A 70143-nucleotide genomic window follows, 5' to 3' on the forward strand; every position below is an offset into this window, starting at 1 on the left:
ATGCATATAATTTTAACAAGGGGCTTGGACTTGGCCTGGTTGAACCCGTGGGGCATTTAAATAAAGTTGTGAAGTAGCGCATAAAATAAATAACAGACACTTGACCAGCCAAAGCCAATGCAAGCCAGCCAGCATTCGACTGCCTTCGATGTGGGATTAAAATCATTGAAAATTTATATACATCTCCATATACGGGGTGGTTGCTTATGGATGCTAGCCAGCAGCCAGCAGCTAAGAGTCAGACTTCGACTCCGACTCCAACTCAGACTCATGACTTTGCCTAGAGAAGATGCCAGAGATGTGAGAGATACAAGATGTGAGAGATACTCGCGATATGTGGAGTCATAACTATGTGCAAGACCATTTCATTTTTCAACAATTGGCCAAAAACATACGCCTCAATAATCAAGCACAACTTGGGGCAGGGGGGCGTGTCCCGTTTTGGGGGCCACAACTAAAGTAATGAGCAGTTCGCCACGCGCTCCTTAAACCATGAATGTGAATACGAATGCCACAACGAATGCCAGTTTGAATCGTCTGTTTGAATGCAGCGAACCAAAAAAAAATGAAAGCCTCAAGGCAGGACGCTGCTGCTGCTTGCCTCTTGTTGCAAAAAGGAGCCTGCCTCGGCCTACACTCGAGCCTATAATTATAATTGAAATAAATTGATTTATTTGCGTTTGCAGTCGCCGTCTCATTCTCAGTCTATGCCAAAACGCATAAAGCCATAAAGAAGAAAAAATGGCAACAATACAATTCATGGATTGATGTTGTTTTGCCTGTTGCAAGTTGCAAGTTGGTGTCTGTGTGTGTGTGTGTGTGTGTTGTTTAATTGTTGTTATTCGACTGCACTCGATGGGCTAAGTGTGCCGCTGGCCAAGTTGTTGTTGTTATTCAGCCAGGCTAGGCTACGACGATGCTGATGACGACAACAACGACGTCGATAAGGTCATGAGCAAGTGTCAATGCAGCGCATAAATTATTAAGCCCGAGGGGGCGTGGCAAAGTAGAAGGTGGTGTTTGCTGCATGAGGGCGCCGTCTTTATTTTTTTTTGTGTATTTTTTTGGCTTAGACAAATGTGGCACCAAATGGCAAAATGTTGTGCGCTGTAGGGCAAATGAGCAGCATGATTGAGATTTGGCAAAGCGAAAAAATTATCAAGCGAATTGGAGTGGAGGTATAGGCAGCTTAGTTTAGATTATGGTATAAATTTATACCAATTGTAGAACATTAATTATTTTTTTATATTTATTTTGTTACACTTATTTAAAGCATACTATGCATAATATAGAGATCTCCTTTGCGCCGGTAGGAAATGTGTGTAACAAGAAGAAGAAAGCATCTCCAACCCTATTAAGTATATATATATTCTTGATCAGCGTAAACAGCCGAGACGATATGGCCATGTCCGTCTGTCCGTCCATATGAACACTTAGATCTCAGAGGCTCTAACAGACAGAGGTATAATTTTTTTCGACAGCAGATCAAGTTTGTTTGAAAATTTTGCCATGCTTACATCCGCACCCGCAAATAGTTACGATCAGATATAAACTGTATAAGTTATTTAAGAAATTCTTTTATATGGGCAACAACAATCTGACAATCTGGTATATTGTGTACTCTCTGCATAGCTTTCGGTATATTTAGGTAGTTTTGTGGTATTTTCATTTGGTTTATTTTAATACTGCCTTCAAATTAGGGGTATCTCTCAGTAGAGCACACTTGACATATCTCTTTGTTTTTTGTATTTATTATAATTATTGTATTTATGCATTTTGTGACACATTCTGTATTTCTTATACTTTTATATATTATATGTTTATTTTGATTGGTATATTTAATATATTTATATTGTAGAATATATTCTATTGCCTCTCAGTTGACGCTTCATTTGCTCTCCAATTTAGCTGTATCTCTCAGTTATTTATATTTATTCGCTGTCACTGCACCTGCTCTTGTCAGTTCTCAGCTCCCACAAAAAAAAAACGAATATTCACTTGTGCGCTCTCTGTTGTCAACGACAGTAGCTTTTGTCTAAACAGCAAAAAAAAAGACAAAAATAAAATAGAAGCAACAGCAACGAGAAACAACCTTTTGTGGGCACCGTTGGCCATTGCTCGATGCCCGCTGCCCGTTGCCCGCTGTCCGTTTGCCTGTTGTCTGATGCCATGCCAACCTGTCTCACATTTCAAAATACATAATTAAGTATGCACAGCGAGTTTGTTAGATAAAAATCTTAAAAACCCTTAAAAAGCTTTAAGCGCCTAAGACACATACACAAAGAGACACACACACACACACAAAACTCAGAGAGCGAGATAGAAGAAACAACCCAAAAAGAAAAAGAAGGGGCAATACTTGATGGATAACTTGATGAGTATCGGATAAGTTTGTGGTGGGGACTTTGTAGCACAGCATAAATGTGAGGCGCGTATACATAAAATAGTCGAAAGGCAGCAGCAATAACAAATAACAACAACTACAACAGCAACAATAACAACGGCAATAACAACGACACGTAGTCGATGTATGATACGAAAACACTTTGGCGACAATCATGGGAAAGATTTGGTTTTTGGATTGCTTTGGATTGGTTTGGTTCGGTTTGCTTTGCTTTGCGTTGTGGCTGGCTATCAAAGCGGCCATTAAACGAAGCGGCCCAAGAGGTCAGCGCGATAACGAGCGAAAGCTAAGGTGGTTCAGGCTGTTTGCAGGTGCTGCTCTTGCTCATGCTCTTGCCATTGGTGTGGGCTAACAACATCGTTTAACGAACTCGATTTGTAACAGAGCTTTCACATGTGTGTCTCCAAAAAATCGAAAACCAAAAACACAAACACACACACACGAAAAGTTGGGCCAATCAGTTAAAAGTTATAACGAAACAGAAAATCAAGTCAACAACAAAAAGAAAAATCAATAAAGTTCCCAATGCCAAATGAAACACAACGAGAGAGAAGAAACTTAATTAAAAGGTCGCTGTTAATGTGGTTAATTTGAAAATATTGTCGAAGGAAACGGCTCACATACATACAGCACACATCAAGAAGGGGGACAACCAACAAAAGATTCAACGTTATAAAATCGTAGAGAAACGCCATAAAAAACAGCAGCCACAGCCGCAGCTGAAGACGCAGCTAATTTTTATGAGCGGCCCCGCATGAAGATGAAAACAAGGCTTTGCCAGGCGCTGACAGACATCTCGGCGGGATCTGTCGCTCAGCGCGGCGCGCACTCTAATCAAGCCAACAACAAGCCAAGTTGTCATACCAAATTACCAAAAAAAAAAATACAAAAAGACAAAAAATCGATAACAAGTTGAAGGCGAACAGAAACAAAAGCCTTAACAACAAGTTCGTTGCCTAAGTCATTTGTTTCACATACAACTTGCTCTAAATTTGTTGGGCTGAATATAAGTAATTTGCATGCTGATAGCAAGTTCGTTGGCCTGTCAGTTTCATAAATTTGATAAGCATTTCAAAACTCAACCAAATAATCGCCATTAAATATTTCTCACGCTCATCAATTAAATGCAAGAAACAACACAACACAACAAAAAATCGACAACAGGCAATTTAACAGTTTATTACATTTGTATCTGATTAGGGAAGTTCAATTAGTCGTTGCTCAATAATTATTTAAATCTATAGATATTTCAAGTTTGGCGGCATTTTATTTAATTTGAATTTACTTTTATTTTAATACAATTAAGTAATTAATTCTTTTTGACATAATTAATTACAATTCACCATTTATTTTGTTTACGCCTTTACAATAATTAACTTCAACAGGCTTTAAGTTAAAGTAATTTTATTTTTAATAAAATTTTACTTAAATAAATATTTATTTAAAAAAAACGGAGTTAGAAACTTAAATTTACTATATTATTTAAACTGTTAACAAGCGTTTAAATATTTATAAAAAATATCCTATGCAATATATGATCAATAAAAATTATTTTTAGGCTGCAACTAAATTTCTTTAAAACTACAAATCTAAGAATATCTCAAACAGTGATGTAATATGTAATGTAACGTTGTTGACTTATTGGAATTACAAAAATCTGGTAATATTTCTCTGACTAATGATATTTTTCAATGATTATTTATTTCAAACTATTGTATAAAATTGAGTTTATAAATGGAGTTCGGAGTTTAAGCTTTGAAACTTCAATAAGAGATTAAAAACTGAGCAATTATCGTTGGTAAAGACCTATCTTCTTATTGAATCCAGATATGTGTGATATAACACAATCTTTGATTTTTACAAAGAATTTTAATCTAAGAAAATTTATTTTACTATTTTAAAGCATGCAAATTATTTAAACCATCAAATATATTATTTTTTTTGCTGCGTTATGATAGCCAAAGACGAGTGACACTTCTCAAACTAATCGAATTGTTGTTACTCCATTCCTTATATTGTAAAATACAATAAAAATGTTTAGACATTGTATACATTTGCAGAAACAAATCAAATATGCGCCACACATTATGGGGGGCAACAACAAATGAAATGCGTTCAACTGGCGTTCATTTTGTGTGTGTGGCAATGGCCTTAAGAAAATTTCACTGAATTTTCAATGTGGCCAACGACGATTTCCTCAATCAAAACGAAGGCATTGAAACTGCCACCACAGTACAGCACAGACAGCAACAACACGAACATACACAAACACTCGTAATGTAATAATAATAATGCACATAATGCATATAAAGAGAAAAGAGTGGCAAACAGCGATGGAAAAACAAAGCGCAGGAGGCGGGCGGATTGGGTCGATTGCTGCGTGGCCTCGCTTGGGTTTTTGGTACGCCCGAATGGCGATGCACGCACACTAACACACTCACTGACACACACGCAATACCAACACCAACACACACAATGTAACTTCAACCTTCAATTGTAGTTGGTAGTTGTGCTGCTGCTGCTGCTGCTGCCTGTCACGAAACGTTATTCGTGCGGCCATGCGAGTTCACTGACTGCCTCCCAACTGCCTCTGTGTTGGTGTCTTTTGGTGCTTTTCAACTGTATGTGTATATGTGTACACATTGTTGTTGCCGCTCGCTTTGTTTCCAGCAACAACAACAACTGCGAAGCGCGGCCATATTAACATGCCTCCATGAGTACAGTTTGCACCTGCAGCTACGTCAAAAATCGTTAAAAACTTTTAACGACAAAAAGGTTCTATTGCCGTGGCATTGCACGTGATTGAATCGCGCCACAAATTAGACAATCCGCTCACGAATCAACCAGCTACAAGAACGCAAAACAAGCCAAGACACAACTAGGCTTCCCTTCTCCAAAAAAAAAACCGATGAAGAAGGGAGCAGTAGAAGAGGCGAGCGGGGAGCGTGTAATAGAGCAGCATAGGAGGAGAAAAATTTCCAGAAATGCGAGTGCTAATTGCTTGTGGCCACAAATAATATTTTTTTGGCAATTTGCCCAGCGCTAAAGTGAAGCAACGACAGCAACAACAGCAACAACATCAACGACAGCAACATTCATGGCCAGCAAACAATAACAACGCGTATTTGTTTTGAAGGCAACAATAAATATTTCGCATGCCTATTGATTTCGCCCTCTCCCGCTCTGACATTGCTTTAAATGTTTAAATATAGTAATCAGCGAAAAGAAAAACTTGAGTTGAACATGCGGCTCTTCGGTTGTGTTGTTTAATTGCTGCGTCGCATGCAACAGCGCTGGAAAAAAAAGAGTGTGAGAAAACTGTGTTCCATGTTTGTTGTTAATGTTGTTATTAATGCAACAACAATTGTTGCTGTTGTTGCTGTGTGCAATTAAAAATAATATATGTATGTATGTGGTATGGATTCATTAGTTATTTTGTCTAATTGGCGCATATAACGAAAGCATTTCCAAACAATAATCAAAATCATTTCATTATTAATATGTAGACAACATTTTTTCGCCTCCCCCAAAAATATTTGCTTATATCGTAAAACATAGTTGTGCAGTATTTGCTTTCTGAGAAGAATGTGTTTCTGTTTTTTTTTTTTTTTTTGAAGCCAATTGAGATTGATTGATGACTTCCTCTCCGCTCAACATAACGACCTGACTGCTCCGCCTAACTGCATCCCTAAGCAACGATGTTGTTGTTGTTGTTGATGTTGTTTTACTTTGCCATTTTACGATCGACAGTAAAACGCAAAGGAATTGTCGTAACCCGTTTGAATTTTACGAGCCTTATCAGGCACATAGCACACATTATGATGCCACTGCGCGGCGCTGCAACAAATTGAGCCTGTTGCAACTGTGCGCCCACAAATCTTATCCGCAAGATGCGCCATCGACGATAAAGTCGAAACAACAACGCAAGCAGAGACACAAGCAAACGAGGCAAGTGTTAATCTCTGGCTTAATGTGCGAAAAATGTGCAAACATTGTGTGTGGAGACAGCGATGGCAAGCAATGAAATGTATTTTATTTTCAATTTGCCTGCCCCTAAACTAAGCGCAAGCTGCCACCTTTATGTTTTTTTTACTGCTTAATATGCATGAACTGCGAGAGAGAGACTGAGACTAAGAGACTTCCTCTTATGCACGTTTCAAGGCATTCCATCCATCAATCCATTCATCCATCCAACGTCTATCGCTCAGTTGAGATCTTTGACCAATTTTTTTATATGAAACTTTTAATTTCAAGTTTGGTGCTGGAAGAAGGCGTCGCGCATTTAGAACTCAATTAAAAAGCGGAAGTTTTTGCAGCTCTAAAGTCTCATCTCTCTCTCTCTCTCTCTAGACTCTCCACGCCCTTGACAGACATTCCAGCGGCATAAATCAGCGCTCGGTGCGAGACTAAACGAGTACGCGCACATATCTCACTAATAGCAGCAATTGTTGTCAATTTGCCACAAAACAGGCGCGAAAATGCAGACATAATTTTTTTTTTGGTTTTTGTTTTGTTGTCTCCCATTTTTTATGCTTTTTTTTTTGTTTTTTGTTGCTGTGCTTCGCCCCGTCGGTGGTTAACACACCTTGACAATTGGCTGAATTTAAATTGTTATAAAAATAGAATTTGTCCCAAAACACGCGCCGTCGCAGCTAAGCAAATCAACAATGCAGTCGCTTGGAGCTTGGAGTTGCTTGGCAAGTTCGTGTCTTAAGTCTTTTGTTTTTTTTCCCCTCATATATACGAGTATATTTTTTTTGCTTTTTTGGCGACAATGAAAGCTAGCGTTGCACTTTAGTCTCCATATTCCTGCGTCTGTGTCTGCGCATACAAAATGCCATTAACAATTTGCGCACATAACCGCAGCAACAACAACCAACAACGAGCAACCAACAACCAGCGACGACAACTACAACGAAAAATACTAAAAATGATAAAATGTGTACCACGCACAACAAAGCTCTTAAGCGGCACAACACACACAATATTGTGTACAAGACTTTTTGAATTTATTTATGTCGGCAATTATTTTATTTATATTGTCATTGCACACACATACACATTCACATACTCATTCTCGACTTTTGCAGTCTGATTTCGTAGTCAAAATATGTTTCCAACTTATGATATGCCACTCGCTTCTGTTGTCGCTGTTTTGCTACTGGTTTTAATACCGCAAAACAGACAACGACGACGACAACGTTGGCGACATCGTCACTGCCAAAACGACGCAGAACATTGGAGACGAGAGACACACACACTGCGACAATTGAGCAGTAGCACTTAGTGCAGGCACGTAGTTATGGCAGTTTAGGGTATAAATACTGAATTATATCTCTGCTGATACAACTGTGAGTATGTGTGGAAAAAGCGGCGCATGTAGCTGCAAAATTGATTGCAGTTCAAAGAATTTGTTACTTACTTTATTTGACAGTCTTTCAGATTTATGTATTTCATTTTAAGAAAACCACTAATAAATTTTTAACAGTTGCTAACATTTCTTTACTTCCACACACTATTATTTAAACTGATATATTTATGCTATATGTATATTGTTGAATTTTTGAAACATATATTTATTTAAATGAAGAATCGATACAATCAAAAATTATTACCTCAACACCAACACAAATAAAGCAACCAATAGGATTATAAATAATTAAGTTCTAATTTTGCAGTACTTAGAAATAACTCAACTGCATTTTGCTGTTAATGGTTACAAGAAATTTAACTTTTTTAAAACACTTTTAAGTCAAACTTTAAAGCAGACAGAGCTAGTAAATTTAGGCTAGGGTTTAAATTCATTTGTAATCTATGGTTTAATTAAAAAAATAAATAATAACAAAACACTTTTATAACAAAAACTAAAGCAATATTAATAGTTCCTTAAAGAAGTCTTGGAGTAGTTTTTGACTGAGCAAGCAGACCAAGAAAAATTTTAACCCGTTTTTTAGATGCTCTATTTTTTTTTTTAATACTTTACATTTTTAATATTTAAGTATCACATGAATTTTCCTTGTTAATCATCAGCTACATTTTTTATTGAAAACAATTATCTAATAAATCTGTTACAATTGCCATAATTTCCTCTTTCTTCACCAACAAAAGCTAAAATCTTTTATTTTGCTTTTATCAGGACACTTTAACTCATGCTTATTATGTAATATTTATCATATAATTTATATAAGTTTTTCCCGCTAATTGTTCTTACTCATTTTTGCAATCTTCAAAGCTACAAACCCTTCTTTTTCAACCAAACAGAATGCGTCAGCAACATTGCAGAAGTCAGAAGCCAACCCACAAAGACTTCCTTGCAATGACGCCTCCGCAGATGCGATCAACAGCAGCTGACAGACAACAAACACATGACGATGACGACGCGTCGTCGAGACTTTTGCTGTCCACGTTTCGCAATTGTCACCAAAATAATGCCCAAGCAGCAGCAACAGCAGCAACCACAGCAGCAACAGCAGCAGCACCTCCAGACATCGTCAGTGCGGATTGGAGACCGAGCTGCGTGTCCAGCGAGTGCCCAACGTCAAGCACAAAACGAAACCACAACAAATACATTTTTGAGGCGAAACGCCAAAAAAACAACAACAACAACGAAAAATAAAACAAAAATCGCATTTCAAATTCAAAACGCGATTTTTGCCGAGGTTAAACTATTTTATCATTGTCACAAACGGAATTTTTCACCAGCAATCACCTCGATCCGCTGTCCACCTGCCCGTTTCCCTTGCCTCCCCTTCTCTCTCTGTTCCCTCCCCTTCCCTGCTGGCAGTGGCCACCGTTTGGCGATGCGTGCGAAAACGCAGCAACCACAGCAACAACAACCGCAACAGCAACAGCAACAACAACCGATCGCAGTACGTTTTAGGGCGTTTTCTGGCCACGGCGTTTTCTTCTGGCCTCCTCATAAGTTTTGCGTACCCAAAGACGACAACGAAGATTGGGAGACAGCGAGTGCATGAAGTGAAGAAGAGGGGGAAACGAAGGAGACGCAGTGGAACTTGGTTTATATCTCTTCATTTGCTGGCCCGTCCAGTTATTTATTGTATTTTACGTTGCTGTTGTTGCGGTTGTTGTTGTCGCTTTCGTTGTTGTTATTGCTGTTGTTGCTGCCGTGTGTTGCTGTTTAATTGAAGGCCAAGAGCTGCCGCATTGCTGCATGCATGGCAAGCATGTCCTGGTTGCAATCGCAGCTGATGGCCACTGGCCAGACATGCCCTTATTTGCGCTGCCAGCGAACACACAGCCAAAACGGCCAGTGCATAAATTATATGGACAGCATTTTTAATACCCTTGACACAAGTTAAATATCTATAGTTTTCTTATCATCTTTGTAACGCCCCAGGACAGCGCAGACAATCGACCCAGAACTATCGATTACATTTAACTGCAACGCGGATCAAGAAGCTGTCAGTGGAACAACTGAAAGGCACTTGCAATATGTCTATTAAAATAATTATTAAATTGTGATCAGATTGATCAGTTCAGTTCAAAGAAAATGTTCATTATTTTACACAAAATGTAGTGATGAAATATTTAATTTGAACAATCCAATTTAATTAAATAAAAAAGAACACTGAAATATTGTGAAAATAATCAACATTGAAGTAACAAAAATATATGTTATTTAACTAAAGAAGTTCTTGATCTTTTGAAGTTCAATAAATAATAATAATTTTCCATACTAAATAATTCTTCCGCTAATCCAAACTAATAATGAAATTTTAAATATAAAGCAAAACAATATTACTAAAATAAATAAAAAGTTAGAGGAATCTAAAAATGACAAAATAATCAACTTCGAAGTATGGAATAAGAATCGTTATTTAAGTGAAGAACTTATTGATAAAGTAAACTTACGTAAAGTAAATAACTTATCGATAATTTGAATTGTATTAAATTTATTATAATCAGACAACAAATCAAGACACTGTAAAACTCTTCTGCAAATTCATCTTATTTATGAGGAATAAAAAATTGTAACATTCTAATTTAGATAAAATAGAACTACTGAAAATATAAAAAATTGGTTTACAAAAAATCTTCTTTATAAACTCTACATCAGCAAAATTCTAGATTTATTAAATTATATTTTAAATTGTAAATTTATGATACAAGTGCATTTCAAACTTGGAAATCTTAACTTCAATGAAGTATTTAATTAAGTTTTTAACAAAAATGTAAATTAACAAAGCTGATATCAAGAATACACAAAAGGTTTTCCGCTGTCGCAAAGCCTTGTAGAGTATTTTTCTTCCATGATTTCATTTAGTGGTTTTTGTTGTCATTGGATTTTGTTTTTGATTTTGGCCTGAATGACTGTTTTGATGTGGAATATACATCTTATATACATATGTATATGAAGATATCCAAGTACACACACTCGAGCAGATACATATCGAATAGTGAGCTGGTGAGCTGGGAAGCTGGTGTGGGGCAGGAGAACTTGCGCAATGCTCCGATCCCTACTTAGAATATGTAGCAATTGTTTTGACATCCATAAAACATGCGCTCGATTGGCCTCCTTAGGCAACCGAACCGTCGCTCTAGATCATGCAAATCGCATCCGAAATCAATTAAAATGCAACAGCCAGGCGATAATCAATTCTTGGCTACCCAAACCGAGTCACAAGCTCACTCTAGGCTGGCGGTGCCAAATATGTCGTCGTCGTCGTTTACTTTGTCTCCGTTGTTTTCCTCTCTTTCGTTGTGTGTGTGTGTGTGTGTGTGTTGGAGGGACAGCCAAAGAGTTGTGATAACAATCTTGCTACTGACACTTATATAAGCAGTCAGCATCCGACTGACTGACAGACATCGATCAACGACATTAACGCTGCATATATTGTCATAAATTACACGATAGCTTCTCGCCTCCCCCTCCCCCCGTTGACTTCGCTCTTCGCATGTGGCCCTTAGCGATCACAGTTGTTATTCTCGTCGTCATTGTTGTTGTTGTTGTTTGTTAAACGATAAGCCCAAAAGTCATCGCCATTTAAACCTAAAGCAGTCGCTGTTTCAGCTTCAGCTTCCAGTTCCAACACCCCAAAGACTTAACCCAACCCAATCCACAATCCAAATCCCATTCACACACACACACACAAACATACACACAGAAGCTAACACATGGACATCCCCATCCCCAGAGCGCGTCAGATACGCATCAACGTTTGGCTAAACGCTATCCACTTTTGGGTTTTTCTTTCATTTTCATTTTCATTTTTTTTTCCAACGAGTTTTTGTCTCTCATCGCGCTGAGTGTGACACTGCCCCTCACTCTTCCCTTTCCCCACTGATCGATATGTTAAAAACTGCGATTAAATGCGACAACCGACGGCTGCGTCTGCGAGTTGTGACAAACTTTGATTGACATGGCTTTTGTATGTTGGCAACAACAGCATTTCATTTCATTGCATTGCATTGCTTCGCATTGCAAGAACTGCGGCGACAACATCGGGGATGGGGGCAAGTCGAAGGGGAATCCAAGATCTGGCAATTGTTGCAGCTGCACGGGGAGACAAAGACTCTCAGATCCTATCAGCAGTGCCGAGTATCGAGTATCGAGTGCGATTACGACTGCCACTGCAACTGCGTTCGAGGCTGAAACTAAGACTGCGACTGGAACTGAGTAATTCAATGTGGCCCCAATCGCAATTCTAACTCGTGAACGGATTATGGAGATGCAGCAATAGTTATTAATATATATTATGTATAAGTATAGTAAAAAATAAAATTATTGGCAACAATTTATGTAACTATTACCTTTGAGTAAACTCTAGAAAGTATGCTATGAATGAAAACTTTACAAAAATATTTTGGCAATAAATTACAATTTGATTGAAAGCAAATTCAGCCTGAAAATGCGAACAAAACATTTACAAATTTAAACTCAGAAGTCAACAAAAGTGTCAACAGAATATTTACAAACTTAAACTTACAGGTTTGTAAATATTTTATTGGCGTTTTGAGTTTCGATGAAGTGAAAGTTATAAATGGTAGTAACAATAGACCATAAAATAAAAAATAGAATTTATCTCTTTCCAAAATAAAATACTGATAAAGATTCCAATCAGTAGAACACTTTCTAAATATATAGTTGAATTATTTGTAAGATATGTAACTGAGCTAAAAAAGGAGCTAAAATAAAATTAATAAACTTTAATATACAATACAAAAGTAAACAAAAGTAAAACTCATTATTATATTAATGAATTGAATTGAATTATTTCATTGTTTTATGAATAATATGTTCATAAAATCTATACGTTACATCGACAATTGAGTTCAAGTTTATATACATTAAAATTAATAGATTTCAACAATAACTTAATAGACCCTTTTCACTTTTATTTAAAAGTAAAGTGTGTGAAAATTAATTTTCTGTTTTATTTGCTTTTGCGTTTAGTGTCAATATTTGAGGCAAACGAAATAAATAAGAAAACGAATCAAGATTAATGCAATATACAATCAATAACATAATATTGGCTGCTGTTCAACATAAATTTCATTTTAAATAATTATACAAGCCAAAGTTAGTTTTAAACTAACGACATCAACTATTATGCCAACTTTAGATTTATATAGTTATCAAAGTCAAACAATAATCGCGATGTGATCACAAACTATCAAACAAAATTGAGTAAGAAAATCTGTTTTATTAGATCATAAATATTGTCATTGTTTTCGGAAATAAATTAACTCATTTTTGCAACGACTTCTTGTCATTATTTTAAAGCAGCTAAATATGTTTTCAATTTTAAATTTATATACTTATCAAAGTTAAACAATAACCAAAAGGTGAAACTATCGAATTAAATTGAGAGAGACAAATCTACAAAATAAACACAATGTTTTCTGTCTATATAACTAAATATAATATGTTTCACAATTTACTATTAATCCAACTTTAAATTTATATAGTTATCAAAGTCGAACAATAATCACAAGTCTAATCTATCGAAGAAAAAAATTGTTTTATATATTTTAAATCAAAAAAAAACTATAAAATATTTTAAATCGAAAATAAATTAATACAGTTTCTTCTCGCTTCACAATTTAAGTGCAATTCATTTCATAAGTTGTCTTTAGTGGGGATATTAATCTAAACGATCTCTGGTAGATGGTTATAACTCAATTCTCCATGAGTTACTTTTTTTGTTGTTCCTTAAAATATGCATATTATAAATATAAATATATTTTAAAATAATGCACAGGTCGAAAATCGCAAAGGCAGCGAGGTAGCAACAACAGCAACCACAGAAACAGCAACAACAACAATCAACTGGGGGAAAACAAAAGCAAAGTTGGCAGGCAACAGGCATAAAAGTCGTGATACTAACAAATTTCATTAATGTACAACAGCGGCAACAAGTTGCAGGCACGGCTCTGAAGCGGAGCCATGGCCAAGTTGCTTGCAACTCTCCTGCAGCATCATTGGCTACGGCGATTCCATTCATAAAACTGCCGCACTCTGGCATAAAAGGCGAGATCGGGATCGGGATTGGAATCGAGAGAGAAAGAGGAAGAGAACGGAGAGGGGAGGGAAACAAACACTAAGCGCATTGCATGATTTTGCATAATTTTATGTAAATTTGGCGAGGCGGCTCAAGACTTGCCAGCCAAGTCGAATGCTCACAAGCGCAGGCGCAACAGACAACGCAGCCAAAGCAGACAGCGAGACAGACAGACAGGGCGGGGGCGTGGCAGTGTGGCAGCGTCGGGATTTGTTGTTGCTCGACGACATGATATATGCCACATGATGACCACGACTAAGCTAAGCAGCCAATGCGGCAAACAGTAGCAATTGCTTTTGTTGTACAAGGACACGATTATGTGCAAAGGATTCGGCGGAGGTTGAGATGGAGTTGGAGTTGGAGGAAAGCCGTCTCCTTCTCTCTAGACTGCCGACGACTGAGGTCAATTTATGCAAAGTGCAAAACGTGGCTCAGTTCTGAAACAAAAGCATACAAAGTAACGCAAAGCTAACTTTTATTCTATAAACAATTTTTTGTCAACAAAATGTGATACACAAAATAACAAAAAAAAAAAGAAGAATTACGTCTCTTTGAAGGCGCAGAAACATGCATATGACAATGACAAGGAGAATGCCAAGATGGAAAGCAAAAACGAAGAATTTATGTGCAGCCAAATGGACACAAAATATTGTTTAGGGCATATCGAAACAGGCAACAGGCAACAGTTCCGCGTAATACAGGCGGACTGCCAGCCAGTAGGCAGCAACAACACAAGCAACAGCCCCCACACACATCTCTCACTTGGCTCAATGCACAGTGAAGCAATGCCCAAGAAGAAAGGGATGAAACAGGAGAGAAAGCAATAAATGTAGTATATGCAGCTATTATTGCCAGCTTAGCTGTTTGATTTTGTAAGTGAATTTTAAATAATGAAATTAAATGAAAAATCTAAAAAAGCAAAAGAAGCAGCGATTTAAATTGCAGTTGTAGTATTAAAAAGTATGTAAAAACAAATATAATCATAAATCTATATAATAAATATAATTCTGAAATCTACAAATAATATGAAAATAAGTATACTAGTAATACGAATGCTTAACGTTATTTTGTCAATGCTAAAATGCAAAAAAAAATAACTAAAAAAAAATAGAAAAAATACAATATCAGTTTTGGTTTTTCTATTGGTATTTTTCAAAAGGGATAATACGTTTGGAAAGCTAGTTCCTTTGAATCTAGTTGATATAGTAAGCTGATCTACAATAATTGTAGCATCTCTGCAAATTGACAATCGACGGGACAAAAAAATAGCAGCAATGCGGAATTCTTGCGAATTCTTGGTAAATTTATGCTGCTCCCTTCAATTTATTTTTATTTTTATGAAGTTCTCTGATGTATTTTCTAAATGATTTGATAATTTTTACAGCGCTATTGCTTGAATAGTTTTTTTGAGAATATATTTTTGGAATCCCTTTAAATCGCATGTTTAAGAGGTTCGTTTCGGAATAATGATTAAATCTTTGAGAAGTGGCTAACAAATATATTTCAAGATGTTAAGTATCAGCTCGGATTAATTGCAATGAAAGCTAAATTTGTTCATTTTTCTGAATTTAATGAAGCTCACTTGGAAACTTAGAACTTTACGAAGACCAAGAAGCAATGAACGAACAGTTGTACATGTTAATATCGTATAATATAGTAAATCGCACTCATATAGATTATAAGCCAATGTGCAGAGCATTGCAGTAAATCGGAGGGAATGCTGCTTGTGCTTGTTCCTTGAATTGCAGTCTGCCCGTGGTTCAGTTTTGTTGCGAGTCTGTGAGGCTGCACGTCAACGTCAATGTTGCAAGACGTCGACGATGACGATGACGATGACGACGAGTTGCTGTTTGCCTGGGGCAGAGCCTCAGTTTCTAATCAGATTCAGATGTCGTCGAAAAATGCGCGACGCGCTGGCCATTTTAGCCCCTGGACAGCCGCCCGGTTGGCGGCCGCGTAACACAGTAGTTGCTGGTGCTGTTGTTGTGGTTGGTGGTGCAAGCAGAAGTTGCACTCGAATGACGAAGTCATAGCCGCGATGCGATGCGTCAATTTTAGATTCAACAAAAATGATTGCAATGCATGTTGGCTGCCCAGGAAGAGAGCAACCAGCAGCAGGCAACAGTCGACGGACAGACAGACAGACAGACGGAACAAGTCAAGACACCAACCAGTTTTGGACACGGGAGTCTCAGAGTCAGAGAGAAGCCAGAAAGCAGAAAGCAGAAGGCAGTCAGTTGGCAGTCGTCTGTCAGGGCAACTTGTGAAATGCCAATTTATTCGTTAGCAAATATTGCATCTGATAGAACAACAACCAAACGGACCCCTCACCAACCAAACTCCAACTTCGAGTCTGACTCTGACTTCGAGTTCGACTTCGACTGTGATTTGAGTGCCAGTGCAACATATGCAGACATGACTGCCAGGACACAAAAGCCTGCTGAAGGTAACTCTCTGGCTGACTGTCTTGGCCCTGGCTACTGAATCATGTGTAAAAATCTTAAGTGCAAACAATTGTACGCGTTTATCGTGTCTCTGGGGCGACGACCACCATTGAAGCTGCTGGAGTTGCTGAAGTTGCTGGAGCTGCAGCTGAAACCGAATCTTGAGTTTGAGGTAGTTGCTGCTGTAGCTGGAGCAGACGGCAGGCAGCCAGAGATTCCGTTTAATTAAGCGCGCTTTTGTGAAAATTGGTTTAAGCATTTTTTGGAAAGCCCTTAAGGTAGGCACAAAACTTACTTTGCGATCCCCAAACACAACCACAACCGAAAGCACATCGACATCCCCATCGCATCAAGCGAGCCATCGATCGATCGGCTTTTGCCAAAAACCAAGAGAGAAAAAAAAGAGACAGTATAAAAGTATCCATCAAATTGATCAAAGCTAATAAATCATAAAAATGCCACAGCGCACAAAAATAATAATAATATTAAAAATAACATTTTTTCGTGCTTAAGCAAAAGATGCGCACAGCTTTTACTGGAAATTGCCCGCAGAGGGGACAGGCTCCTCCGAAATTAGTTTTGGCGTTCGTCGTCTGTCCGTCGTTCAGTCTTTTTCGTTTTGTCCATGCCATTATGACCGTGGCACGTTACCCCCTTTGAATGCTGACCCAATAATTATGCCCCTTTGCCCAAGAAACCGAGAGTGAAACCTAAGCCCAAGCTAAGCGCAACAGCAGCAGCATAAACTAACGACTAACGACACACAGATACATTCTATATTTAACCAAAAAGATACATTTTATTAGTCCCGCGGCTGCTCAGCCAACATTTTTGCTTATCACTCAGTTACTTAACCCCAAAGTTTTAAATATAGAAATACACTAAACTAAGAGCCTAATAGATGGCTAATGAGATTTGATGCCAGTTAAGATAAAAGATAGAAGCTAAAGAAAATCTAATCAAATTTGAAGCTAAACAAAAGTGAAATAAACAAATTAAAATTAAATAAATAAATATACCATATTATTTATGCTGTCGTAAATAGTTATGTACATTTAGTAGAATTGAATTCAAACAAAATGATGTATAAAATCTAAACACTTAAGGAAAGTGCTGACTGAAAGGAATTGAAAAAAAATATAATTTCAGTTACATTTATAAATATTTAACTAATCAATTTTAGCCCTTTTAATGCCGAATAAATCGCTGAATTAAAATAATTTAGTTCCATAGAATTAAATTAGGGAATTTGTTGATACGTCACTTATATTTTTTAGCACATTCAATGCTGATGTATAGTTATTCTAATAATCTGCTAAAAATAATTTAATAAATTAGCCATATGCTAAAAAGCTTAAGATGAAAATATGCACTTATGTAAGCTATTATTGCTACAAATAATAATTAAACTATTTATAATACACTGACTAATCCAAAAGAAAATATACATCATTTATTTTCTTTACTTTTTTATAGAGTATTCACTCTTTGTTGCACGATATCAAAATGATATCGTAATTATTAATTATAATTCCCAAAATACTTGTTATTTGTCTTTTAACAAATGCCCAAAAATTATTGGGCAAATAATTTGTTGAATTGTTGTTTGCAGCACGCGACACAGACACAAATGAAAGGCGGGGCAGAGAGATAAAGAAAGAGGAGCTAAGAGATCTTCCAAAAATAGTGCCCCCAGGGGCAAATGTCACACCGGGGCCATGTCTAGACATCTTCTACTACTACTTATGTATGTTTGAGGTTGGATTCCAAACCGAATCTCAAACTGACCGGGCTAATCAATTTTAAATGTGTTTTTGCGTGTCAATCGCTTGTTTGCGTGCCGACTTTTATTGATATGTTTAGCTTGTTGTTATTACTGTTGTTGTTGTTGTTGTTGTTGCTTTTGTCGCTTATATTGTTGCAGTGGTGGCAAAGGCATTTGTTAATAATTGGCTGCTCGCCTTGAGATTTGATTGTTTTGAGTGAAATTCATTTGATTTATTGCACAAATTATGGAAAGTTTCTAAAGGGGCTCGCGATCGCCAAAGGTATTATACAAGCCTTGCAACAACAATAAAGATATAAATGCAACAACGAAACATAGCGCACAGCAACAGCAACAGAGAACAGCAACAACAACAATAAAAGTCTACTTTACACTTGTCGCTGACGCATTTTACAAATTTGGCACGCTTGACCATAAAAAATGGTTCGAGCCATGGCAAAAAAAAGTGTGAAACTGCAAATGGCGTCGCCTTGGTTAGACAAGCTGATTCTCCTTCCCCGGCGCACTTCCCTTTCCCCTCTATTCCCCCTCCTTAGTCTTTGCTTGCCCCCTATGACATGACCAACACTGGCTCTTGCCCCGTTTGGCATGGCAACGATTAGCATAGTTGTTGTTGGCCGCAGATACTTATAGATATATTGTATGTATATAGATATAGATATCGTATATGCGCTGACAACTGCATTAGCACAAAAGGGAGGTGGTGGTGGTGGTGGAGGGAGGGGCGTGGCAAGCGACAACTCGGCAACAACTCGGCCACGCGCTGCAGCGGAAGTTCAACTCATTTGGCCAGCGGCAAACGGAAGGGATTTCTTTTTAAGCGCATCCTGGACACACGGCCAGGACAACTTCATTGATATATCTCTGTGTTTGGAATACAGTTTTTTAGACAACTTCCTGTGCGTCTTTTGTTTGCGCACCAAGTGCAATAAATTTCAAGACTTGCGTCTGAGTCTTTTATGAAGTTGTCGCTGGCATCATACCCATTTTAATCATCACACGCTACCAGCCATCATTTGGGGCAATAAAAAAGAAGAATCTATATATATTTCTATGACTATACACACACACACACACTTGCATACAATATATTTTCGTATAATTAAAAAGTGCTTGGCTGCCGCTTTTGTTTCGACCAAAAAATCGAATATCCAAAATAAAAAAACCTCAAAAATCTTCAATCAATAAACTGATGAAAATTACGATGCGAAACAAATAAAAATCCCCAAAGAAAGCCAGGCTGTAAACATTATGAACCAGTCCATATAAACCCCACGCAGCGCCACCCAAAACAGGAAAAAAAAGGCAAACACTGAAACAACAGATAAAACAATAAACCAATGCCTCCAATTGATTGGCTATCTACTTAATTTCTTTCATAGTTCTCTGTGTTTTTACGATGCTTTGTGGAATATGTTTTGTGTGTCGCAAACTCTCATTCCGACTGCAATATGTGGTTGACAATAAACAATAGATTGTACATTCAGACTGTTCATGTTCAGGCTGTTGAAAGTTTGATGAAGTGAGATTGTGTTGCGTGGCATATATTACGACCAGTTATGAGCACAGAATGGGGCATCATTAAACATCAATTTGTAGGCATCGTAAAAGCATAAGGATGGAGATGGTGAAATGCACTATGAAATCGCCTATTTTATGATATTAATTGGGGAAACTACTGTTTATGCCATCCATTATAAAAGGATAAAGCACGCTCGAAGAAAGGAAACACTTAACATGAAGATTATTCCACGCAGAAAGACTTTTCGAATTTTAATATTGGTATTTTCGATTTTTATTTGTAATAATATTTACATATATTAAAAAAACATTTCATTCACGATTTGAAATGGCTTTAGAAGACCAGATAAATATTTTGAAGCTATAAAAAAAGGAATTTAGGCTAAAGGTATAACATTTAAAGATATATTTACATTAATTATTTTATCAACGTGATTGAAAATTAATATTAAACTCTCAAATTTAAAAGTTTGTTGTATTTTTAAGCATATCCAATCAAAATAACTGAAATAAAGTACGCATTTTAAAAGAAAATTATTGCATCAAATTTTTAGATTAAAAATAAATAATGTATATTATTTTGGAATACTAAATATATAAACAGAATTGGTTTGATAAAATATTAAGAAGCATAACCAATGTTAAATAAATAATTTAAAACATTTCCAACCGAAATTGAAATAAATCTAAAAAAGTGAAATAATAAAAATTAGACAAAGAAAAATATATGTAATATTGTTAGTGAAGCAAAGTTAAAAATTATATAAACTTAGTTAAAGAGTTTGGCAATTTTCCCAATTTATTTTTCTCTTCAAAAAAATCTTTTGTTAATCCTTACCAATTATTGTATCTTTCTTATATATAAAGTCAACATTGTTAAACATTTTTCCTATTGATTTCCCAATCTTTTCAATTATAAAAGTTCTATAAAAAGGCTGACAAATTTCATTAAAATGTCATCCTGATTTATAGAGAATTTCCGTAAAAAGAAATGCCATAATCCTTGAGAATTTATGGCCAGATTGAAAAAGAAATTATTGACATTGTCGTGGTCCTAACTGTACAACCTGTAGCAAGAGATCAACCCACACGTATCTTTATAGAGAGTGGGAGAGTTTCGATAGGAAAACGCACACGCCTCTGACCGCTACGTGAGATATCTTTATATCCCAATATAATGATTGTCACGCACATCCTTAACACTTGTTCACGCTAAAAACGCTGCAACACTGCTGCAACAGGAACAAGATTTTCCACACATTTTCATTGTTTCCAGAGAAAACGGAAGTCAGTCCCAGAGACCACACTATAACGAACAGACAGACCTCTAATAGAGACTTCACGTAGTTTTCACTTGTTGGCCAAGTTGACTTATGAGCGAAAACAAAGCGAGCCCAAAAATAAGATCGATTACGATCAGCTAACTACAATATCATTTACAACTTTGGTCCTTTCTCAGGAAAAACAAGACACAAGCAAGACAACCACTACTAGACAAGTGTGGCAACAGGTTTTAACTCTAGTTCTCAGAAAGGACTCGTTCGAAAGAAAGTGAAAGTGTCAGCTACCAAAAGATAGAGAGAGATGTTTATCCTGGTGGCGCCTAACGGTGATCGATCTCGACTCTTGGCCATTTTTGTGCAGCTGAAACTACTCAAAACAGTCACAACAATAAACAACAACAACACACAACAACACACAGCAAGCACACCCAAATTATAATAAATATAACAAATTTGTGTTGCTGTTGTTTTGTGGGCTGACGCTTAATGACAAATCGTGTACGTTTATAAGAAATGCAAAGCACGCAAACAGTTTTGTGGGTTTGTTTTGGGACAGTTTGCATGACTGAAAATATTTGTGGGTATTATTGATTACCAACATTCGCCACAGAAATGGGCTCTTTAACTTCTGACAAATGTGCCAGCTAAGTGAAATAGCTCAAAGAGTCAACGAGTCAGCGAGTCAACCAGTCAAAGCGTCATTTCAGCAGACATTAGACATTGTAATGCCCTGTCTGCTCCCTGACTTCACTTCACTTCACTTCAATGTGCTAATTTGCATCGGACTACGAGTTTATGCTCCTCCGGTTCAGGTTCGAGCACGGGGTTTGGGATCGGGCATGGGTTCGAGTTCGGTATCGGTATCAGTCTCGGTCTCGGGACTTGATAACAGAGAACATTCGATCGCTGCAAACTATAGAGCGGAATAATTTAACAAAAGCTGCGTTGCGCACTGACAAAAACAACATCCAAATAGAAAATGAAATAAAAATAAAAACGCGATCGTCCGTCCGTCTGTCTGTCCGTCTGTCTCTTTGGCTTTTCGTCAACCGCAACAGTCAAACAGTAACAGCAAAAGCAACAACAATAAGAATAAACAATATAAATGGCCGCATCGGAATTGCTAATTTGCTATTGAGTTTTGCTTGGCTCGCTTTGAGTTTTGTGTGCTTGCTGCTTGGAGCTTGGGTTTTGGGTTTGGGTCTGGGTCTGGGCCGAGGGCCGAGGGCCGCGAGCACGTTGGGTTCCTGGTACGTCTCCGACTGTTGTTGTCTCCACTCTGCCTCTTTTTTTTTTCTTTTTTTTTTGATTTTTGTGCGACATTTTTGACATGCGGATGTGCCATGTTAACGAGTCGTTTTTCCCCACTCTCTTCGGCCTGCTATCAAATCCCATTACCATTTCGAGTACCTTGCAAACTGACTGTATTTTCACCCAAAAAACAAAAAAAAAACTATATCCAGCACAGCTGCAAAACTTCAAAATTTCAATTGCCGAGCACAAATCCTTTGCACATTTACAATAAATTGAATTCGACCAATGCTGTTGCGGTCAAGCAGCGTCCTCGTCTCCCTCCATTTGCCTCTGCACAGCAATCAAAGTTGCAACCAACCGGGCAGGCAGGCAACCTAAACCGAGCAACCAACCAACCGAAATGCTTCAAAACCGCAGGAAATTCGTCGAATTTGCTGTGCGGTAAACTGGTGGCTCAGCTAGCTAGCAAAAAGGATGCACAGCCAGGAACAAGGAACAACGAGCAAGGAGTACTTGCTTCGCCTCAGGCTATTGTGTGTCCTGTTCTGTCTGTGTGTGTGTTCTGAGTTTGCCGAGTGCGTTGGCGTATGCATAATTGATGCGAATGTTTGCGGCAGGAGCCGGGCTTAGATTCCGGATTCCGTTGCTCATAATTAAGTCGAAGCGCACCGAACAAAAAGAAGCTGCTGGCCAAACTGAAGGACAGCAAATCATTTGAGAGCTCTGAGATTTTTTTGCTGTTAAATCTAGTCAAAGCCGCAACAAAATGTTGTTGTTTTTTAGAGAGAGTTCTTCTGCGGGAATTCCAGCAATAAAATCAAGTCAATAACACAAATCACTATCTAATATTTATTATCCTTATTGAACTGGTTTTTACAGTTAGTTCTGCTTTATGATCTATTTTTGTCATTTTATTTATTTGACTTCATTTGGCGCCGGACTGTCATAAAAAATGCGCAACAAACCCGCAGAATTAATACAAAAAAAAGAAGTACAATAGTTTATTTTTTTGTATGTTTTTATGAGCGTCACAACCGTTACCTAAATGCTTTATTTTCACCTTCTCCATACACACACGCTGTCAGTACCCGGTAGGGCAATAAATTAATCAAAATTCGAGTGTGTGTCCAGTTGGGTTTTCTTTGGAAAATTGCTGCTCACACCTACACAACAAGATCTGTAAATGATTTGTTTGACAACAAACACAGTGGGACACAGTCTCTTGGCCTTTCGCAGAAAGGTAGCCTCGGGACCGTCCCCGTCTCTGTCTCTGTCTCTGACTCCGTCTCCGTCTCTCTGTATCAGTGCAAATGATCGAACACAAAACGTTGTGGAAATTGCAGTCAAAGATTATCAACGTCACCAGACGTCGCCAGCCTCGGTTAGAAGACCGGGCATCGCCTGTGTGGCCATTCGAGTGGGCATCATTAACCTTTTAAATGCCAACGACAACAAAAGAGGCAAAAAAAAATAGAGAGGGGTACGAGTTGAGCTGAGACCTCTCTGCGAAATGTCAAACGTCATGGCCCTTATTGATGTTTGCTCGATACTACCGAGTATACCGAGTACTCTTCTCGACTCGGCCCATTCCTATGATCTTATTAGGCAGCCAAATACATACTTAAGTAGATGGACAAAGGGGTACACACATTCACACACACAAAAGGACACCAGCGACACACGCGCACACCAATTATCACCCACCCCCATGTATATACATAACATATATCGCATAGTGCGTCTTGGACACAAAGCCAAACGTCATCGTTGACAGGCAAGTCATTGCTCAATGAGTGAGCTGAGCCCTTAGTTGAGGCCGCGTGTTAATGAATAGGCAAAACAATAAAAGGAAGGCGATGTAATTTCAACAAAACGTTATTTCGTATTCCTTTCCGATCAGATTGCGCCTCGAGGGTCAGTCGAATGACAAACGTTACAAAATAATATATGTATATAAAACATTTGAAGGGGCATCTAATTAATTGAACGGCTGCTGCAAGGGCTGATTTAATGTAACTGCAATGAAGGATTAAATCACATAAAATGCATATCAATGCTTATAAATATTTATTAGATTTTTTTCGATACATTTGTTGGCAACAATTTAAATGGAAAATTCGGGTAAAATGCTTTCGAATGTAACTGAGTTTCAACTGCTTGTGAACTGCTTGTTGTGTTTGTTAACAAGCAGTACTCACAACTGCGCTTGAACTGCTTGCGTTCCAACTGCTTGCTGTTGAGCTGAGCACAAAATGTTAATAACAGAAAACGTTACTGTTAAGCTGGAATTTAAATGTCCACTCAAGAAAAATGTGTAAAAGAATAAAAACAAGCCACAGTGCGAATGAATAATAAACTCATCGTTTCGCAGCCTATATTTTTTGCTGGGCGTCGCCATATTTTGCGTGCCGCTATAATAGCTAAAATAGCCTTCATAAATATATGTTTTACAGCTGTCGAGCGCATTAAGTGTCTCACTGTCTTTTTCTAGATTTTATTGTACAATGTCCTTGTCTAGTTTATCTAGTTTATTGCGGTGTTAGTCATATCATAGATCGAGCCTACTGCAACATCCTCCCAATACCCAATATCCCAGGCCACACAACACAAGGCAACAGTTTAACAATGCAACAATGCCGACAATCAATTCCCATGACAACCAAGAAAATTCCGCCGTTGTTGTTTATTTTGGATACGACGCAGTATGACAGCAGAAACATAACAAATGTGGAAAACGACAACAAATTCAGCAAAGATATTTATTAAAATTTTATTTTAACTACAAAAAATATTACAAAACTCAAATGTGAATAAAAGTGAAACCAAAACGCGTTGAAAAATGTGTCAGTTTATAGGTTTTTTATACACACACTTAAATTGTAGCTACAACTAAAAATATATCAATCAGTAAATTATACATTTAAACAAAGAATTGTGTACAGAGCAAACAAATAAAATAAACACAGCAACACAATGCCAACGATTCCGAAGCGAGCCACTGCGGCCAGCAAAGGCACCGGCATGGACTTTCTCAGCACGGGAATCTCACGCACCGAAGTCACCGAGATGCAACTGAAATGGCAGGACAAACCCTGTCCTGCCCCACCCTGTAAACAGGCCTTCTGGTGGGCCAGCCAGCCAAAGCCCGTCAAAATCAAAGGTTGCCCCAAGTAAGTTCCAACTGATTTCCTCAGGGTTTTGGTCAAGGGGAACCACACATACAATAAACTATAGTATAATAGAGTACATATAAATATTCGCCCACGCGTAACGTCGTGAGGTCAATGAGCTACAGAAAATGAAAGTTGTTGCCACAAAAGCCAGTCATAAATTGCGTAAATGAATTATTAAATAAACAATAGGTATGGTCAATAGAAAACTGAACAGGCACGCATTCTGAATGAGCTCTATAGACGGACAAATATCGATGGACGTGAATGTCGAAGAAAGTAGAACTACATTGAGTGCTTAAAACTCTAATTGACGCATTTCTTAGTCGTAAATGTCGTTAAATGCAAAAATAGACGGGTTAATATTGCGATATTGGCGACAAACGTGGGTCATATTAAGGTCAATTCAATGATAGTTGAAAATGTGGTAGGAAGACATAAACTGGCATTAAAGTCGGTGAAGAAAGTGGAATTATGTGATAAGAAGTATGTGAATTTTGAAGAGCTAGATTTGGTAGATGTGACTATGTTCTCGCTTGCTAATCACTTTTATATTTGAATTTTGAGGAAGACCAAGTCGACTAAAAATTAATAATTGTATACATTATTTTTTGTGAATACTTCATGAATGATTAATAAAAAGTCGTTCTTGTAAATGTTTTAATTATTGTCATGTAACTAAATTTATTCATATTTAATTGATACTTCATGAAGTTTTCGACAAGAACTCTGTGAAATTATGAGCTTGAATTTCCATATCATGTTCTTGCTTGTCAATTAAACTTTAAGTTAAGTTAACTTTAAGTTAACTAAAGTTGATTATATATTTTTGATTGTATATCATAAATTATCCTTTTTGAAGGCTTCTCTGCGTATACGCTAGTTATACTTAAAAGTAATTCCCGCAAGTGTTTAAATTCTTGTATCATCCTTGTCATCTTCGTTTATTCGTATTTAATTGATACTTGTATGAGTAGTTTTCACTTTCGAACTGAAACTTCTACAACCTTGTTGCTTGTTATAAAAATACCTCTATTATTATTGAATGCCCATCCAACATATATTTTTATACTGTGGCTTATAATAGCCTGAAGGACAATCTTACATGTAAGAACATCTCTGCTGCCGTGTCACTCAATTCTAAGACAATCTGATGGTCATCTTTATCGTCAATTACTGTGCATGATAAGCTCCCTTGCCCAAGTCCATTAATTAGTGGAGAAGCATACTTAAGAATTCTCGAAAAACCCCTTGATGCCATATCTCTGGCCGCACACAACCTTTGACCTTTGTGACAGCCACGCCAGCTGTGTGTGCGACAACGATAATTTCGAAGAAGCAAATACGAGCTGCTTCATTAATTCCGCTTATCAGCGGCACACGTCAGCCCCTGAAGAGCTGGTTAAGGCGGAACTTACAATTGACCTTGGCAATTGACATTAGCCGCAGTCGAAGTCGCAAGTCGCAACTCGAAGTCGGACAATTCCAGGTAGTAGCCACCCACCTCAATTCAATGTCAGCGGCAAATGCGTGAAGTCATCTCGGAAAGTCGAAAGGCTCGCAGGAAATGCGCCACTTGACACAAGCCGGTGGCATATGAAAAGCTTTAGGCGTTTTGCCAATTTCAAGGACACCGCTCATAAGTTCGAGGTGTCACAGCCGAGTGAAGCGGGCTGGACAGGAAGTCAGGAAGCACTTTTAATTGGAAACAAAGGTAAGGCAAAATCGCAAACACTTGGAATACATAATGCGGCTGGCATGCAAAAGACCTCTGAGTAGCGCGAATTTGGCGGCATTTCAATGTAGTCGAAGCAACGGGCAGTTAACGTGTGGAGTCAACCTCCATTCAAATCATGCCACCGAAAGCGACACCTGACTCAGACAGCTGTTGACCAGCGCGGAAAAACGCCAACGAAGCGAGAAGCGAAAACCGAGCAACTAACGGGGCTCGACCATTTGGTCATTTGGCGTTCGCCAGTCGAACAGAGCGGCAACAAACGCGGTTGCTCCTTGTCGTCCGGCCAAACAGGACTAAAGGGGCAGCACACCAAAAACAAACGCAATAGAAAAGTAAAAAAGAAAAAAAAAAGTATTGATTAACTTGTTCGTGTGTGTTTGTGACGTGTGTTGGTGAGTGTGGCAAGTGTGCTATTGTTGGCTATTTTTTGTGAGCCAGACAAATGTGAGTGAGAGAGCCAAGTGAATTGATCGACTAAGCGGACAAAGCAGATGAAAGCATGCAAGAGACGAGCAGCAGCAGCCACAGCAAGCAGCACATAAATCCAGAACACTTCCCAGACAACAATAGACCAGACCAGCAGCAGCGAGCACAGAACTTTTCCTTCTCCAGCAACTATCCCTATGCACCAGGACGTGGCAGCAATAGCAATAGCAACAGCAACAACAGCAGCAGCAACGGCTACGGCAACCACAACTCTTACAACGTGCAACGCTATCAGAGTCCCTACAACTTTCAGCACGTGGTCACCAACGCCTTCTCGGTGCTGCACAATTCCGTGGACATTGACTTCGACAACAACAACAGCGGCTCACCACAGAAACCGCCGCAGCCCACCAATCAGGCCATTGTGCGTCCCATCATCCGTGAACCGTTGGAACATGTAGATCAACGTGCCGCAGCTGGCGCCACATCGGGCAATCCGCCACTGACGACACGCGCCTTCTTCTCGCGGAGCACTCAGGAGGTGCGCAGCTTTGCCGATGAGCTGAGCCAGAAGCTGCGTTTCCTGGCGCCGGAGGAGAATTACGCTTTACGCGGCGGCAGCGGTCACAGCAACGCCAACAGCCATTTGAGTGGCAGCGGTGCCTGGCTAGCGGCACGTTCCGGGCAACAAATGGAGCGGCCACGCTTTGAGACCACAGTGCCCACGGGCATTTTTCTGCCGCCGCCGCATGAGCTGCAATTGTTGCCGGCGTCGATGCTGCGACGTCATGTCTATGCTTACTCCTCCTATCCCATGATCTTGCACAGCTACTACAATGCCAACAACAACAACAACAATAACCAGAACAGTAACCAGAACAAGGATAACCGATCGATGGCGTTGGCGGCCGAGAAAGAAAACAAGGCAACAACAATGTCCAACACAATGGCAACGCGTCAGAATGGAGTGCGTGCCACGGCCGCTGTGGCAGCTGCCACTGCTGCCGCCGCTGTGGCCTCCAAAGGCGAATCACAGTCCCAGTCACAGTCGCAGTCGCTGGCCGGTGGTCTGCACATTACCAAGGCGCAGTTCCAGCAGCAACTGCAGCAGCGACGCAACGGCGACAAAAGGTAATAAAAAGCAAGGCCCAAAAAAAAAAAATGGTCAGAACAACCAAAAGTCCCCATCCCAGGTGTTAAAGTGGGCCAACAACAGCGGCTAACAGTTGAAAGTCAAGTGTGCTCGACTCTGTGTTACCCATTTTAGCAAATTCTCAACTACTGTGCGTGACTTAATCATTTGATAAAGTGCTAAAGCACTTGATTGATGAGCCAATTTTAATGACTTGCAATGTTTATTAACCAATCTTAATGGACTTCGCGAAGTCTTAAAATATGTATTTTCCTATCTTTATGGATTTATCTAAAGTTCAACAATTGCAATATTTATTATACAATTAAATATTTGCAATATTTATTTCTTTGCGAAATGATGATTACTTGTAAGTTTCCAATCTAGAATATATTCGTAAATGCATTCTTTCGGAATGATCTATGTATATCAAATAACAAGAAATATGTTTGCCACTAGCTTTATTAGAATCGTAATATCTAGTCTTATAGTCTAGCCATGTTCGACTATTAGCTTTTCTTTCCAATCGATAGAAGAAATGAAGACTCACTCATCGAGTAATTTTATTCCAAATGTCCTCTCAAAACAGTCTAAATTTCTCTTAAAAACTAAGCCAAAAGCCATGGAAAAGGTATCCCCCAAGGTATATATTCGGCTAATGAAGTCAGCCAAGAAAATGTTCACTATGTGTACTTTATTATTCCGAAGATTTTCCATTCTCACCAACCTTTAATACCCTTTCCTCCCTTACCGGCGGCCGGGCATAAATATATTACCATAAAGTGAAATGCGCGTGAGAGGTTCATATATTTTTTTGGGGCTGCGCGTTCGATGGCAAGAGAGGGGGCAAGATGGCAATGGGTCAGTCGGGGGTTGACCGCCCGCACCAAAGTTGTTTATCGATTGTTGCGTGTTGCGACAATTCAATTTGAAATGTTCGACGATTCCTTTGAAATTTTGAATTCAAATGCTGATTAATTTATTTAGCACATACGTTGATCCCAATGGTTATACGCTGCGTATACTTAACTTGGCACCGTGACAGGACAACGACATCGCTATTTGTCATGCAATGGACACTTTACAACGCTGCTTAAATAATTTTAATAATTTAGATTTTATTGGCACAAACAACAAGCAGCGCAAAAAAAGAACAACACAATTGTCGGAACTGTGCCTCAAATGTCATACTACATACTACAGAATATTAAGTATACGTACACAAACTGTAATATAGTATAAAAGTGAAGAAAACAGAAAAACGCGGCAACGAGTGTGAAGTAAGGCAGCAGGACATTCATTCTACATATGGCATTGGGATCCAAAATGGCATGAGAATATAAATACCATCTAGGGCCAGTAAATGTTCTCGTATTTCTCACTCCAGCGAATCATGTGTCCAACTTTGGCTACAATGAATTGGAAGTTTTTTATTATACAAATGACCTCGATATAATAGCAGTATGTGTTGCCTTTCACTACAAATGGCGGTCGGAAAACGCATAACATTAATCTCATATCAGCATATCTGTATTTGTATTCATCCCTCATAGAACTTGAGGATAAATGATCGCTCCAATTTCCTATAGGCGAGTTTAATTAAGTCCAAGTCAGCACTCGTTATCTATGTGAATAATCTTGACTATTATTTAGCAATGTAATTTTGATATTTTCGTTTATATTTAGAATATAGATAGATCTCATTTTCGATATTATCTGGATATTCATTACATATTGTATGTCATTGACATTAATATAATATTATTATCAATGCTGTTTCTGGTATTTTCTTAATCTTAAATATAAAGCGATTTCAAATTTGTAGTGAGATTCAGTCCAATCATAAAATTTAACTCAATATGTATATTTACTATCTGTATTTGTATCTTTTAAACATCTACGTGAATATTTCTCTCTGCCAGATTTGACTTATGTTCACAATAAAACCTTCTCCAAAGTGCTTTGTAAAGTACTTCGAGTGCCCTCCTAGCGAATTCCCCTTGCAGTAACAGTTCCATATACTTAGTTATTTTCGCAACTCGTTCTCGTTGTCGTTGTTGTATCTCAGTCAGTCACTTTGGTTGATTGCTTTGTACTTCAGGACCCAGACCCAGAGAAAGACCGCGTCCGTCAGTCAGTGTGTAGAATAACCCCGGATTCGCTTCACACATGCGGATACCAGACATTTGCCATTTGAGGCCGCTTCTTACTTGGCTAGCTGACTGGCTGAGAACTTCAATGTGACTTCCTGTTTGTGGGCCAGTTTCAGCGGTAGCAAACCGAGAAATTTGCATAGGTCACGAGTTCAGGTTCCAATGCCCAAAGGAGTGCAATGTCTGACAAGCTTATATGCTGCTTATATACCTAGAATACTATTTGACTGTACATACTATATGTAACTAAGCGAAAACACATATAAATTAGCAAGTCATAAATAACTGACCAGCCCAGGGGCAACTTGGCTTTTGCCAATTGTTCTCTTAAAGCCATTTTTGGCGCGAGCTCTTTAACGGCTGCCTGAAAAGTGGGCTATATGTTGGGCGCTAACCATTTGACCCAAAAGTGTAGTGAACTTAACGGAAATTGATTCGAATCGGAGATGTCTTGACAAGCATACGCCCCGTATACCAACCAAGTGTTGGGCAGTGGGCGTTAGGCGTGTGATGCCATGCACAATTTTGATGTTTATCGCCTTGAAAGTGCAACAGATTTGGGTCTAAACTTTAGCTTTAGACTTCACAGCAAAGTTGTGAAAGGCTGCGGTCAATGTTGACTATGATAGACCCGTGACTTGTGCTCACAAATCTAACACTTCTATACTTACGAGGCAATGGTTGAGATAATTCTATTTATTATAAAGTATAAGATATGAAAAGTTATTAAAATAGTTTTATATATAATATAACTTTTATATTTGAGGGCCGAAATATTATATAAATTTAAGAAAGCGATAAAAAAGATAAACAAAAAAGTTTTAAAATTAGATATACACCTACTGTTTGTTTTCATTATGATGACTTGGCTATATCAATTTCTGTATTTACTATGTAGTATTTTATATATAATTAATTTCAACTTACATTTGAACACACCTATAAGACTCTGGAAAATTCATAAATAATCCAAGATTATATCCTTAAGCGTTGGTAAAAAAAAGAGACCCTTTTCAAAAGTGAACGGGTCTATCGAAACAGCGTCTTCGAGGTGTTTGAACTGGGTCGAGGTGTTTGCTAATTGGCCGCTTCTTGTACGTTTCAATCATTCTAACTCATTGCAGACCCGTTGTGCCACCGCCGGAGCCATACATGAATATGATGTACGACCGTCGCGTCATTAAGGGCAGCAACTTTGGCACGCCCACAATGATTGTAAGTGCAGCAGTGGAGTTCTCTAACAGTGCTGCAACCCTGACCCATGACTAATCGCTTTGGCACGTTTCTTTGCAGACGGAGGTGGATCCATTCGACAAAGCCGCCGAGCTGCGGCGCCGAAATATGCTGCGCAAGCGTTCGATGCAGTGTCGCAATCAACGCAATGTCCTCGGCACTCCGCCACCGGTGAAGGGCAGAAAGCACGAGAATATGCAGACGGAGAAATATTTGGAGAAGCTAGTGCAACGTCCGCCAGAATTTTCGGTGGACACACAAACCGATCTGTTTCTGGAAAAGCCGCCGACACCACCCTATGTGCCAGCCAAGATTGGCGTCGATGTGGGCACCGAGATTGGAGACGGTGAGCTCTTCAACTTTGATGCCGAGGCTCAGCCCATCATCGACGTACTGGTCGATGCCTGCATCGAACAGAGCATGCTCGAGGTGGCCCACGAAATGGAACTGCAAGCCTTGCGTCGCAAGCAGGAAGAGTAAGTGCAGCGTATGTTGAACTGTGGCAGCGTATATTGAACTTAATCTCTTTCAGATTCCTGGCACAACGCGAGGCAGAGCTGGCTGAGCTGCGACGCCTGGAAGCTGAGGAACTGCGCTTGCAAGCGGAGAAGGAGCGTCGTTTGCGGCAGGATGCCATTGCCAAGGAGCTGGATGCCGAGATGCAGAAGAGCGTCACAGCTGCTAAACTCTTACAGGGACACATTGCCAGCCTGGTGCCTGAGGTGCTGGAGAACATTGAGCCGGCCAGCGATGCTGTGAAGAAGGAGCAACTGATGAAGGATGTCTGCCCCTGGCTATCGGCTGAGGTGGCCCAAGAAGTGGGCCACATTGTGGATTCCCGTGAAATCCTAACGGCCATCATACAGGAGATTATCAAGCAGCGTGCCTCAGCCTACATGGGCTACAAGGAAGGCGAATCGGAGGCATCCACGTCGGATGTGGGCATCTGTGAGGAGGAAGGTTGCATGCCAGATGGCATGGAAACGTGCCCCTGTGAGCCGGAAACGGAAATGGCCGATTGTCCCGAGCCGCCGCCATCGCCGCCACATCTATAATACGAAGATTACAAATGAGTGATATGATTTGGTTTAGTTCAGTTTTTGGAGAGTCGCGAGGAGAACAAATCCAAAGAGTCGCCGCTTTGTCTTGTGTCTGGCAACAAGCGGGTGCAGTTTTTGAGCCGCATGTTGCCACACACAACTACATTGACGCCAAATCGTTGCATCACAAGTAAGCAAATATTGTTAAAGATTTATGTTTTACGCAAATATTCAAACAAAATAAAGCGAACAAAAATCGCAAGACAAGTGTTTTTTTTTAAATTGGGATGTGTGCTACAAATCGTAATAATTTACTAAGTAGCCGTTACAATATTTCTTAAATTTCGGGCGTTTGTTCAAATGTCTGGGAAATACAACAAAATACCGTTTGAGGTGTACCCAGATGGCAAGGCAGAATTATATATTAGTATATTTCATCGGCGGAAAAACGAAAATTTGCAACCACACGCCAACACAGGCTTTACCCAAATGACTATCGCAGCTATCGATAAACAAAACACTGCTCCAAGAATTTATTACAGCTGGTTGTTTTTTGGTGTATGAATTTGAACGTAAGAAATTCTTTTCCGCACATATTCAAGGAACTTTATTTCGCACAACATTTTCGTAGAAGAATTGGAAAATGAGCTCAAAAAGTGGAAAACGCAGGCGAATGGAATGGCGAATGGCGTTTCGTAGGGAAGACAAAATCGCACTTATTAGGGCAGTGCAGTCACATGGATGCTTATGGAAAACAACAAACAAAAATCCCAAGGAACAAAATGCAATACAACACGCATGGAAAAAGATTGGCGCGCAATTGAATAAAGAAGGTATATAGATATATTTTTACGTTACCCATAGCAAGTTTTTAATAATAGTACCTCTTTCAGCATACGAGTGCAAGATTGCATGGCGTTCTATAAGAGACAGCTTGAGATACCATCGTTCAAAGTCCGCTAAAAAAATCTCTTCGAAGGATTCCGAGTGTCATCCCGATGATTGGGAGTTCGCGAAATATTTGACATTTCTTCCCATAATGTCATCACAGAATCGGTAAGTCATGTTCAGTTATCGTTTTTCAAATCTTAAACATTTTTCCTTGCGTTTTAGTAACCATTTTGAAGAGATTAAAGCAGCCAGCCCAGTCAATGAGTCTACGCAAGAGGTTTTCCCAGTTGAAGAATCTGTTGAATCAGATGCGTTTCTTTCTGACAGCCAATTGATGGAAAAAGAAATGACAATTGACAATGCATCGGAGCCAAGCATATCCTATGAGACTCATAATGAAACTTCCAAATTAATAGAGCCCAAAGTCGTCGAAAATTACCCAGAGAGCGGTGTCAATAAGCATCTTGTTGGCATAATAGGCAAATATTTTACTCCTCCAAAACCTGGACGCGCGATTTTACCATATTGGGGAGAGCTGCTCAATGAGTTGCCGCCTGCTGTAGCAAGACGTGTGGAAGTAGAAATAACAAATTTGCTGCATTCAAAAATAAAGTTACAGGCGTCCTATATACAATAAAAAAAAACTAAAAATACTTCCTTTTTTTTCCAAACCCCTTACAAATTATTCTATCAAAAGGCTTAGGTAACATAAATATTTATTATTGTAAACTGCTCGTTATTTCGTCTAAATCAATAGATGGCAGTGTGACCGTTTTTACCAATTTTAGTATTTCTGAAGTTGCCGCAGCAAAATGAAAAAGTTAAGGTTTGATCGAAAACAATATTCAAGCATTGATTTGGTGGTATAAAAAAATTAATTTAAGAATAACAATGTCAATCTTATATAGTGCACAAAAATATTCCATGACAATATAACGAATACTATGAATAAAAAAACGTTCTTTTTTGATTTTTCGATTTGAAAATGTATCGATAAATGCCAGTGTAACCAGCTTGTAATTATTGGGCATTTTGTATATTGGTATATTTATCTCATCAACGTTAAAGGTATATTTAAGAAATCTATAAGCTCTATTAGTAAGCATGTCCAAAATATTTACACCCACGAATCAAATACGCCTCACAAATGTGGCAATTGTGCGGCTAAAAAAAGCAGGCAAGCGCTTCGAAATAGCCTGCTACAAGAACAAAGTGTTATCCTGGCGCAACAACAGGTGGGTTCACAGAATAATTAAAGCCACATGCTCGAAGTATCAAACTAACTACGTCGTTCAAAACACAGCGAGAAAGACATCGATGAGGTGCTCCAAACACACACGATCTTTACAAATGTGTCCAAGGGCCAGGCGGCTAAAAAGGATGAACTGCAAAAGGCATTCGGTCCCAAGGACGACACAGAAATCTGCAAAGAAATCCTGAGCAAAGGAGAACTCCAAGTGTCAGAGAAGGAGCGACAAAGTGTTCTCGACTCACAGCTCAACAGTATCGTGAATAGTGTGGCAGCTTTGTGTGTGAATCCCGAAACACGACGTCCATATCCTGCTACAATCATCGAAAAATCCCTTAAAGATGCCCACTTCTCCGTCAAGATGAACAAGAATACCAAACAGAACACACTGGAGGCCATCAAAATGCTGCGCGAGCATTTGCCTATTGAGCGCTCAAGAATGAAGCTACGCGTGAGTTTTGCGGGCAAAGAAGGCGGCGGAAAGCTAAAAGAGAATGTTATCAAGTTGGCCAATAAAGTGGAGCACGAAGAATGGGAGGATGCAACGCTGCATCTGACATTGCTCATCGATCCAGGACAGTATCGTGTCATCGACGAACTCGTGCGCAACGAGACCAAGGGCAAAGGATTACTGGAGCTGCTGGAACTCAAAGAAGTGGTGGAGAGCGATGAACTTTTCTAACATGTGATTACATTTAATAGTATATATATGTTATATATAAAAACCGGATATTTGTTATTTAACACGAATGCATAAATATTAAAAATTGTTGATTGAGCCCCAGGAAGCAAGATACATCGTTCTGTTCACTTGAGTTTCTTGAGATCCTCGAAGCGACACGACAGCTTCGATAAGCTGTCACCATCCTCCTCCTTTCCACTGCCTGGCACATCGGGCAGCGTTGGCAGATCCATCGATGGCGGCGGAGCGCTGGGCTGCTCACTAGGCGGCAGCTTAGAGCGTGGTTATGGTTTCAGTTTATTGGCAATCTGTGAAAAAGATACATTGAAACCCATTTGTGGTGGCCTAGGTGCAGCATCCCGGTCCTTCACTGAGGTTATTGCGATCAGACAAATCAATAAGATGCGCCTGCTAATCGGGCTTTTTCTCCTGCATCACCTGTGTATCTGACTCGAATTCAATGTTGTTGTTCTTGAGTGCGTGAATGCTGTGCAAATTATGGTCCATACTTGTGTATAAAGATGACCAAGATTACTTTCAGCTCGGCAATGTCACTTTGAAGTCGGGGACACATCCATACCAGATTGGACGCGGGCTCAGCGATCTGCTGAATGAGTCCGAAGCACGCCAGCTGCAGATCCCAACACATTTCAATGATTTCCATCCTCCACGAGGTAATCTTCCCTAAAAGGTGTTTTTTATTGTTGTTAAGCTACGTTAGCCCTGATTTGAAAAATCCCCTCCCAGCACGTACCTTATGATGTGCTCCACACGATCCGTTTTGCCTGTGGAAAGAATCTGCGATCTCCTTTCGCGATTTTTGTGCCAGCTCCGATTTCTTTTTCTTGAGCAACTCGAGACGATTTTGAGCCAAGCGCAAATTTATCTTTAGTTTGTTATAGTTGGGTCCGTTCAAGATTGTGTAGCTGCTCCTTCTTGCACTGAATTGTTTCTAATTATTTACTAATAATATTTCTATGCAGACGATTCACGAATTAACGACAAACAAAAACGGTTCGTGGGACGTCACGAAATGGAGCTGCCAACTAGGCCCACACAAAAATAACTCATATTTTAAGCAATTATTATTACCAATTTATTTACAATAAACTTAAAAAAAAAACAGTCAATAAGAAGCAGCAATAAATTGGGTGAAATTATTCAAAACCCTTTTTAAATGATTGCAAATTAATTTTAAATTGCAAAAAAAACACTTAATTAATTTATCAATCATTAATAACATTTTAATTCCATTCTCAATAAATACACATACACAAATAAAAATCAAATTGTATTTAACAAAAAATTTAGTAATTTAAAATATCCCGAGCTACCTCCAATTTAAATAATCAGCGAACAGAGCTGACAACTCGTTTATTTGTCTGTTGCACCAATTGAGACCAAACTACTTCGTTGTGTGTTGTTGCTTTCGTCTTCCTCTTCAAAATAATTCGCAAGAGCTGCGCGCTCCTTTCGCGCTGCACAAATCATAGTTCAAACAGACATTAAATCAACATTTAATTAACATTAATTTGAGTGCATTCGAAATATTTAACAATGTGCACAATGTGTAATAAAAAGGCATTAGTGTCGTTTACGCGATGTGCCAGTAAAAATGTGAAAATTAAGAAAACTCCAGTGATAAGTGGCTTTCAGACGTTTAGTGGTACCACAATTGAGTCTCAGTGCCCTACATGGCAAATAGTGGTACCCCTCTATATTAGACGGAAACGTACTAAAGGCAAACGTCGATAAAAATGCAGACCAAAACGCAACACTGGAAAATGTTTGCGAACAGCTGACTCGATGCATACAGCCGCTAGAGGGCGCCTCGCGCATATCGAACGCTGTGCGTTGGCATTGCCAACTGCCATCAAACGCCATATTTGTTTCTGCCTGGTGCCTGCTTCTATGGTGCTTGGTGTTTGAGAGTAATGAAAGCGAATTTTCATGCAAACGTCGTGGACATTTAATTAAATGCATCAGCATATTTTAACACAAGTCAAGAAATAAAGCGTAAAAATGCGTTAGATAAGTGTGAGTGTGTGTGTTTTATACAAATTTATTTAAAGAGTTGGAAGCAACACAACAAATTGGCCAAGGCCCAAAAAGGTAAAATAGACTGAGCGACTGCGAACAGGAAAATTGCGCTGCTGCCTTGTGACGTCACAGACAACACACGCACAGTTTACAGTACACAGAGCATAAAATGGGTTATACAAAATGTCTTCCATTTGTCTGATGTGTTGTAGTGCGCCATGGAACAATATATTGCCATTGAGGACATGGAGATGAAGCCCGTTTATTCGGATCTGCAGGTGGTGCAAGTACCACACGACGAAGTAGGTGTAAGTACAATAACAAAAAAGACAACAACAAAAAACATCTATTAATCAAGTTTAATCGGTTTCAGTCCTTGGTGCTGCAAGATGATCAGCAACTAGTGTTCAACGATCAGCAGCAAGTGGTTTATCAAACAGCGGCACCAGCGCAGTATCAGCAACCACAGCCAACGGCAACCGCAAGTCATTACATTACCCTTGGTGCTGATCTGCAACAGCAGCAGCAACAACAACAACAACAGCAGCAGCAGCAGGAAGTGCAACAACAGCAGCAGCAACAGCAGCAAGTTGTCATGCATCATCAGCATCAGCAAGTTCATTATCAGCAGCAGCAGCAACAAGAAGTTCAACAGCAACAACAGTTGCATCTAGAGCAGCAGCAGCAACAATATGTGCAACAGCAGCAACAACAACAACCCGCCATTCAACATACTCAACAAATCTATTACACATCTGATCAGGTGTTACAATCGAATACAATTGTGCAACACGCCTCCATGCAGCAACTGCAACAGCAGCAGCAGCAAAAGAAACAACAGCAACAAGTGCTGCAGCAGCAACAGCAGCAATACCAACAACAGCAGCAACAACATCCCGCCTATCAGCAACAAAGCACGTCTCTGGTGCAAGCAGCACCGCAACAACAACCGCAACTTCTGCAGAGTCCACAGCATCAGCAGCAAACGTTGCAGTTGCAAACGTCACCTGCCCAGCAGCAGCAACAGCAGCCACAACATCAGCAGATTGTCTACCGCATGACGACCACGCAACAACAACAGCGGCAGATAGTAAGTATCTCACAATCTTTGACCCCTCAATCGAGTGTAAGTTTGGGCATTAGATGCACTTAGTGTAGACAAGCCTTGTCAGCTTTGCAGACTCTCAGCCTTCTAGCCCTCACTATAATTTTGTTCATACTTAGCTAATAGATTTGTTTTATCAAATAACCCATGTTCGATTAAAAAATGGTTCTAACATTTATTGGCATTCATACATTATTACCTTAATAAAATAAACGTAGAATGGGGTCCGAAAATTATATAATATATATTACATTTTACAATTTTTTTAAATTAATAAGCTAAGTATAAAACATTTCAGATAACAAAGATGGCATCACTTTTAAAGCATAATCATTTGCCAATTGAAAACTATAATAATTTGAGCACTAAGTTTTATTTCATGGTTGTCACATAATTACAATTATGTTTCGATTCTGTTTTTCACATTTGTAAACTACTGAGTTCCGAATTAGTGCTAAAAATAATGTGCAAGTTCTTTCTTGTTTTAATCTGTCAGTCCCATAGCTCGCAAATAACTGTTAACCGTTATTTTCCTTACGAGAACAACCGAAAAAAAGCATGCAGTGTCTTTCTCTCTCTGAGCAGCAGACTTTATTTATTTTTGCCTTGGTTTTCTGTTGAGCGCATTACGATGAGGTGATCGTGAAACGCTTGTTTGCCGAACATCGGACAATGAGAGATACGAGTGACACTCGCGCAGAGAGACTTATTAAAAGACCGATTAACTGAAAAAGTCATTGTACTATTGTAACATTAAACTTTTTGAAATTTTAAACATGAATTTCTCATATTTCAAACTAATATTCTGATTATTTTGAATAAAATATAAAAAATTGATGCACTTTTTTGTTCACAAACGAGATTCACAAAGACAAGTGACGCGTAGAACCGATCGTGGGCAAACGGACCCAGAAGGAGTAGACCAAAAAAGAACAGAACAAACTGCTCTTCGGTTGAGTACGATCAAATTTGTATACGAGCAATTCAAAGTCTGAGTGAAGTTTTTGGGAGAGGACTTTATTGTTACTTAAATGTAACTTGTTGTTATTATTCTCGTTGTTGACAACAAGTAAAACTTGCACAATTTATACTTTGGCTAATCTGTCACTTTTGCTTTATTTTCAACAGCAGATGCTAAACAACACACATGTGATAGTTCAACAGCCAACTGGACCTCCGGTATTGATACAAGCACCACAGCACCAGGAATTGATGTTGCGACAGGCAACAGCGATACCGCAGCAAGGCATCAACATACATTCGTACAACAATCGGTTGGTGTATACAACATCGCCACAGCAGCAGCAACAACAGCAGCAGCACGTGCTGCATAACGTGCAACAACAGCAGCAGCAACAGTTGCAACTTCAAGCACAAACCGCACACTTGGTGCAAACGCGTGTTGTGCCACAGCAAACGAATAACGTCGTCTTTCAGCAAGTGCAGATGCAAAAGACGCCTCTGCAACAACAGCAACAACAACAGCAGCAACAACAACAACAACAGCAGCAGCAACAACAAGCTGTGCAACAGCCACAATTAGTGGCAACTACCGCTCAATTGGTGCGCACGCCATTTCGAGGCAAGTCTCCGCGAGGCGGCGCCGTCATTGCTCGCCATCCAGCGGGAACTGTGATTGCCACACGACCTGCAGCACCAGCGACTGTGCGGCACGTGCGTCCACGAGGCGGCGGCGTTCCAACTGTGGCCGGCAGCATTGTGCGCAGCATGCGACCACAAGGTGTGCGTCCGGCGCGCGCTCAGCTCGTGCTGCAGACGAGTACAGCGGGCGACGGACAGACGATGCAGATTGTGACGCAGACAACCAAGCAGATAACCATCACGAATCTGGGTCAGCCGACGGCGCCTGGACAACAGATGCAACCGCGTCAAGTCTATCGGCATGTGATCACCGATGCAGCCGGCAATCCGCAGCAGCAGCCACAGCAACAACAGCAGCAGCATCCGCCCATGGTGTTGATGCGCCAACCGTTGCGCTATCGTCCAGCGGTGCCCACACAAACTGTGGTGGCACCATCGCCGAGCACAAGTGGCGGCTTGGTGGGTGATCTGGAGGAGCGCATACAAGCAGCTGTTGTGAAGAAGGAGCAGCAGCAGAAGCCAGCGGGAACTGTGGCAGTGGCAACAACTGGTGGCATTCCCATGCAGCTGGCGACAGCGAATCATGGCAACAGCACCACGTTGACCACCTACTATCAGCCCAGTTCGGCGGCCAACAGCAGCAGCGAGGAGGAGCAACAACATCAGCAGCAACAACAACATCCGCAACAGCAACAACAGCCAGTTGTACGCACAGCAGGAGGCGCCAGCATGAGCGTGGCTGAATTTAAGAAGCGTCAAACATTGACCAGTTCACCAGCGCCAAATGCCACTCAAAACACAGCAGGATTGACGCAGATGCGGCAACAAACACCAGGCACTCTAGTGCGCACCATGGTGCCCAAGCAACAACAGCAGCAGCAACAACAACCACAACCAGTGCAGCAGCAACAGCAACCCAATCCTGCTGCTGCGCCACGATTGCTGCCACAGCCGCCACCTCAACAGCAGCGCGTACATGCTGCCGCACAGGCAGCGACAGCGACGCCACCACAGTCCTCTTCCGTGCAACAGACGTCGCACAACAACTACGAGATACACTCGCAACACGTGCTGAACAATCGAGCCGGCCAACCGATTGCTGATCGCGATCGCAACAGTGCCAAGATGCTGGTGATACTCGCTTCGGGGGAGCAGCGTCTGATCACATTCACCTTACCCAGAGAGTCCTGCACGGTGCAGGATTTGCTGGAGCAAGTGTGCGTGCCTTTTGATAACACCACCACCATCCAATGTGTGGAGCATCGCGGTGCCAATGTTGACTTTGTGGTCACTGTGGGCTTCTCCGTCAACGAATCTGCCAGCGAGCTCATCTCACGTGCCGAGGAGAGTCTCCAGATGAACAGGCAACAGGAGAATGCGGCGGCCGCTGCTGCAGCGGCGGCAGCAGCAGCAGCTGCAGCTTCAGCCAACACAACTGCCACGCCCACTACGTACGCCCAACAACAACAACAGCAGCAGCAACAACAACAGCAGCCCACAAATGCTGCCGAGCAGCTGAAGCGAGAAGCGAACATTGCATCATCAGCAACTGCAACCCAAAACGATGGACCCAAGCTCATAGATGGCTACTATGCTGTGTGTCAACTGTGCGGCTTCACGGGCATGGATCATGCCAAGTGTGAGCGTTGCAAACGCGTCTTCCAGGAGCCGCCCAAGCGTAAATCTTATGTGACCAAATCGAATACCAATGCAGCCGGGATGGGCAGCGTTGGCGTTGCTTCCACCTCGACCGCCTCACCTGGTGGCGAGCTGGTAACGACGGCAGCGGACAAGAAACGTGAATTGGCACGCTTGAAGCAGGCTGCGGCAGCAGCAGCAGCAGCCGCCGGAGGAAGCGTCACCTTTGCACCAGGCACAGGCAACGTGCGGGGCAGGGGCATGGCGGCCATTAGAGGTGGAAGGACGCGCAGTGGACGTCGAGTAGCCGAAGTTGATCCCGTGGTGCTGCTGAGCAGTGAGGATGAAGCTGAGCAGGATGATGGTAATGCCGATGGCAGCGCTGCGAGCAATTCGAAGCGCAGTACCAATGGCAATACGAATCAATTGTTTGCCTGCGAACCAATGCTGCCCGATGTGGACGAGGAGGCGCTTTACAAAGGTGAGTAATATTTATTTATTGTTCAAGTTAGAGTAGCTTAAAAACCTAAAGAAACTTGAAAATAGTGCAGCTTATGTTTCATTTACGTCAATTGTGCTGTGATTCTTTTAAATATTAGTTACATACATATTTACATTAAAATACATACATACAGTGTCATCATAATCTTCATGCACACAATCTTCATTCGTTAATGAATATTTGTGTTTGCATCCCTGTATAGCTATGTGCACACTATTTTTCGTTGCTGTTGGCAATGCTACGTGTTTGTAGTTCGGTCAACAGAGGGCGCTGCGATACACGCCATTTTTACTATATGCAAGTGTGAAGACAAAAAAGAGGAAGCACACAACGCACTCGATACACGATTTTAGTGTGTATTTAATTTTATCAAAAATTGCAATTAAATAAATAGTTGCAAACATTTTTAATACATTTTGACAAACTGCAAGTGCAAGTGCGCACACGCATAGCATTATGGACAACGATGGTGAGGCAGGCAATACAAGCAAAAAATATACAAACTTGACAAAAAAAAAAAGTGACAACCACATAGAACACAATTAAAAATGCATTTCACACATTTTTTGATTTGCAGATTTTGTGCGCGGCGATGTAACAGATCAAACGGATGCAGCCCAGGGCGAAGCATTCACAACGGAATTAAATTGCAAGTGTCTGCGTCTGTTCCCATATCGCTTTGAAGTCACCGAGCCGGTAAGTGCAATACACCTTTATATATATAAAATATATATGCTAATAATGAGTTTGTCTCAAAGGTAAAATTCACGTCGAAGGGCGTGCGCATAGCGGGCATTCTGCCCGATAAGGATGCAAAGTTTGTGCTGAATATTTACAAGCGCGAAGTCATCAAAGTGATTGCTCATTTTGCCAGCTCGGAGCAGGCTCAGCCGCTGGTCACACTCTATATGCTGAAGCGTTGCGCACAGTACGTGAAGACGCAGCTGCAACTGCCTGACGATACGGGCAACGAACGTAAGTTCAACACAAAGCCTTTCTATCGATTTCCGTTCTATAAAAATATTTATTTTGCTCTTTAGAATTAACCTTCAAGGGCAATGGAAGTCTGCATGAGCGTCGTTTACTATTTGTGTTTGATAGCATCAATTTCTCGGCACGCGAAACTATCAAGTCAATGTTCAACTTTGTGGATGAGATCTCCACAAGCGATGCGGCCGAAATCTTTGAACGCATCGCCGACTCTGATCGCAAGGAATTGGAGAAGACGAAACAAATGCCGCCAAGGCAACTGCGACCGGATGAACAAATCAGTTTGCTGATGTATCCCCCTAAAGGAACGGGTGGATTGTGCATACGCATGGAGGATTATGTGTGCCTCACCAAGGAATCATATTTGAATGACATAATCATTGATTTCTATTTGCTCTGGCTGCGAAATACGCTTATCCCGGAAGCTCTGCGCGAACGTACACACATTTTTAGCACCTTCTTTTACAAACGACTCACAACGCTGACGCGGCCCACGGACATGAAGCAGACAGCGGCCCAGAAGCGTCATGCGCGTGTGCAGAAGTGGACAAAACTGGTGGATATCTTCGACAAGGACTTTATCATTGTCCCCATCAATGAGCAATCGCATTGGTTCCTAGCCATCATCTGTTTCCCCTGCCTCAAGGGGCCCGTTACCTATGATACCAATCAGCCGGTAGAGCCTCAACAGCTGAAGCGACCGCGTGGCAAGAAAGTGCCAATGCAGATTGGCAACACAACTATTACACCACTAGCAAAACGCGACTCCGTCACGTTGCCAACGATGCCCAGCGAAATTTGTCGCATTGCCGACGATGAAAGCGAACGCGACGAAGCGGAAGGTGACGAAAGTGATATGGCATCTGAGGATAGCGAGAACTCCAATCCACCAATAAGCAAAGATGGCACGGCAGCATCGGCAACGACGCCTTCGCCAGCACCAACGCCTCAGACTTCGGCTGGACCCGCCCGCGTCACCAACGACGATGTGCCGGCTGTTAAACAGCCATTGATATTGATATTTGACTCTTTGGCGGGAGCCTCACGTAGTCGAGTGGTGGCAACGCTGCGAGATTATCTTACGTGCGAGTATAAGGTGAAGAAGCCGGATGCGCAGGCGCACATTTTCAACAAGGACAACATGCCGGGCCATTGTGTCAAGGTGCCACAGCAAAATAACTTTACCGACTGTGGCCTTTATCTGCTGCAGTATGTGGAGCAGTTCTTTAAGGAACCCATCAAGGATTATCGGCTGCCTATCAAGCAGCTGACCAACTGGTTCGATTATCTGACTGTGACCAAGAAGCGTGAGGATATTGCTCAGCTAATACAGCAACTAATGGACGAGAGCAACGGCAATCAGCGTCTGATATTGCCAGTGATTGAGTTCCCCACGCTTAATGGACAACTTGTCGAGTATCCCGAGGAGACGGAAAGTGCCGAATTCGAGGAGGAAGAGGGACACGACGACGAAGAGCACGCTAGCGATGCGGTAAGTAAACTAAGGTGTTTATATAACGACTATAAACTAATAAGATTTCTTTTATAATGACAGCATGATGATAGCGGTAATACTGAGATGGAAGTGGATCCTACGGCCGAAGAGTTGCAGACTGCAAAGGCTGCGGCACAGTCATCAACTGCAGCCACTGTGACCACGAGCACGACCACAACGACTGTGCTGCCTGGAACTACCACAGCACGTCGCTTTGTGCTAAAGCGTCGTTTGCAGAACGGAGCTGTCGGCAGTCCAAGCGGCGCCAATGGGGCCGACAACAACACTGGAAACCAGATGGTGCCTCAGTTGATTAACTCTCCCGCCCTTAGTGTGGGCGCCAGTAATAACAGCAGTAATGCCGTCTCCTCACCGAGTAATCTACTAACGAATCGGATGGCTGGCGTTGGTAGCGGTAGTCTGAAAATACGCAAGATTGAACCATAGCATCTGGGACCCGATCCCATTGCCGATATCCCGCCGTTGCAGTTGCTACAGCTGTTGCGTCCGTTGTAAATATGAAGGAGACACATGAATAGATTTGTAATTGATAAATGTAATTGAACACTACCTAAAATAAATTTAAATAATGAAGTCTAAATTCAAATAAAATTCGCATTCATTTGTATATAATATTTAAAGTACGAGTCTCTCTTTTCCACATTTATTTGCTGCTGCACTTCGCATGTAGTTTTTTGGGGGGAGGCTTTGTCGTGTTACTTCTAATGCCCCGCTGACCGCCTTTGCCGAGAACCAGTTTGTGGTTGTCATGTAGGCTAGAATGGTTGCCATGTATACACGGCCGACCCATGTATATGGGCTACATGGTGAGACTCCCACAGTCATTCCCCCACCCACTACCGGATTAATGTATACAAGTTTATTAACTTAAAATAGTATAAATAATTTAAGTAGCATGACAGCGTTATTGGTTTGCTTCTGAAGAATTGAAAAAGTATATTAAAGCTGCTTTGCTTTGCTTACGCTTCCCGCGGTCTTTGCCATGTATCTATGTCGTGTATACATGACAAACTACATGGCACATGCACACTTCATACACACACACACGCACACATGCATGCACATGCCATGTATTGCTCGGCCTCAAAAGTTGGGTTATGTTTACATGTTTACAGCAGCGGGTGGCTGAGGGTAGAGACGACGGAAGCAGATGTACGAATGACGAGCACAAAGCAAACGTCGAAAGACGCTCGCTTCACGCATTGGCAAAGCACATCAGCTGTTTTCGAAGTAAACAATCGGAATCTGTCAAAATGCTATTTATTTTTTAAATTGTAAATATGAAATAACACAATATTTTAATTGATTAATTTTCATTCATAATTATTATATGATTATTGAAATAGAACGGAGTGACCACATCATAGATTAAAATAAACCATAAAAATCAAGATATTATCATATTTTAACTCCTAAATAATTAGTCGCGCAAACTTTTAATTTTCATTTTTTTAAATACCGTAAATAATATAAACTTATCCTTTTTTTGCGTTCAAAGAAACAATTGTGGTGTATAATACACAAACAAAATATAAACAACCGGCTTTTCTGACGAGGGCTACATAACACCTAAACAGCTGTTCTTCAGTAAGATACCAGGGCCGATAAATGCTTCCAACAGGAAAAGAAACTGACAGCTTAGTTTAAAACTGGGATTCAGACTCCATGTAAGTACGATGAATTATTTTAATTTCCATTTAAGTAAAACAAATTAGATTTTTTTTTCATTTTTATATCTTTTAATAATAGCGTTCGAGTAAAAATAATAAAAATAAATAGTTTCATGTTGTCAACACATTTTCCAGTCTTCAGATTGATTTCAGTCTTGATCTAGTCCTCAATGATCTTCAGTAGCGTTCTGTGGCACATATGACACCTGCAATGAAAGAGAGCAAACGAAGAAAACGAAAAATAATGTTCCTAACACTGTCCCAAAGTCGTCTGCTAGTGTGGGTCAAGTGAAGTCCCTCCTTCGATGGGAGTTGAAATTGTGGCAGTCTTGAAAATATTGCAGTTTAAGAAAATTTTGGCTAAGCCATAATATATTATTATAGCGGTCGGTTAGTTGAAGTTATGGTAAGCCGAAAGGCTCAAAAATATCACATAATCTTATATCACGATATGGATGTGAATGTATATAGTAGAGTCCTTAGTTAAGGAGTTGATTGCATTAGGTTCGCTAAGGAGATGAGATGCTGTCCGGGTGTTATATGGTTGGGTTGTTTTGTTTCATTTCAAAATTTGTGAATCGTTATCGTTTTGCAACGATCGATTTGTTGTAATATGAGTGCTATTTGCTTATTTATTTTTGGGTGGGAAGGATGCGGATCCGATTCCGACTCCGCATTCGAACGTTCAATTCAAAGTCCAACTCTCGTTGTTGTTGTGAGGGGAAAAGCACAGGGAAAGCACACGCACACAATACACACACATCACTGCTTCGATTTATCGATATCGTTATCGACATATATATATATATAACGGTAAGTTAGTTATCGTTCATGTTGTTGTGTTGTAGTTGGTTGGTTGTAGCGTCTCTTTTAAATAAAGTTCACATTTTGTGCTTGATATATTTTTTCTCTCTTTTCTGTATTTTTTTCTTTTTTTTTGTGTTTTAAAATATGGATTAACTGATGTTTTCTTTTCTTTTTTTCTTTTGTTGTGGTTGTAATTTGCTTATTTTGTAAGTTTGTTTTATGTTTAATTAATATAGAACTTTTGCATGACAAAGAGCTAAGCAAAAGTATGAGAGAGGAGAGAGAAGAGAGAGAGAGTTGGAGTGTTGTGTATAAGATACGAGCGGTTCATACTATCGATCATCGTTTGGATTGCGATAACGATAGTTATCGGATCCGTTTGCTCACTTAGATTACGTTTACTTGATATTTTCATTGCATTTTGCTGCTACTTGCTACTTGCACACGCGACACAATTAAGGATGTGGATTAGGAGGATTTACTTTATACTTTTCTTTTTTTTTTTTTAAATTTCGCGCACTTTTAACTTATCTTTTGTTGTTATCGATTACCCGGCAATTAGGCTCAACCGCACACTTAACGCCTGGTGTCCCGGTAGCTGCGTTGACCTCCGCCACCACCGCGATCACCACGAAACTGTCGCGAAGATCCGCTCCGGTTGCCGCCACCACCATAATCGCGTCGTCGACCGCCCACCGAGCTGTTGTTATTATCGCGATTGCCAGCACTAATGCTCGCCACAGCTCCACCACCGCCGCCATTTCCTCCGCCTCCACCGCCGCCTCCATTGCCTGTGGCATTGCTGCTGCCGCCATTGGCGGCATAGACTCCCGGGAAACCCGGTGGTGCTGCCACCGTCGGCAAACCCGCATTCTTCCAGGCCGCAAAGTCCTCATAGCTGGGCGCCTTATCGAAACCCGGTGGCGGTGGTCGCATTGGCTGTGGCGGCGGGTAATCCGGCAATGGCGGTGCACCCGGACCATCGTAGTAACGCACCGGTGGCGGCAACTGTTCGTACATCGATGCTGGTGCACCGGGGGGCAATGCGTTCGCCGCTCCGGCTGCTGTGGGCATGGGCAATTGGCCGAAGGGCGGCACAAAGGGCAACGGCGGCAGCTGGCCGTGCATGTTGCGTATATAGTCGGCCACATAGGCCTCCGCAGCTGCGGCTGTGGACATGTAACGCTCCCACGATGGCATCCCCATCTCAGCAGAGCCGCCGGCAGCTCCGGCGGCCATCTGACGATATGGTGAACCGCTGCGTTTGAAGCCGCCGCCACCACCGCCTCCCTGCATGCCGCCCATGCCCATGCCATGATGATGGTGATGATGATGATGGCGATACGGTCGCTGATGATGATGTGGTGCCCCGTGGCCATAGCTCCGCTTGTGTCGCATCGGTCCCAGCTGACTGTTGCCGCGTCCACCACCTCCGCCACCGCCATGTCCACGACTGGAGAGGCTCCGCGGCGGCTTGTAGATCACATGGATGCCCTTCTCACGCATCACGCGTGCCGTCTCCTTTGATTTGCGCAAGATGGGCGTCAACTCGATGTTTTCGTCCTCGGGAAACAGGCGACACAGTTCGCCGCCAATTTTCGGCTCAATCTCCTGACCGTCACGTCCAATCTTTACCGGTTTACCCTCGTTCCATGAGTTGTGCAGGTGCAGCGTCGCATTGAACGACAACTCTTTGCGGCATATCCAATCCAGCTCGATGACGCCACCCAAGGCCTTGGGTGAAATGCTGGGCGGCAGCACCCAGGCCACCTGGGGAATATCGCGACGCGATGGCGCCGCCATGCGAGCAAAGCCAGCGAATTTGCCTGTGAAAGATGATGAGGATTGAGGAGTTGAAAAAAACTAGGGCGACTACAGTTGAGTGGGCTTGACTCTTAAATACCTGCTACTCTTTTAAGGGAAGTACAAAAGTAATTTATAGTATTGTATTGGTTATAAGTAATATTAAATTAACTTTGAGTGGTTTAGGTTTGGTAAAAATAATCTATAATTTTAACATAAATATGAAGACAAATACACTTACTATACTGACTGCCTCAACATTTATATTTCTCTGAATTCCAAAATGAGCTTAAATAAAATCTGAATTTTTCCAGGTTATAACCTAACAGTAATAAAGTATTCATTCTCAAAATTGCATTACTATCGGAACATAAATATAAAAGATATTAAGAAACAAAAATGACTTCAGAAGGGACTTCAGCTTCACCTCTAAAGCAATCAAAAGTAATTTTTCCAAATTTAGTAGTTCTTTTTTTTTCATATATCTGATATCTTGGAGTTCATTATACGCGTAGGTAGACAGACGGACAGAGTCTCGAAATGTTGTTATACGCTTCTTCCCCATAGAAACCCCAGCTTGTCTTACCGCTCTCGTTGACCGAGAAGATGAGCAGCACATTGCGCGCCTCCTTGAAGGCTTGATTCAGATTGGCATCATTCTGGGGCAATGTTGCCCACACGCTCTTGTTCTTCGACAACTGCACATTGTCGGAGTTATTGGACTTGATGAGAAAGAAGCGCGTGTCGCGGAACAAATAGTTCAGTTTCGTCATATAGTCATAGGACTTTTGCGTATTATTGCCACTTGCTCCTCCATCCTTCTCCGGTGTCGATCCCTTAGAACTGCTGGTGGCTTTGGTTGTCTTGCCTCGAGCGCTGCCATTGCGTTTGTGCTGTGTGCCCGAATCGGAGTCCGAAGATTCACTGTCCGACTCCAAAGCAGGCAGATGCGTTGGCTTCTCATCCTCCGCATCGCTGGCATCGCTCTTGGCGCCAGCTCCAGTTGCGCCGGCTGCTGTCGCAGCTGCCGTTGGTGTGTTTTTCTTGGAGCTGCTGCTGCTGCGCGATTTCTTGGCACTGGAGTCGCGCTCTTCACCATCCTGTGACTTCGAGTTGGATGACTTTTCATCGGGTTCCAGCTGTTTCTTCGACTTGGATTCACTGCCACTGCTGCTTGACTTTTTCTTTTTACCATTCACCTCGCTGGGCGAAGCGGAACGCTTGGAGGATTTCTTCGATTTACTTTTACCGCCACCTGCTGCAGCTGCACTTGTTGTGCTAGTTGTGGTCGCCGCAGTTGTGGACTTGGCAGTCACATCCTTGGCTGCCTTGCTGCTGGAGGATTTGGTTTTGGTCAAACGTTTGCTGCTGCTCCGACTGCCATCGATCGAGGATGGTGCTGTGCTGACCGAGCTAATGCTCGGTTCAGAGTCGGAGGCCATGGAGCCGCCTCGGGATTTGGAGGCTTCGCTCCGTGTGTCGAAGGAGTCAAAGTCTTGCAGCTCCTCGGCGATGTCTGCCTCATTTTCATCGAGGCCGAGATGCACTGCGTCTAAATCGGCCATGTCGCGCATCAGCCAACTACTCACACTTCTCTTGTTTTGTTTACCTCACTCTTGTTGTTGTTGTTTTTGTTTTTGCTTTTGCTGTAGTACTACAGCGGCTTTGTTGTAGTTGTATGTGTATCCTCTCTAATGGGTTGCGTTCATTCAAGCGTGCGAGAGCGAGACAGCAGTTGCGGAGCAGCGGAAATAGACAATAGAGAAGAAAAAAAATGCCAATCGATTTAGCAAAAGCGGAATTCTTTCAGCACCAACAAAACGATGTTGAAAATATGCACAATTCATCATTCTCTTTACCACCTGTTGCATGCAACCATTCAACAGACACTTGCACTATTGATTGCACTTATTATTTGATTTTTTTACAACGTAATTTAAGCAATTTTAATGCACAAACCTTATTACACCGAATTTGCGTCAACAGATACAAGAAGAGACCAATGGCGGTAGAGTAGTGCGGCTATATGTATTGCTTTGCGTTTGCGTTCTTTACATTATATTCGTGCTTATCGATAGTCATCTATCGAATACATTTTGTAGTCTCGATTAGTAGTGTATAAACTATCGATAGCTATAGCAGGAAACATTTTTAACTCAAACTATGTATATTGTTTATTTTGCCTACATTAATGAGTTTCTAAATAATTATTTTGTATGTCAAGTAAAAAATACTCTGCCAATTAAATGTATTATCAGGGATCAATTCAAAAATGCACTGTACTGTAGGTAATCTTTTGTAACATGAATACTAGTAATTATTGTATTATTTATTTCATTTAAGTTCAGTTTGTCAAATAATAATAAGATATTGACAATTCGCAAATTTAAAGTCCAATAAGTTTGCTGCGCTGTTTCGATAACCAGTAAACAGCTGATTATCGATAGAACGCAAAAGAAAACAAAGAATAGGCAGACACAACGGAGAGAGAACACAATAAAAACAATACAATAACAGAAATTAGTTAATGCTAAACAACATATAGAGCGACCCTCAGACTGAGTCATTGCAACACTTGAAAAAGCTTTTTCCTTCTTTGCTACCTACCTAACATTGCAAGCAGAATGGCTGCAAACACAAAGAGAGAAAACGAACCGCCGAGTTACGAAGAAGTCATGAGTGGAAGTGCTCCAGCCTATCCCAGTGAGTAATTTAATTCGAAATACACTGTATATATTAAAAATACAATTCATTTTTAGCTACTGGCCTCATTGCTGGTGTGCATCATGGTCATCCAACAGCGCCACCGCTAAATAGCTCCACATACGGCGCCTTCGAAACGACGCCAGTTAGCATTGTGGTGCAGCAGGCACCGCCTGCGGAGATCATTGTGATTGGCGGCTGTCCGTCGTGTCGGATTGGCTACTTGGAGGACACATTCTCGCCACTGGGAATATGCTGTGCCATCTTCTTCTTCCCCGTGGGCATTCTATGCTGCCTGGCGATGCGCGAGAAGCGTTGTGGCAACTGCGGTGCCACATTCTAAGTGCAATGCCACAATTGTTATCATTTCCAAAAATTGGGTGCAGCATATTGAATTGGACTGTTTACGTTTTAAAAAAACAAACACACACAGACACACATATATAAACACACACAAATTACTAATCGTAAGCTTTGTTAATAATTAAACCATGTATACATATTATTATTACCATATTGTAAATATGCCTCTGTTCATCTTTTCTTACTTTTTGGACGCTTCGTCATCCGTTGAGTCTGATGTCCAGACATTACATTGCCTGAGTGCTTAAAGCCGCCTTCATGTTTATGCCGTTGCCGTTTGCTGTTGCTGTGGTCGGAGGCCCGCTTCCGTTCAATCTTTATTGAAATATAATGGGGGCGGTTTTAAATTACGCCGCCGCTTGTTTGGCTGTCTTTTTGCGCATTCATGTGAATTTCGCTCTTTGTGGAATGTAAACAAGCCCGAAAGAACGATCTAAAGATACCCTCTAAATGAACAAGGCCTGCACAATTTGGGCTGATGAATTAAAAAGTATCTTTAAGAACCTTTCATATGATACTTGAAACTGTTTGTCCTGATTTACTTACTAGCTAAACTATCAATGCATAGGCTCCAGAGTTAAGAAGCTGACACTTTCATACCAAATAGTTTACATTATCCGATTCTACAATAAGACTGGAATTTTAAAAATTCGTAAAATTAGATAGAAACCACTTAAAAGAAATGTTTAGTTACTGAGAGGAACTTTATCAGTTTCAATCTCAACAAAATTAAATATATTTATATTAAAAATAAATGCGAGTTGCGTTGTCTGGTTAATTATAAAGCTCACATTAGTTGGTTTCGCTTTACACTCTAAGCTTGTTTGTTACAACAACTTACCCTGAACCTATATACCCTTTATGCCACATGAGATGAAACTACAAATATCGCCGGCATTTACAATCGCATCCGCCTCGGAGGCAACATCTACAGTCGACTGCAGTCGCAAAAGTCGCTCGTGTAGACATGTCCAAGTTAGCTGCTCTGTTGCTCCTCTGCTTCTTCACTGGCTGTTGGGCAAACGCTTCCGCTTCCAGTCGCTACAATGTGGTAATGGTGATCTTCGATGACCTGCGACCCGCTCTGGGTGCTTATGGCGATGTCTTGGCGCGCACGCCAAATCTGGACGCATTTGCCCAGGGCAGCAGCATCTTTACACGCGCCTACAGTCAGGTGAAACAACCTCCTCCTGCTGCCTTACTACACTTTCCTCTACTGATTCACAACCTTTCGTCCCAGCAGCAGGCACTGTGCGCTCCAAGTCGTAATTCTTTGTTAACCGGACGCAGACCCGACACATTGCATCTTTATGATTTCTATAGTTATTGGCGCAGCTTCGTAGGAAACTTCACGACCTTGCCGCAGTACTTTAAGGAGCATGGCTACTACACCTATAGCTGTGGAAAGGTCTTTCATCCTGGACTATCCTCGAACAACACCGATGACTATCCCTTGAGTTGGTCTGCACCCGCGTTTAGACCCCGCACCGAACAATTCATGAACTCGCCCGTTTGTCCGGATCGTAATGGTGGCGTCCTGCGCAAGAATTATCTGATCTGTCCGGTGCACTTGCAAACACAGCCCTACAAGACGCTGCCCGACATTGAATCCGTCACGGAGGCGCTGCGTTTCATCGAGTCCCGCAAACGGCAACGTCAGCCGTATTTCCTCGCCTTGGGTTTTCACAAGCCGCACATTAATTTCCGCTTTCCTCGCCAGTTCCTCGGCCACTTTCCGCTGCAGCAGTTTTACAATTACACCACGGACACTGTGAAGCCACCAGAAATGCCGGATGTTGCCTGGAATCCGTATACCGATGTACGCTCTCGTGATGACTTCAAGCACACCAACATCTCGTTTCCCTATGGTCCCATTTCGGAGCTACAAGCGGCTCAAATACGTCAGGCATACTACGCTTCGGTTGCCTATGTGGATGATCTATTTGGCAAGCTGTTGGCGCGCCTGGATCTGGAACGCACTGTCGTTGTGGTGCTGGGTGATCATGGCTGGTCGCTGGGCGAGCACGCCGAGTGGGCCAAGTACAGCAACTTTGAGGTAGCTTTACGAGTGCCTCTGATCATTCGCAGTCCCGAGTTCCCGTTAACGCAACCCAGGCGACTGCACAGCATCACGGAGCTACTCGATGTATTTCCCACGCTGGTGGACTTGGCTCACTTGCCGCCACTGCCCAGCTGCAACACCAGCAGCGTTGCTAGGGAGCAGCTCACCTGTGGCGAAGGCAAGAGCTTATATCCGCAGCTGCAGGGCTTGGGACTGGGTGAGTGAGTGCCTTACTATTTCTTTAAACCACTGAAAGATTAGACTCTTAGAGACCTTGTAAATAGATATGTTAGCTTTCCATACATTTCTTTATTAAGGAAGTGAGCAAAGGGAGCTCCTAAATGTCAGGACTGTTAGAGACTCTGTAATCTTTTCTTTGACAAGAAAATAAGTGAAATCTTCGTGTTAACAAGGATGTAGTCTTCAGACTGAGCCTTTGTTTTTGTGATTTTTAATATGGAAGGGTCTAAAAAAGACTGTTTAGACTATTAGAGACCATGAGACTAAGAAATTGATTCTCTATGTACATATGTATGTTAAGAATGCTCACTTTAGTTCGGAAGGCATCATCATTAGATAGTTAGAGACCTTCCTCGAAGAATTAGAAAAACTAATCTAAATTTACAATATTATTCAATTGCATAGTATTGCAGCATGCCAAATTGACTCTGCCAGTTCACTGTTCTGCTGATTTTATGAGATTTTTATTATTAATTTTAATAATATTAAACTTATTTCCCTTTCAGCCGAGGAGCATGTGGCCCTGAGTCAATATCCACGGCCAGGCATGCTGCCCACCAAACATCCCAACAGCGATAAGCCAAAGCTGCGCAACATCAAAATCATGGGCTACAGTCTGCGCACTGATTTCTATCGCTACACGCTCTGGGTTCGTTTCCATGCGCACAACTTTAGTCGAGGTGAGTTTGCGACATACACCAAACGAAGGTTGCAGCCCTTGCTAAGTGTAGTGTGGTGTGGTGTGGTGTATTTACAGACTGGCACAACATTTACGGCGAAGAGCTGTACGATCATCGTCTGGACGCTGGCGAGGAGCTTAATCTGGTCTCCCTCAGCGAGTTCAATGCGATACGTCATCGTTTGCGACGCCAACTGATTGAGGCCGTTGGCTAATTGAGCTCGACCATCTCGGCACCTTGAAGTTGAAAATAATTTGTAGACTAACGCATAAAAAGAGTGAATGCATAATACGGAGTCGTAATAAAAAAGAGAAAAAAAACAGCCAAGCAAATATCTTGTAGTCATAATTGGAATTTAATACATCCGGCTTACAGGCGCTGCAAGCCTATCCATGTGTGTGTGAGTGCGAGTGCGCACATACTTTGGGTGTAATTTTTCCCCTTCTTCACTTTGTCGCAGTTCGTGCCGCGCATGCGTGACTTGTGTCCATTGCCTTTTTGGCTTTGCTGCTTCGTTTTCTGAATTTTTGTGAATGAAATTTTTATTCAACGTTGGCGTCGGCGTTGGCGTTCGTCTTACCGTTGACAGCGACGCGACGCCCAAGCCGAAACTCAAGCGAAACACACACATTGTGTGTGCGTGTGTGTGTGTAGCTATGGCTAAAATCTAGCTATTAATTTCACTGCTGCAGCTGTTGCCAAGCGGGTGAAAATATATGTATGCTGGCTGCTGCTGTCGCTCTGCTGGGTAATTAAATCTGCAGCCGACATCGCATCACTCGATCACTCGAATCGCCCTGCAGACCGCCCGCCCACCAACCACCACCAATGTTGTAAAGACGACCCCGCTCTCTTTCTTTGTATCTCTCTCTCTTTGCTCACCATTCACCACTCGCCATTCATCTCACCACTCACACACACACAACACGCTCCACATATGCACATTTATGCTTATGTATGTGTGTACATATGCCAATTGGCGTGGGCTGCGTTTGAAGTCGCTGCGTTGCTGTGTGTTGGTGGCTTCGCTTGTTATGCGGCCATATGGGCCGTGTCTTGAGGTGATTAAACTGAATTTTGGCAGCGCTTTTACTCGCATTAGACGGCTGTGAACCACATTTACCGCTTACTGCATCTGGCTTTTGGGGACTGCAGACTGACGACTAGAGACTGAAGACTGGAGGTGTGGCAGATGCCATAAATTGCATTTGTATTTGCCTACGATCATTTTTGGAAAGCTCAGCTCGTAAGCAAAGTTTCATATCCAACGCTCTATCATTTAAACAGAGAAATACTATAACTTATGCAAATTATGGTGTTTTACACAATTAAAAAAAAAATAAATATTGGGTGTAAGCTTACTTTTTATTCATACTCAAAAGTGACAATGTAATAATGTAGAATTTTTAATAATATATCATATTAAACAGTACAGAGAAGCTATTATTTGTATACTTTATAAGGAAATATACTAGAATTGCAAAGAAATATTAAATTACCTGATTTCTAGAAGTATTATTAAGTATTAGAAACCTAAAATGTTTTGGTTCGGTATTATTTTTAATTAATATTCTCAACTCAACTAAAATAAATATAATATGTATATACAACAAAAAAAACTTAACTACGTAAACCATTTAATAACTTTACTGGACAACAGTCACTGTTGTAGACATCTAACAATATGTTAATATATAAAACTATATGAATTTTATTGGACCTCATCTGGTGACCTAATATAAATTATAAAAAAAATTTATTTGTTGTTAATCTTTAAAAAAATTGAATGAAAATAATTTAATTATAATTATTATAAAGCTGAAGTGTTACGTAAACGAATTTTAAAAATATTGTAAACATTTAAATTTAATTGAATAATAAGTATTATTATTTTGTTTTCAAAAATTAACATAGATTTTAATTTATTAAATAAATAATTTCGTAATATTTAATTTAAAAGAAAAAATGTTATTATATTTTTTTTTTAAATATTCTTCATTTTCTTTACCAGATTTTCATTATTTAAAATCTTTAAATAATTTTGTAAGTATATTTCTTCTTCTTTTCTTAACCAGATTTACATTATTTAAAATCTTCCTCTATTTTTTTTAAGAATATTTTGTATTGTTTTTTATTGTTTTTTTTTAGATAGTAATTAGTCTCGCTTTGAAATTTTGCAGACAGTCTGGCCCGAAATTGAGTACAGCTCTCAAGCTCTGACAAGTAACTAAGCACACACAGAAAAGCAACAAAAAAAAAAAACAGAGAAAAAACATTGGAAACCACTCGCAGAATGTGAGTATACGAGAGTATAGCAACTAATGTGAATACTCGTCGACTATAATGTGAGTTTGAGTATGAGTATGAGTGTTTGTAGGTTGACGAGGTTCTTGTTTTTCTGACTGTTGTTGCTTATTTCTAAGCTAATTCAAATGCGTGGGCGTCACAAACGAAATTGCAAAATATGCGTAGGCCGTTTGTGTGGATACCGAGTGAGTATGTATGCGTGCGTTTCGGTGTGTGTGTGTGTGTGTGTTTGTGACGTTCTCCATGCTCCATTCTTACCTACGCACAGTTTGCGAGCAACTGAAAACGTGGTTGGTGCTCTTGGCTTTTGGCTCGAGCCAACTTAACACAATTCCAACTCGAACGCATCGCATCCCGCTATAACTATGCTCGGGTCTCTCGTAGTGTCGCAGCCCAAAACCCAAATACCCAAAAAGCCCCAGAGAGCAAAGCTAATGCCAAAGCTAAAGTTGCCTCGGTACCAAAAAAAAAAAAAAAAAAAAAATGCTAATTTTCGTTGACATGCCATAGTTTGGCTAAGGCTAATGACGAAGGTTGTTTGTTAGCTTTGTCAGTTGATTTAATTTTTATTTTTCTCTCTCTATTTTTTTCTTCTGTGGTACCTCTTCTTTGAGTTGACTAGTAAAAACTTTGTTGGCCATAACTGGTTGCGAGCTGGAGGCTGGCCGAGGGCTCTAAATTTCTTTTGACGGGATCTCCATGAATTAATGTTGGGCCGGATTATGCCAACTGATCATCATCATCATCATTATCATGCGCATCATCATCGCAAGCATCATTATCATTATTGCTCTCCTCAGGTGTCTGGCAAATGTGCCCCAACAGATGTCAAGCTGTGTCAAGCTGGAAATATATATACATTTTTTTTTTCATTGGGTGATTACCTATGCTGATGAGATCCCTCAGATGGCTAGACCATAGTCTCGCATAATGATCATGATCTTGCCAAAATGCTGTGCCTTAAATACACAAACAGTCTCCCCTAAAAACAGTCTCCCTTCAATGTCAAGGCCTGATCGCTTCATCAAGTACAAAAAAAAAAAACCAAAAAACAAACTAAAAAAAAACAAAAACTACAAACTACGGCTGACAGACGTGGTCAACAATGGACCCTGGCCATAAAAAGAGACGACAATGCCAAAAAAAGAAATTGGTCAAGTAAAAAATTTTGAATGAAATTCCAGCGATTCAGACAAACAACAACAGAATGAAAAAAAAAATGAATATAAAAAATAAATAAGTATAAAAAAACATACAGAAACGAGAAGAACAAGTAAGAGTGCTCCAGTGAAAGGTGACTAAGAGATACCCTGTAATGCTTTAAATAATGAAAGTGTGACAAACTAAAATATAAAAAATAAAACTTGGTTTAAATATATTACTGAATCTGAAGTAGTCACTAAAAATTAGTAAATATTTTACCTTCTTCGTTTTATTGTTATTTTATTTTCTTGATTTAACAATCGGTATCCATTGAGTTGATCACTGATCGCTATCGAAGTGAAGAGGATTCCTAACCGCCTGTCTTGTAGCAACAAAATAATTTATTGAAATTCAAATTTATTACCTTCAGCTCGGGCTTGGCCCAGCTTGGTCAGATGCGCAGACTCTCTCGGAGTTTGTCAGAGATTTTTCGTTGTTTTTTTCGTTTTTGTAGTTCGGTTCGGCTTGATTTTTTCCCGTTTTGTTGAAGCAAAACCAATTCAGCTGGAATGCAACACATATGGCCCAGAGCGTTAAACATAACTAAACGAAACAATCAAGAATGAGTGTAGAAATTCCAGAATGAGCCCACGCAGCGAACAGTCGCCGGACGGACCAGATGAGGGCACAACACGGGGCAGCGGAAAGATCGCGAACCAGGCACAGTGGGACAATTCAGAGAGCTGGTTTCACTTAATTATGAAAATGCGCAAACATAAAAAATTTTGATCAACTAGCATTTTTATTATGATTTTTTTTCGAATAACTAGTTTAAATTTTTAACAAATTAACCGAGTTTGATTCCTAATTTGATTCTTTAACTCCTCCAGTTTGATAAAGATATTTGATATAATTTTATAATTAGCTATTTTCTTTTTCTTTTCACAGAACTAGTTTAAATTTTAATTTTAATAATAAAGCTGCCATACAAAATACATTTCAGTTAAATTTAGTATGATTTTTTGTTTTTTAAGTGTATTGTTTTATAACTTATTTTATGTCAACAAACTTATTGTGTTAAAAATAGAGATGTTTCAAATTCAATAAATCAAATGAATTATATACAAAAAATACTTTTAAAACACATACACAACATCATAACAGGAATAACCTCTTGTTATTTTCTTTACGTCATTCAGTTAGCTCTTCTTAGAATTTATTTCGTGTATGTTGAAGCTGAATTTATTTTGATAGACTTTATTCCCAATGGAAGCGTATCATTGTATAACATTCAGAAGAATTGGGAGACACACCCACTCAAGCCGGATACAATTTGTGTATCATAAAATAAAGGATCATAAGATATGTAACATAAATCCTTCTTTTGGCCCACTGTGCTGAGGGAAGTGGCCATCGGTGGTGTGTGTGATCAACGTTTAGCTGAACGGATTACGGAGTAAAACGAGAAGATTTTTGCTGCTTTCTGACTTTTTACATGTGGCATAAACAAATACAAATACAAATACGAGTATCGAGTACAGAGTACGTTGGGCGGATCTTGGCACAAGCTGAAGCATCGACAGCATCAGGACAAGGGACAGTAACTGGCGACATGGACAGAGAAAGGTCTGAGAGGGAGGCGGGGCGGAACGCGGAGTAGATAGTGCGGAGAGTGACCGAAGGCAAATAATTTGAAAAGCAATACAGGCAGCCGCTGTAACGCGTGCTAAACAAGTTTCTCGATCGTTGTGGAATCGCCGCATCGCATCGTCGATTGTCGATCGCTTTTTTGTCTTTTGTCTTCAGTCTGGTACAAAGGTTCAATACATTAAAGCATTGTTCATGGAATGTATGAGTAGAGGTCCAATATATTATTATTATTTAATTCAATTCATACATTAATTGATTTATACATAACTTAATTCATACAATAATGTTAATTAGTACTCAAAATTTGGTGGGGATTTTATGAGAAATGTAGAAGGAATTTAAGAATTAATTGTATATTGCCCAAAACCATTTTTGCTGTGTTGAGAATTTTAGTATATTTTGTACTTAATGGTATTTTAAAATATACTTTAAATTTCAAGCTATTTTCACTCTAAATTTTGATTAAAAAATGGTTTGCTTAAATTAAATACCTCAATTTTAAAATGTGATGCATATAAACTAAAATTAAAAATTGTTTTTTTACTCAGTTTTAAACTTTGATGCATACAAACTGTTGTTTTTTTTGGGTGCTGTCCTTAAAATGTTGGTGATTGAAATACGATTTCCTTAGTATTTAATCACTTTATGTTATTACTTTTTTGTTGGTGCTCAATTACATAAAAAGAGCTGGGGATACTTGCATTGAAATATTGTCTTGCTTCTTTCAGCCAGGTTTTTATGATAATACATATTTAAACTTCTGTCTGCGATGTTTTCTTTCTGTCTCTGTCGCTGGAGAGATCGCTGGATCTCATGCTCTGCTGCCGCAATTCAAATTCGAAATAAAAATCTCATTTTTACAGACAAGCGATGCTGTGCTATCCCTAAATCTCCCTGCCTGGCTCGCTCTTCCTCTCTCTCTCTGATCCTATTATGCGTTATTTACGGCCAAATAATTCAAATTAAGCAGCATCAGCATCAGAAGAAGGTAAGTTGTCCGGCGCATGCGCAGCACAGTCTCAACTTGGTGTTGTGTTCATTCGTTTGTTCGTTCGTTCTTCTGGCAATATCTGGGCATATCAACACCAACAATGGGCTCTAACAATGGGGCCAACAACAACAACAACAACAGCTAAATAAAAAAAAAGGGGCCGCGTGCCAAAAACTTTTATGAACTTCAATGAGGGGCAGTTCCTGGAAGCGCACGCCTTCAGCCTTGAGTACATGCCTCTAGCTATAGTTTGTTGTCTGATTGCACTATCAAAGTGAGCAGAGAGAACAGAGATATAATAATGGGGAGCGTGCTGATCTTGCGAAAAAAAAACACGAAATGAGAGGAGGCAAAAGTTTACAATTAAATGATTTAAACAATGTTTTTGGCTTTACGGTTTACACCTGTTTGAGTTCAAAAACTATAAATACCCATGACGTAAATAAAGTATATCCACCGACAGCCACGGTTCGCCTCAGATCAGATCAGAGCTGATCCATTTCCCTCTCTTTCTCTCTCACTTGCTCCCTCTCCCTCGGTCTATTTTTACTTTCTAAAAATGCTCGTTTTGTACTTTGCCTCTTTCTCTCTCTTGTTCGTCTGTCATTTTCCAATTTTGAGTGTACGAGTGGATTCTTCAATGTTTTTTTCCCAATTCACAAACAATTTTCACGCTTCAATTTAATGAGCATTTCAGGTAGCCGCCGTGCTTCTCGGGCCAATTGCTGGCGCCAGTTTTGCGCTAAATGTTATTCGAAATATTTGCTGATGGGCGTTCTTTTCCCCAACCTCCTCCTCCGCACTTTCCCTCCTCTCCACTCCTCTTTTATTTGCGGAAAATTTCGCATTTCAATAATGTTTTGGCTGAGATGTGTTTAAATATTGTGAACAGTTTTACACACAATTCGAATCTTTAAATAGTTTGCATTGATATAGGGCCAACTTAATACGATCACATCTAACGGAAACGGGATTGAACTGAAAGGGCTTCAGGGGGTTTTAACTGGGAAAGAATTCTTTAATTAATTAATTACTTCTAATGTCACAGCTATCTGACATCAATTTGGGTGTTTGGATAGAGGGAAAATATGAATATTGCAAAAAAAATTGTATTTACAAATTTGGTATGAATTTAAGATATTTTATCGTAACTAACAATTATTGTAGAAACAGCTATTTGACATAAATTTGGGAAAATATGAATATTGCAAAAAAATAGTATTTAAGAATTTGCATTTAATTTATGATATTTTATCATAACTAACAATTATTGTACAAACAGTTATTTGACATCAATTTGGGCATAGAAGGAAAATATGAATAATCTAACAATAAAAATAGTAGTTTAGAATAAAACGTTTACTTTATTCTTCAACTTCATTATAATAAACCTTTTTCTTTGTAAAATTAAATTAAAAAAAAAATTAAAATTAAATTTCGATTTTATTCTTCGCTCACCTGTATTTTGTTGAGGAACTCAATAATAATTTTATCATTGTCTCTGTCATGGACGCTTAAAAAAGGAAAGACTAAATTCCCTTTAAACCACCCTTTTTTTCTCATTGTGAGACTTCAATTCATTAATTGTATAAAAGAAAGAAAATTTCTTTATAATTGAAAGATAATGAAATATGTAAATCAATTGAGCCAGCTTTGTTACATGTCAATGTTAAGGTACTTTTAGACTATTTATGATAAGGTTGTATTTAATTGAAATTAATATTTTTAAAGTTGCAGTTGATCTTCATATCTTCTAGACTTTGCCAGTTCGAAAAAATCCAGGATGTAGCCATAAAAATGTGTAATTAAAGTTAATCATTTTTATAAGCTTATTACATACATAAGTATGTATGTACGTATATTCATGATTCTTATATGTATTCATCCGGCATAAATCTGTTTGTGATATCTGGCTATGCTTCAATAAAAATCACACATATCGCATTGCATTCTCAATGAGTGGCTGCGGATGGAGGCGTTTCCTCGCCCGATAACAAAACTAAACATGTTTAGTAAGTAGACTCACACACAAACACACACACACACTTATACAAATATGTATTTGCATGTGTGTGAGTGGAGAGCAGCTGGCAATGCTGCACTTGGAGTGTTGTTGTTGTTGGTCTAGTGGACGAGCCAAGCACGGGCCAAGCGAGCATAGGGCAGCCATTTAGCATACAAGCGACTATCTGAGAGTGTGTGTGTGATTAGGCAAGTCTGTGTACTTGTGTGCGTTTTAGAAGCAAATACCCAACAGCAAGAGACACTAAAAAGCGACTAGTGTTTTCACTAGTGCATTGGTAAGCAGCTTTTTTATATTTAATGTTCGATAGCCTTAGTTGTTCGCACTCCCATTCTTTAAGTTATTATATTATTTTGTATAATAATTAACATGTAAATAATAATAATATATTTAATGATGAAATGTAAACAAATTTGTAAAAGACGAATTATTACCTCAAAAATGTATGTTTATAAAATGTATTTAGTTAATAAGTTTATTTCTATAATCATTTTATATTAAAAATAATGAAATAATATTTCATTCACAGATTTGTTTACTAGGTTCCTTAAATCTATTTTTTTTATTAATCTGTTTTCTTTTGGGTTGCAGATCGTGTTCTTTAAAACCTTTCTAAAATTGTGTTTTTATTGATCGTCATATATAATTTTTAAAGTATTTTTAACGCTGTTTTGTAGGAAGTAAATAATAGTAAAATATTCTGTATATTGTCTACAATTAGTTAAGTTATTGTTAACATTTAATAAATACAATGTTTAAAAAAAATTAATACATATTAGCAAATTATAGAATTAAATGATAGTAACTAACAGCATAATTTCAAAGCTTTAGCTTTTATTGCTGGAAATCAAAATGAATTATTTTGTATAATTTTGTAAAATTTATTTTGATAGCTTAATTTTCGATATTTGTCATTTTTTGATAGACCGTTTATAGTCGCCAAACACACACTAGCCCATAGCTGTCTACGTTGTAGGTAGTGCGTGGCTAGTGCGATCGTCGGCAGCCAATACCGAAGGGCACTGAAATCACCAATAAGCAGGACGGCATGAGCATGGGGCTGTCGTCTATCTGCGACTGCGGCATGGATTGATGGCAGAGCCACAGAGAGGAAGTGCTCTTCCGGTCTTACAAATGAAAATATTTATTTCTCTTTTGTTTTTGCTGCTTGCTTGCTTGTTTTTGTTGTTGTTATTTTTTCGTTTATTTTTTTTTGTTCTGCATTTTGTTGTTGTTGTATTTTATTTAATTTCATTTTATGAATAGATTGCGTTACGCATACAGAAAAAGGCAAAGCCGCAAGTGCTTTTTGAATAAGCACAACTTGCGGATGGACGCATATAGCTACTATAGTTGACTGACTAGTAGGGCCTATGACTAGAATTGTTTTAATGTGTGTGTCGACCTCACGGGCAGTTCTCTGTGTGTAGTTAGTTAGTTGGTTACGAGCTAAACTAACTCTACCTTGCGTATACGTGATGTACTTGTCTGCGCTGTAAATGCGATTTATTTATTAGCACCCCACAGCAGAGCACAGCACAGCTGCAACAACAAAAACAACTACGATAATAATGGCAATCGCAATCACAATCGCAACTATTTGCTTTAAAAAATGCCGCGGTTTATTTGGATAAACATAAATCCAAGCGGCACATTACGAGTATCCCACACACTCAACTCGACTCGTCTCACTTCGATTCGATTCAACTCAACTCAACTCAACTTAGCTCGACTCGACTTGAATCGAAACCAAAACCAAAACCAAAGCCGAGTAATTTGATATTCCGTGAGCATCTGCGCAGCAACAACAAAAACAACAACAACAAGTCGATTTTACAATTTGAACATTTACATTCCCATTTGCATTGATTGTGCATGATGGATCTATGCGAGTAGACAAAGCATACAAACATACATATTTACATCGTGACATATATTATATAAATGTTTGTACACAGAGAACAAAACGATAAGCTAAATATGAGAGCTATAAATTTATAAATTATTAAAAAGCAAATAATTACAAATAAAATTAACAAACTAAACGCAAACTCATAAAAATTTTGTACCATTCATTGAAAACAAAAAATAGCGAAATTCAAACTAAGACAAATGTTTATTATAAGCTTGAAAATACAAAATAAATAAAAATAAATAACTTAATAACAAAATGGAAAAAAATCTAAATTTAAATGAAATCTGTTGATTACAAAGTAAACAAATAGCAATGAAGAATGATTGAAAAAAAATGAATTAAATTAAAAAATATATAAATTTCAGTATTTCAGTATTTTCAGTATTTTTTAGATATAGTAGTATTTGTTTAAGTAGAAACTGCCAATGTAGCATTAAAATAGACATTTTAAGAATTTAAGTCAAAATAATTAAGGATGATAATATAAACTCAAATATATGATAATAAAAAAAACATTTTTTTGAATAAATCATTGGCAATTTTGTATTTAGAATTTATATATTTTCAGTATTTAGTACTTAGTATAATATAATCTGTTTCTTGAATATAAAATAAATAATATTAAAATATTAATATTAATATTAATATGTAGTACTTATGTTATACATAATCTGTTGCTTGAATATAACATAATTAATTAATATTAAGACAATAATATAAAATAAAACATTAAAATTTAGTAATGTACAAATTACATTTATACTCACATAGCATTATTCCTGTGGACTTATCTCTTTCGCTCTGTGTACATAAATAATATGTGTATGCATATATAAATGTATAAATGTATAAATGTAGTATACATATTTCTCTGTTAATCACACACAACTAACATAAGCCCTCTCTAATCGACTCTGGCCGCATATTAAGGGAGTTCCTGTTTGTGTTTTGATTCCATAAGCGGCGCAAGCAGCGAATGAATTCTATAAATGCACTCAAACGTATACGCGATCATTTCCGCTGAAAGTGCGTGGGGAGGGGAAGAGGAGGCGGAGGAGAAGGGGGAGGCTCGGTGGGGAGCTGCAATGGGCCCTTTCCTGGGGTTTTAAATTTACAGTTAGCAAAAGTTAATTGAGCTGATATTCATGAAAAATTCGGAGAATATTATGTGTGACACCGTTGACTCCCAAATTGACCCCAAGAGCGTGGACACAAGAATGCCACACACACACACACTTGCACCCACACACACATCTATCTTGCTGTGTGTGACTCAACACACGTTGTGGAGAATTCCTTGGCCGATTTGATTAATTAATTAAAGCACAACCCTTTTGTGTCACGCAGAGTCAGCGAAAGAAATACTGAGCGAGAGCGAGGGGGGGTGGAATGTGGTTAGCGGGGGGTTGGGGAAGTAGGGTGAGTTGTCTCCTAAAGTGTCGGCATTGTCACTTTTAAATACGCGTCGCGTTATGACATTTTTAAGATGCTTATTTGGCGACCTCTCACTCTGAACTTGAATGATGCAAGCCAATAAAATGTGACTCAGTTCTCAACTTAATGCTTAATACGTTCGTTAAGAATTCGTTCATTCGCCTGAGCGAATAATTTGAACATTACAATTGCCACAATCAATATTGTAAATTATTGTTTTGAGATCTTAATCCAACCGGAATATTCGGAAGTTCGGTAACTGGTATTCCGTATTTATTGTTTATATTTATTATCACTGATAAAAATGGAAATATTTCATTGAGAATTCAAGTGCATTTTTATAAAGATTTATGAAACAAGTTTAACTAATGACGTAGAATTTTGTAAATAAATTTTAAATATGTAATGTTTTTTTATAAAATGTAGGAACTTATGTTTTAAGTAGAAAAGTTAAGATCTGCTCTTGAAATAATATCAAAATACTCCTGTCTTTTAATTAGTTTAAAGTATTTCAGATATTTCAGATTGATTCGTGATTCAATTTCGTTTTTAGGAAGTGGTCATAAACTACTCTTAAAAGGGAATTAGAATTAATGTTTCATTGGACTCTAATTACTAAAAAGTGATCAAGGGTCTTTTAAGCTATTTAATATTAAAGCCCTGTCTTGAATTTTTGCCATTCAAATGGTGTAATTTCATAGACCCACAAGATTTTATTAGGATCAGGTAAGACAGGTAAGATCTTTCTATACATTATTAATTTTAGCTCTTAAGTTGAATACCTGTTTTAGAGAAGGCTCATAAATACAATTTAAAACTAGTCTGCAATTTATAGTAAACAACAAAATTTGGAATTAACTTTTACTATATAATTCAGTTAATAGGAATTATTATTGCTTCAGTCCTGGTTATAAATACTTTAAGTATTCATAAAAAGTATTTTATTAAATTAAATTACGACTGCAATTTAACACCCATTAAATGTAACCATTAAATATATATTTTTGCCTTGCCGTAGTTAATATAACCCTTTAAAAAACCTGTTCACATGCAGGGTATAAAAAGATCAGAAAGCTGCAACAACAACAGCAACAACATCAAAAACAAAAGAAGCACGAAAAGCAAATGAACTTTTAATGACCTTAAAGGACGCAGCAAAAGTGTTTTGTGATTTTTCTAGAAAACTGAAAACAGCACAAAAAGAAAAACCAAAAAAAAAAGGCAGCAGCCAAAGCAAAAGCAGAGCAGAGGGCGACATGGGGAAAGCAGCAAACAGCGAAGCAAACAGAAGCAAAGCAAAGTAAAGGCAAAAGAAGCGCATAATAATAAGTGCAACACTCGAAGGAAGCTGTTGCCACACTCCACCAGCCCCTACAATAACAGCAACAACAACAACGGCGGCAGCAGCAACCACAATGACAAAAACCAGAACGGTCAGAGAACAAGCAATTCTTATCCAAATGTGCCGGCAGTCGAAGTCGCTGCCTTAGTCGACGACGCAGTTGGCGTCGCAGTTGGAGCTGCAGACCCAAAGCCAAACACAGACCCGCACTCAAACCTAAGAAACAGTGTGGTGAAAGAAGGGGGCGGGAAGAAGGGCAGCATATGGATCAGGTTGGCGTTGCCTGCTCTCATTGCCTGCCTGGCCTCTCCCATTGTCGACCCGACCAGTTTCATTTTGCTTCGCTGCAGTTAAGCCGCACGCACTAAACCCGAAGTCGAGCCGAAGCTGCAACCGAAGCCGAAGCCGAAGACAGCAACGATGACGATGACGAAGTTGTCGTTTTTAGTGTATTTCGCTGCTGCCTTTTTCTGCTGTTGCTGCTGCTGTTGTTGTGTACAGCTTTTATTTGTATTTTTTATTATTTATCATTATTTTTACTAGCGTCATCGTTCACTCACATGCACATACACACACAAACACATACAGAGAAACTGGGCTACCGTGCTACGCTCTGCTCTCAACTCTACACTGCCCAAAATCGAGCAGAGCTTTCGGCTTGGCAACGCGTCTGCGCACGCGCTCATGCTGCTTGAATGCCTAATGTTGAATGCTTTGTACTGTATACGGAATACTGCAGCGTATCGCTTTCAAATCAAAATAAACACAAAAAGGCTCCAGGCTGAAATCAAATAAACATGCCAACATTTGTTAATTGAAAGTAGACGACTTGTCATGTACTCTACCATTATTCTATGTCCGCAAGGTTTATATAATAATGGTAATACATTTAATGAAATTTATTATTATTTGAAAGATATGTCTGTTTTGATTACCATTCAATTAATAATGTCTGTACTAAACATATTATTAGTAGTGTATTTCGCTGTCGCTGAACTGTTTGCTTCTTGTTAAATCTTTCGCTGTCGCTTGAAAACAAACAAAACTCAATGCTGTCTTTAGCTGCTGTCTTTGTATAAAATTTTCAGAAAAAACACTGCTGTTCCCGATAAACAAATCTTGCTTTAGAGACTCCTTTTTTTTTGGTAAATGTATGCCAAATTTACTTGTTAATCTCCATTTTTAGGTAAACTAAGCGCTTAAAAATATTTTTTTAAGAATTTTAAGAAATATTCTTCCAAATTACTAAAACTAAATATATTTCAAATAAGATTTAAAAAGCTTTGTTCTCCGGTTCGTAACTAGTGATTTTAATTTCAAAATATACCAATATTTAAAGTTAATATTCTATATGACTCGTCTCTTATTATCTTAATTCATAGTATTTTATAGGTGCATACATATTCTCAGTAATCTAATAAATATGTAGGTATTTTTAATATCAACTTATAGTACATATTTCTCAATATGTAGAACGGAATAAACTATTCTTGTTATTGATGTAATATTTTGTAATTTGTATAATCTGTGCTCGGACTGAAAGTCAAAGGCATTGTGTGAATCATTTAGGTGCTGACCCATAGTTTGTCCACATGCATACATATTTGACATTTTATTAACACCCGACACGCTAGACTCACGAATACATATGTATGTACATATACATATAGTATACACAAAGGTGGTTAA

General features: G+C 39.6%; 7 protein-coding genes and 1 long non-coding RNA gene across 15 annotated transcripts; 6 read left to right on the forward strand and 2 right to left on the reverse strand.

The window, feature by feature from the left end:
- Window positions 1-25061: 25061 nt before the first annotated feature.
- Window positions 25062-33358, forward strand: LOC117570931 (radial spoke head protein 3 homolog B). Its single transcript, XM_034252857.2, has 4 exons — window positions 25062-25384; window positions 31958-32048; window positions 32127-32542; window positions 32599-33358. The coding sequence occupies exons 1-4, from the start codon at window positions 25188-25190 to the stop codon at window positions 33119-33121; spliced, it is 1227 nt and encodes a 408-aa protein (XP_034108748.1). The 5' UTR covers window positions 25062-25187; the 3' UTR covers window positions 33122-33358.
- Window positions 33359-33576: 218 nt separating this feature from the next.
- On the forward strand, window positions 33577-34643 carry LOC117572551 (uncharacterized). Of its 3 annotated transcripts, none has more exons than XM_034255423.2 (4): window positions 33577-33678; window positions 33738-33939; window positions 34000-34162; window positions 34220-34643. In XM_034255423.2, exons 1-4 carry the CDS (start codon window positions 33667-33669, stop codon window positions 34632-34634), a joined length of 792 nt encoding a protein of 263 aa, XP_034111314.1. In that variant the 5' UTR covers window positions 33577-33666; the 3' UTR covers window positions 34635-34643. The 3 variants fall into 3 exon arrangements, with proteins under 3 accessions (XP_034111314.1, XP_051860762.1, XP_051860761.1); XM_052004802.1 differs by having other exon boundaries at window positions 33599-33678; window positions 33741-33939; XM_052004801.1 differs by having other exon boundaries at window positions 33631-33664.
- Window positions 34644-35058: 415 nt separating this feature from the next.
- LOC117570848 (ribosome maturation protein SBDS) lies at window positions 35059-36033 on the forward strand. Its single transcript, XM_034252729.2, has 2 exons — window positions 35059-35232; window positions 35301-36033. Exons 1-2 carry the CDS (start codon window positions 35102-35104, stop codon window positions 35926-35928), a joined length of 759 nt encoding a protein of 252 aa, XP_034108620.1. The 5' UTR covers window positions 35059-35101; the 3' UTR covers window positions 35929-36033.
- LOC117570849 (uncharacterized) lies at window positions 36034-37014 on the reverse strand. The gene is made up of 3 exons (XR_007954922.1): window positions 36683-37014; window positions 36367-36612; window positions 36034-36236 (listed from the first exon to the last, which is right to left on the reverse strand). It is a non-coding gene; the product is annotated as an uncharacterized LOC117570849 (long non-coding RNA).
- Window positions 37015-37398: 384 nt separating this feature from the next.
- On the forward strand, window positions 37399-45912 carry LOC117567418 (uncharacterized). Of its 4 annotated transcripts, none has more exons than XM_052003644.1 (8): window positions 37399-38040; window positions 38181-38276; window positions 38342-39058; window positions 40205-42794; window positions 43393-43511; window positions 43574-43790; window positions 43856-45297; window positions 45361-45912. In XM_052003644.1, the coding sequence occupies exons 2-8, from the start codon at window positions 38187-38189 to the stop codon at window positions 45745-45747; spliced, it is 5562 nt and encodes a 1853-aa protein (XP_051859604.1). In that variant the 5' UTR covers window positions 37399-38040; window positions 38181-38186; the 3' UTR covers window positions 45748-45912. The 4 variants fall into 4 exon arrangements, with proteins under 4 accessions (XP_051859604.1, XP_034103296.1, XP_034103297.1 ...); XM_034247405.2 differs by having other exon boundaries at window positions 37400-38040; window positions 40202-42794; XM_034247406.2 differs by having other exon boundaries at window positions 37400-38276; window positions 40202-42794.
- A 2336-nt stretch (window positions 45913-48248) lies between these two features.
- LOC117568259 (YTH domain-containing protein 1) lies at window positions 48249-51658 on the reverse strand. Of its 2 annotated transcripts, XM_034248745.2 has the most exons (3): window positions 51561-51658; window positions 50188-51292; window positions 48249-49624 (listed from the first exon to the last, which is right to left on the reverse strand). In XM_034248745.2, the coding sequence occupies exons 2-3, from the start codon at window positions 51173-51175 to the stop codon at window positions 48375-48377; spliced, it is 2238 nt and encodes a 745-aa protein (XP_034104636.1). In that variant the 5' UTR covers window positions 51176-51292; window positions 51561-51658; the 3' UTR covers window positions 48249-48374. The 2 variants fall into 2 exon arrangements, with proteins under 2 accessions (XP_034104636.1, XP_051859781.1); XM_052003821.1 differs by lacking the exons at window positions 50188-51292; window positions 51561-51658 and adding an exon at window positions 49702-49806.
- A 308-nt stretch (window positions 51659-51966) lies between these two features.
- On the forward strand, window positions 51967-52827 carry LOC117568260 (brain protein I3). Its single transcript, XM_034248746.2, has 2 exons — window positions 51967-52304; window positions 52361-52827. The coding sequence occupies exons 1-2, from the start codon at window positions 52226-52228 to the stop codon at window positions 52645-52647; spliced, it is 366 nt and encodes a 121-aa protein (XP_034104637.1). The 5' UTR covers window positions 51967-52225; the 3' UTR covers window positions 52648-52827.
- A 96-nt stretch (window positions 52828-52923) lies between these two features.
- Window positions 52924-57070, forward strand: LOC117571487 (iduronate 2-sulfatase). 2 transcript variants are annotated; one of them, XR_007954736.1, is made up of 4 exons: window positions 52924-53841; window positions 53911-54950; window positions 55476-55649; window positions 55727-55869. XR_007954736.1 is itself a non-coding variant. In XM_034253653.2 (4 exons), the coding sequence occupies exons 1-4, from the start codon at window positions 53635-53637 to the stop codon at window positions 55861-55863; spliced, it is 1554 nt and encodes a 517-aa protein (XP_034109544.1). In that variant the 5' UTR covers window positions 52924-53634; the 3' UTR covers window positions 55864-57070. The 2 variants fall into 2 exon arrangements, 1 of the variants encoding a protein (XP_034109544.1); XM_034253653.2 differs by having other exon boundaries at window positions 53911-54946; window positions 55727-57070.
- The last annotated feature ends 13073 nt before the right edge of the window (window positions 57071-70143 follow it).

Source organism: Drosophila albomicans, chromosome 3 (genome assembly GCF_009650485.2).
Source record: "Drosophila albomicans strain 15112-1751.03 chromosome 3, ASM965048v2, whole genome shotgun sequence".
Taxonomy (NCBI): Eukaryota; Metazoa; Arthropoda; class Insecta; order Diptera; family Drosophilidae; genus Drosophila; species Drosophila albomicans.

Bases quoted from the DNA above. Each gene is read 5' to 3' on its own strand.
- LOC117570931 (XM_034252857.2), top strand. From the start codon at position 25,188: ATGCCAACGATTCCGAAGCGAGCCACTGCGGCCAGCAAAGGCACCGGC. The intron at 25,385-31,957 runs GTAAGTTCCAAC...AACTCATTGCAG, and splicing joins AAAATCAAAGGTTGCCCCAA to ACCCGTTGTGCCACCGCCGG. The intron at 32,049-32,126 runs GTAAGTGCAGCA...GTTTCTTTGCAG, and splicing joins TTGGCACGCCCACAATGATT to ACGGAGGTGGATCCATTCGA.
- LOC117572551 (XM_034255423.2), top strand. The intron at 33,940-33,999 runs GTATATAGATAT...TACCTCTTTCAG, and splicing joins CGCGCAATTGAATAAAGAAG to CATACGAGTGCAAGATTGCA. The intron at 34,163-34,219 runs GTAAGTCATGTT...CTTGCGTTTTAG, and splicing joins ATAATGTCATCACAGAATCG to TAACCATTTTGAAGAGATTA.
- LOC117570848 (XM_034252729.2), top strand. From the start codon at position 35,102: ATGTCCAAAATATTTACACCCACGAATCAAATACGCCTCACAAATGTG. The intron at 35,233-35,300 runs GTGGGTTCACAG...TTCAAAACACAG, and splicing joins TTATCCTGGCGCAACAACAG to CGAGAAAGACATCGATGAGG.
- LOC117567418 (XM_034247406.2), top strand. From the start codon at position 38,187: ATGGAACAATATATTGCCATTGAGGACATGGAGATGAAGCCCGTTTAT. The intron at 39,059-40,201 runs GTAAGTATCTCA...TATTTTCAACAG, and splicing joins AACAACAACAGCGGCAGATA to CAGATGCTAAACAACACACA. The intron at 43,791-43,855 runs GTAAGTTCAACA...TTTGCTCTTTAG, and splicing joins TGACGATACGGGCAACGAAC to AATTAACCTTCAAGGGCAAT.
- LOC117568259 (XM_034248745.2), bottom strand. From the start codon at position 51,175: ATGCGCGACATGGCCGATTTAGACGCAGTGCATCTCGGCCTCGATGAA. The intron at 49,625-50,187 runs GTAAGACAAGCT...CATCTTTCACAG, and splicing joins CTTCTCGGTCAACGAGAGCG to GCAAATTCGCTGGCTTTGCT.
- LOC117568260 (XM_034248746.2), top strand. From the start codon at position 52,226: ATGGCTGCAAACACAAAGAGAGAAAACGAACCGCCGAGTTACGAAGAA. The intron at 52,305-52,360 runs GTGAGTAATTTA...ATTCATTTTTAG, and splicing joins AAGTGCTCCAGCCTATCCCA to CTACTGGCCTCATTGCTGGT.
- LOC117571487 (XM_034253653.2), top strand. From the start codon at position 53,635: ATGTCCAAGTTAGCTGCTCTGTTGCTCCTCTGCTTCTTCACTGGCTGT. The intron at 53,842-53,910 runs GTGAAACAACCT...TCGTCCCAGCAG, and splicing joins TTACACGCGCCTACAGTCAG to CAGGCACTGTGCGCTCCAAG. The intron at 54,947-55,475 runs GTGAGTGAGTGC...TTTCCCTTTCAG, and splicing joins GCTGCAGGGCTTGGGACTGG to CCGAGGAGCATGTGGCCCTG.